This window comes from Netta rufina, assembly GCF_964035555.1.
Source record: "Netta rufina genome assembly, chromosome: 28".
In the NCBI taxonomy this organism is placed as follows: domain Eukaryota; kingdom Metazoa; phylum Chordata; class Aves; order Anseriformes; family Anatidae; genus Netta; species Netta rufina.
Window position 1 is genome coordinate 4,428,373 of NC_140152.1, and position 64,914 is coordinate 4,493,286.

The 64,914-nt window shown below is 49.8% G+C and overlaps 5 protein-coding genes across 6 annotated transcripts; 2 read left to right on the forward strand and 3 right to left on the reverse strand.

Annotated features, from left to right (window-relative positions):
• The first annotated feature begins 3,111 nt into the window (after positions 1 to 3,111).
• UPF1 (UPF1 RNA helicase and ATPase) lies at positions 3,112 to 25,152 on the forward strand. 2 transcript variants are annotated; one of them, XM_084302895.1, is made up of 24 exons: positions 3,112 to 3,704; positions 9,301 to 9,443; positions 9,862 to 9,951; positions 10,513 to 10,680; positions 11,557 to 11,737; positions 12,286 to 12,447; positions 13,037 to 13,121; positions 13,296 to 13,394; positions 13,588 to 13,705; positions 14,372 to 14,531; positions 14,652 to 14,770; positions 15,068 to 15,232; positions 15,554 to 15,668; positions 15,853 to 15,996; positions 16,455 to 16,668; positions 16,884 to 17,001; positions 18,398 to 18,554; positions 19,549 to 19,691; positions 20,337 to 20,511; positions 21,228 to 21,309; positions 21,462 to 21,623; positions 21,882 to 22,099; positions 22,527 to 22,649; positions 22,765 to 25,152. In XM_084302895.1, exons 1-23 carry the CDS (start codon positions 3,480 to 3,482, stop codon positions 22,644 to 22,646), a joined length of 3,363 nt encoding a protein of 1,120 aa, XP_084159021.1. In that variant the 5' UTR covers positions 3,112 to 3,479; the 3' UTR covers positions 22,647 to 22,649; positions 22,765 to 25,152. The 2 variants fall into 2 exon arrangements, with proteins under 2 accessions (XP_084159021.1, XP_084159022.1); XM_084302896.1 differs by having other exon boundaries at positions 13,597 to 13,705.
• Positions 23,911 to 29,514, reverse strand: GDF1 (growth differentiation factor 1). Its single transcript, XM_084302898.1, has 2 exons — positions 29,213 to 29,514; positions 23,911 to 28,217 (listed from the first exon to the last, which is right to left on the reverse strand). Exons 1-2 carry the CDS (start codon positions 29,493 to 29,495, stop codon positions 27,382 to 27,384), a joined length of 1,119 nt encoding a protein of 372 aa, XP_084159024.1. The 5' UTR covers positions 29,496 to 29,514; the 3' UTR covers positions 23,911 to 27,381.
• A 1,885-nt stretch (positions 29,515 to 31,399) lies between these two features.
• Positions 31,400 to 43,203, reverse strand: CERS1 (ceramide synthase 1). The gene is made up of 7 exons (XM_084302897.1): positions 42,928 to 43,203; positions 34,741 to 34,900; positions 34,037 to 34,217; positions 33,613 to 33,774; positions 32,641 to 32,788; positions 31,951 to 32,099; positions 31,400 to 31,531 (listed from the first exon to the last, which is right to left on the reverse strand). Exons 1-7 carry the CDS (start codon positions 43,171 to 43,173, stop codon positions 31,489 to 31,491), a joined length of 1,089 nt encoding a protein of 362 aa, XP_084159023.1. The 5' UTR covers positions 43,174 to 43,203; the 3' UTR covers positions 31,400 to 31,488.
• A 2,348-nt stretch (positions 43,204 to 45,551) lies between these two features.
• COPE (COPI coat complex subunit epsilon) lies at positions 45,552 to 50,700 on the reverse strand. Its single transcript, XM_084302912.1, has 10 exons — positions 50,556 to 50,700; positions 50,251 to 50,313; positions 49,734 to 49,834; positions 49,386 to 49,538; positions 48,966 to 49,019; positions 48,413 to 48,494; positions 46,992 to 47,147; positions 46,655 to 46,723; positions 46,457 to 46,531; positions 45,552 to 45,924 (listed from the first exon to the last, which is right to left on the reverse strand). Exons 1-10 carry the CDS (start codon positions 50,673 to 50,675, stop codon positions 45,877 to 45,879), a joined length of 921 nt encoding a protein of 306 aa, XP_084159038.1. The 5' UTR covers positions 50,676 to 50,700; the 3' UTR covers positions 45,552 to 45,876.
• A 186-nt stretch (positions 50,701 to 50,886) lies between these two features.
• On the forward strand, positions 50,887 to 57,702 carry DDX49 (DEAD-box helicase 49). The gene is made up of 13 exons (XM_084302881.1): positions 50,887 to 51,023; positions 51,789 to 51,912; positions 51,992 to 52,077; positions 52,283 to 52,404; positions 52,505 to 52,692; positions 52,838 to 52,978; positions 53,532 to 53,607; positions 53,727 to 53,803; positions 53,930 to 54,027; positions 54,385 to 54,459; positions 55,135 to 55,223; positions 55,633 to 55,704; positions 55,993 to 57,702. The coding sequence occupies exons 1-13, from the start codon at positions 50,909 to 50,911 to the stop codon at positions 56,167 to 56,169; spliced, it is 1,440 nt and encodes a 479-aa protein (XP_084159007.1). The 5' UTR covers positions 50,887 to 50,908; the 3' UTR covers positions 56,170 to 57,702.
• The last annotated feature ends 7,212 nt before the right edge of the window (positions 57,703 to 64,914 follow it).

Here is a 64,914-nt window from a genome sequence, read left to right on the forward strand (position 1 = left end):
GAGTGCCACCTCTCTGCATTAGCCCAGATTTAAAAGATAAAATTTTCATAAAGCATAGCTTACACACACACACACACACAAATAATAAAGGAAGCACTGTAGTATAGACTGCACACATACTTATCGTTAAGCATACCAAAGTAATACAAAGAGTTTCCAGCATGCAGTGATCTATGATTAAGCAATAATGTCGTGAAATTCAAATGCATCCTTTCCCCAGGCCATTCCTCTGTATTGCTGTAAAGACTAATTACAGTCTTCCTTTTTAAAACACAGTAACCAGGAGCCCAATGGCCACAACTAATTGCCAGTTTGATCCCTTGTCAAAACATATCAACGTGAACTGCAGTCTTCTCACACCTGATGCACTGTGGTTTTACTTTTGACTTGTGTAGCAGGGGAACTGGACATACCGTGGGGTGGGGGATCTACAGAACCTCCTCACAGCCCTCTGGCTTCAGCACCTCAGACAGCAGCACGATCCCGTCCACGAACACAGCCAATGGGCACTGGTGCTTCCCCATAAGAAGCTGAATTTACCTTCCGATGGCACAGTCAGTACAGGAGCTACAATTTTCAGTGACCTCTCCAAAGAACTTCTCTTTAAAAGCATTCTTATTTTCTGTATTATGTAGGGGACAGGGAAAAAAATACAGCAGCACATCAAAACTTTGATCAGTTTCCAAAACTTCCGAGGATTCTTGTAAACTGGCCAGATATTGCAAGTGTGTTCTGTTTATTCGTAAATAGGAGTTCATACCAAACAACCTACCCAGTTTTACAAATTTCTTCTTCAGATTAGCTCTAATTTTCAAGTCAGATTTTATATTATCTAACAGTTAGTTTCTGGTTTGTTGTAAGAGAACACTGATTCAGTTTATCTATGGATGCTTTCCAAGCAGATTATATGTGGGTTCTAATTTAATTGCTTTTCGACTTCAGCAATCAAGAGTCTCAACATTTGTACTGTCTTTTAACACTGATGAAATTACATGTGAGTACACGCTGACTTATCTTGATGTCACCATATTAAATTAGAGCTGACGTGACAGTCATAAGTCCACAATCAATTTTCCATTCTATCTTTTGATTTTAGTGGTATGTTTGATTAGCCTCTTTTAATCTGAATTCCGAATTAAGATACCTTTATGATAAGATGTTGGTAGAGTATATTCCTTCACAGAAGCTTAAAGCTTAAGATGAATTCAAACAAACTGTATGTAGAAGTGATGACTCCTGTATTCTCTCTACTTGTTTCTTTTCCCCTCCTCTACTTGGTGCACTATTTTCCTAGGACAAAGATCCTTTTCAATCTTCATCTAGATCTTTTCAGCTTCACAGCTGCAAATCTGGTACGTTGCTTCCATTCCAGGCTTTACCCTACACCAAAAGCAAGAACAAAATTGAAGTTACTTATATACTTGTATACTGATATATATTTGCATCTTAGCGGGGAAGGCTTTATTAGGGAAAAGGGACTGAATATCTTAACCTTTCAAATCAATGCTTTTCACAACACCCAGGAGATACCTTAGAAGAGCTTTGGTTTGTGCTAATAATGTTGAAATGAGGGCACCCAAATCCCAAACTTGCTGTTTATTTATGGACTGAAGCATGTACTACTACTCATCTCCGCGCAGCCCAGTCCTTCATCTTCCAGAGAGCATCCATGGCCCACCCCACTGCATTCATCTCGTACCAATTCAGCCTTCAGACTATCACACAGTTATATTAGGTATCACAGGCATAATAGGTATTACAGCTGGAGCAGGCATTACCATAATACCAAATCCTTCTTAATCAGCACGTCTGTCTCAAAACTCTTAACACCCCTGCAGAGCAGCCTTGCCCAGGCTGTGCCTCCGGTAGCAGACACCACACACCCCTTCAAATGGGGACATGAGGCAGGCTGCAGCAGCAGTTTCAAGCAGTATGGAGGGGATGAAGGCCCCAAGCTGTCCCCACACCTACCCCAGGCCCCTCACATTAACCTGGTGGCACCATGGGGGCACCACCTAGCTTCACACCCTGCAGCTGCTGCCTCTGCCAGGGCTGGCAGCCAGCACAGTCCTTCTTCTCCTCCCTGCAACCGTCCCGGGGCCCTTTGTGGAGAAGATGCCAACCACCTCAGGGAAACTAATTTGCCACCTCAGGGTGATACGTTGACACCGCAGGGCGATCTGCTACCTCAGGACGATCAATCCGCTCCCTCAGGGCGATCCAGTCCCTCAGGGAGATCTGCCGCCACCTCAAGGTGATCCACTCCCTCGGGGCGATCGATCTGCCCCCTCAGGGTGATCCACCGCCACCTCAGGGCAACCGATTCACCACCTCAGGGTGATCCACTCCCTCAGGGTGATTGATCTGCCACCTCAGGGCGATCTGCTCCCTCAGGACGATCAATCCGCTCCCTCAGGGCGATCCAGTCCCTCAGGGAGATCTGCCGCCACCTCAAGGTGATCCACTCCCTCGGGGCGATCGATCTGCCCCCTCAGGGTGATCCACCGCCACCTCAGGGCAACCGATTCACCACCTCAGGGTGATCCACTCCCTCAGGGTGATTGATCTGCCACCTCAGGGCGATCTGCTCCCTCAGGGCAATCGATCCACTCCCTCGGGGTGACCTGCTCCCTCAGGGCGATTGATCTGCTCCCTCAGAGCGATCGATCCACCCCCTCAGGGAGATCAGCTCCCTCAGGACAATCAATCCACCCCTTCACACCACCCAACCCCTCAGGGCGCCCTCCCCTCTCCCTCACGACTTCTCCCTCCCCCTCAGCGCTCTCCCCCCACACACCCCACCCCGCCCCCTTCACCCCGCCCCCCACCTCCACTCGAGGGCCCATTGGCCGCCACCTCCATCAATCACCACCCAGTCCCCACCCCCTTACCCCCCCACACACCTCCCCCATTCCCTTTGGCGCCAACCTCCCTTTCCCCCCCCCCTTCCCCCCAACTCCCCCCCCTCCCTCCAGGCGCCGCGCGCCCCCTCAGGCTGCAGCCCCGCCCCCCTCCCTCCCTCCCTCCCCGGGTGCGCGCGCTCCGCGTCCCCGTTGCCCCCCCCCCCCCCCCAAGGGGCGGGGCGGGGCGTGCTGGCGTCGGGGCCGCGCGCTGCGCGTCACCGCTTCAGGGCCAGGCCTTGGCGCGCGGCGGCGGCGGCAGCGGCCGCTCGGCTCCGTTTTGGGCTCCCGCTCGGCTCCTCCCCGCGTCCCCCCCGCCTCAGGGCTCCCCTCAGGGTTCCCCCTTCTCCGTCTCCGTCCCCTCGTCGGGTTCGGTTCGCCCCCGGGCCTTCCGTTGGGCGGCGGGAGCGAGCGCGGCCTGGTGCGCGCGGCGGAGCCCGCCGCTGGCGTAGCGCCGGGGCCCGGGGCTGCGTGAGGTGAGGCCGGGCTGAGGTGAGGTGAGAGAGGAGGGAGAAGGGGGGGAAGGGGGAAGAAGCGCCGCTTCTCCTCTTCCTCCTCTTCCTCCTCGCCGCCGCCGCCATGAGCGTGGAGGCGTACGGCCCCAGCTCGCAGACCCTCACCTTTCTGGACACCGAGGAGGCCGAGCTGCTCGGCGCCGACACGCAAGGCTCCGAGTTCGAGTTTACCGACTTCACCCTCCCCAGTCAGACCCAGACACCGCCAGGGCCCGGTCAGGCAGGGCCGGGACAAGGCCAAGGCCCCCCCGGAGCGGCCCAAGGCCCGCCAGGCCCCATCGAGGCGCAGGTGAGTACCGAGGGGGGGGGACACACAACGAGGGGGGGGGGCGGCTCCGGTACCGGGGAGGAGATGGTTTGGGGGGGGGGGGTCCGGAAGGGGCGGGCGGGGCCGCCGAGGGGAAGCCCTGGGCGGCCCCCGGGGCTCGGAGCTCGGCCCCCGGCCGGGGAAGAAGAAGGGGAAGCGGCCCCTGGAGGCCGGGCCTGGCACCGAGCGCCGCTCTCCGGGGCGGAGGAGGGAGCTCCGGGCCTCCTGACAGCCGGGCGGCGCCCGCCGGTGCGGTGCCGAAGGCTCCTGGTTGGGGGGGGGGGGGGGAGGTTGGCGATTTCGGTTTCTTTTCCTCTTTAAAATCCCATCCGAGGCAGCGTTCTGTTGCGGGAAAGTTGGATGCTGCGAGGACTCAGCGCTGCTCCGTTTAAAAATCGCCTTTCTTCTCGACTCCAGCCACCGTGCGCTTTTAATTAATTAATTAATTATTTTTTTTTTTTCCTCCCTACGTTGCCACCTTTGCTGCGGTATAGTTGCTAGGCTGGTTTGTTTTGGGTTTGTATGGGAGTGACAGCTGATACGGCCTCGCACTCGTGCTCAGAGGTCCGGTTCCTCGTCGCTTAAAAGTGTTTTTTTTCACGTAGTCTGATGGTGGCTGTGTTTATGGTTTAACAATTTAGAAACGAAAGAAAAAAGGCAGCTAGGGCCATACACGCACAAGCCAAGAAGTGTTGTAAATAAAAATACTGCTCCTTGCTGTCCTACAACTTGACTCTATGAAGAAAAAAAGAGTTCAAAAAATAAAGTCAAACTGATCTGCCTTTAAAGATTATAGAATACATTGTGAAGTTTACATCGTACACCTATCTAAATATAGTCCTGGTAAATTATCCATGTTCCAGGGCGTGAGTTTAGAAGAGTTGAAGTGCTGTAGGTAAAAGTTGTTAATCCTGAACCAAAAATACTCAGAGTGGATTTATTTTTTTTTCCCTTTTCCTTGCAAAAACTGATGTACTGGGGTCTGTAAATGACACAGAAATGAGCAAACGTGAAGCAGGTCAGCATGCCCAGGCAGTGAAAACCTACAGGTGTGCAGGGCAAGGCTGAAGGTGGAATTATCCTTGCCTAGCCTTATCCCAGGACACGCTGAATGACTTTGTTAACACTTGCAAATGCTCAGCGTTCAGCCTGGACGCAGCTACGGTGGTGTGAGCTGCTCCAGGTTAGTGTTTATAAAGTGGAGTTAGAGATGAGACCCCGGGGGCTGTTTGTTTTATTTTGTGTTTTACTTCTAGTACTAGAATCTGGGTTTGGCAAAGCAAGCCTTTTTCCCCCCTTTTGAGCGTTGAAATATCAAAATTATTAAATAGGAAAATGTGTTTGTATGTAGTCAGTGTTTGTGTATGGTTAATTGATTTAAAAATATGGCTTAAATAAATCTTTGTGTTTTTAAAGCCTTAATGGCTGTGATCATTCCAGAACTCTCAGTAGAGTATATCTGGCCAGAAGAGGAAGAAAAACTACTCCAAAATAAGCTTTGCAAGCTAAAAGACTAGACCAGTGGATTAATTTGTCTTTTTTTGTCTAAACATGTTTGAAAAGCCTTTGAAGTAAAAGAAGAAAAAAAAATCTGGAGAGCACATTCAGGTGCTAGTATGTCTGTAACTATCTGTCCTGGCAGGCAGGAAGAAAGTGTTTTTTTGTGCTTTTAGGTTTCTGTGTGAACTCTTGGGGTTGTCTTGTTGGTCCTTTTCCCCTCTGGACACCTGGGGGGACGCCTGTTTCAGCAGACCCCTCGGAAGCGTGCTGAGCGTGGTGTGCTCCCGCACCAAAGTTCAGCAAACCCCAGCTCCCTTGCTCTGTTCAGACTTGTGCCTTTCAATGGTCTCACCAGCGATAAGATCAGAAACGGAGCACGTTGGAAGATCTGGGGGGGGGCTGGCTTTGCTGCCTTGAACAATAATGTGAGCTTATTACGTTTTTTTGGCAGGGCACCTACAAAATATGTTACTTGTAAGGCCCTGAAATTTCAACTAAGCACACATTGTTGCTTCGTTTAAATTTGTCACTGCGATCACAAAAAAAATAATCTTGTATAAATATTTTTATCTCATGTTGATAAACACTAGAGGTGTAACATTTTACTCTTTCACTTTGGCACCTTTTTAGTGTCCTCATACTTAGAAAGATCAGTTGGGCAAGACAAAGCACAGAACTTCAGAAAATTTGGTCGTTTTAGCCGTGCTACAGGAGCTTTCTATCCCAGTGTCCATTTGGTAGCTTTAGAGGATGTTACTGCAGGCAGTGAGAGGTTAGCACAGTGACTGTTGTTTTCTCCTCAGAAAACTAAACTTCCCTTTTTAACGAATAATTAAAACAAACCACACGCTGCCTTGTCTACTCATTTCAAGATAAATTCTGATTTCTGCCTTATTTCTTTGCTCTCCCAGCAAGGACTCAGGTAAGGTGCTAGGAAGCTGCCACGTGCTCACGCGTTGTTGATGGGTGCAGCACCTGGCGTTCATGTGTGCGGAGCTGAGCCAGTGGCTGACGGAGGCGGGGGCAGGATTTAGTTGTCAGTTCCACCAAAGCCTTTTTATCTCAGTGGAACAACTTCCTCCTTGTTGCTCGGGTCCCCACCAGGACACGCAGCGTATCCTTCGCCATCCCGAGGGTGAATGGTGTCAGTAATGCTCACTTCCTTATTTTGAAAGAGATCAAATAAGTATAATAGGTGGTAATAAGGCGCAGTAAATATTCTCTAGCTTTAATGTAGCTACAAACAACCACCAGTTGGCTATCTATGCAAATCCCAAAGTGTGTTTTTTTTTTTTTTAAGGAAGAGAAAAAACTGCCTTGAACTGGGACAGCGTGCCTGGGTGTCCTGCGGTTACTGCGCAGCGCTGGAGTGCGTTGTCACGACCGATTGGGCTCTTGTAACAGGAGTCCAGAACGCCTGCATAACTCTCATTGTTCTCGCTACAGCCTGACTTACCCTGCTTTAAAGTAGGGTTGTGCTGCGTGGCTCCAGCTGTGTTCACCTGTTGGCCCTGGGCTGCTGTATGGTAGCCACAGGCACCGCGAGGAGCAGCAGCGATGCTCCTGAAACGCTGCTGCCACTGCTCCAGGGGCTCAGGGACGTGGGCAGTAGAAGTTGCTGCATAAATTGTGCCACCTGAGTTTCTGTTCTGCAGCTCGGTTCCCTGGACCTTCACTGTTGCCTCCTGACCGGTGTGTTAGAGGCCAAAAGGAGCCTTTCAGAGGCTGAAAGGGAGCCAAGGAGGGCCGAGCAACTTGGCGGTCGTTTGAGAGCGCTGAAGTTTGCAGCTCGCTGGATGTAGCTGTTAAACGTGCTGTGCCAGAAGTTTCAGTCAACGCGTTTAAAATAGAGAAGCCCCCCCCGCCCTTATAAAACAGCCGACGGTGCCAGATTTTTAATAATATGCACATAGGCTAACGTGGCAGCGGGTTTTAGAACAATAGTTGAGTCACTTCCTCGTCCTGTGCCTGCCAAGGCCTCATCCTGGGCTGCTGGATGCTCCAGAGGGTACGAGCAGTCACCTGTGTGGAAGGACAGGTGGCATGTAGGTGCTGTAGTTGCTCGTGTTTCTGCCTTTGGAAAGAAAGCTGTACAATTATGTTGTCTGCTCAGTGATCCAAGTTTTAAAAGAGCTTCTGAAAAACTGATTGTTTGTCAACTAATGTGTGTAACACTGTGTTAGGGCTCTTAAGAGACTGGCAGAAGGTGCACCTGGGAGTGCCTGGTGTTTGTGCTTCCAATTAATTCAGGTGAACTTGTGGCTTTGGATTTCCACCTGTGCCTTGACCAGTTAATAAGCTATGGTCATATTTTGTATAGTGGCACGATTTAAACTGGATATTTATCTTGAAACAGCTGTGAAGGTGTTCAGGCTCATCATACTAATGAGCTGTTGTATGCTACTGCAGTTTTTTTTATTCCTTACTCCCCCTGCTTCTTTTGCACGTGCTACTGAGTGTACATCCTGGCTGATTCGTTAGATTTCCCCAAGCCAATTCTTGGAGGTAATATCAATAAAACATTGTACTGTTTAGGCAGCGTAAACACACCTTGCTTCTTTTTATGATAACAACATAAAGATTGTGGTGCTGAGTCCAGTCCCTTACTGCTGAGGGTGAATGTGAAGCACTGCACACTTAATTTTAAAATTAACTCTAGCAATTGTTTGTTAAATTTTAATTCAGAGTACTGAAACTAGTTTGTGTGGAACCTGGATGAGACTTCCAGCGAAGCAGGCTTGTTCTGGCTTGCTAGCTTAAATGCTAAGGCAACTACTTAAAAAATATTTTAATAAAGATTAGAGCGCTTCTCATTTGGACAGCTTTCTTATCTCCTATCAGATATTCATAACAGTGCTCTGACAACTTGCACCAGAACTCGAAGTGCTAAAGATTTACTAAAATACTGTATTGATAAAGAAGTGCCATGAGTGACACCAGTTGACACTATACGAAATAAGTTTTTTAAATATTTGTCAAAAACAGCTGGATTTTTATGTATCCGACAGTTTTGGTCTGGTGGGGAAACTCCCTCAGCATTCATTCAAAATGTTTAGTTAATATTGTGCTGATTGTTGTAGTTGCTGGGGTCACTTCTCCATCTTTTTTCCACTCAAAGTTAACATGGATTAAAAGGTGCGTTCATCTCTGCTCAGGTTTTAATGAGATCTTGCTCTACAAGTCAAGAATCAAGTGACTGAGTCAACAAAGCTTTGGGGGGGTGAGGGCTTTGGCCATCTTGGGGGTTCCTGACAGCAGCATGTTAAGTTCCCTGTGGCTGTTGGTCTGCTGAGACAGCAGAGGAATTAAATGAGAACACCTGCAAGTCCCAAGGGGCCACGGCTACTTTAGTCATGCTAAAATCTGTTTTGTGATGTTCACACTTTTTGATTGCTCCTTCCTGGTGGTAACAGCACTGTACTCGGTATTGCCAGAAAGGAGTTATATTTAACATGGTGTGTAAAATGTGCTGACACAGCACCAAATGCTGCAGAACTTGGTGGTTCTGGCAGTTAGTCCATCAGCAGTGGAAAGAGCACACCTGTTCTGGTGTGCTTTATTAGCACACGATCTCTCAAGTGTGGTTTTAGGAAAACTTGGGCTGCGTTCATAGTTTTAATGGAATTTTGTGGGTTTCTTGGTTAACTTATGTAGAGAGACATTTTTTAAAGGACGTTTTTTGGTGGCTGAAATAAGTTCCAAGTAATACAATAGTGATTTTCATACCTGAAGTGTTGTTATGCAGGTATGTTTGATTCCGTATGTAATGTATGAAATTCTGCATTGTGTAGGACTGTAGGAAAAATGTAATCTGAAGAAAAACTCTTTCCTTGAATTACTAACTTTTCCTACCCATCAGTTGTCATTTAAATAAACCTGTAAAGTAGGAGCTAACGAAGGAAGTATTGATTATATAAACTCGTATGTATTTCTAGCTCGTACTAGCTTTTTTCTTTCCTTCGGAATTTCTCCTAAATTAGAAACAAGTCTTTTCTTAGAGGAGTAGGAATTGCCATTCTTGGCTTTGTTCTGGAGTATGTTTTGATTATGTAACTTAAACACTGACCTTGTCTTTCAGGTTAATGGACCCGATGGCATTCTGCAGAATGGAGCAGTAGATGATAACGTAGCTAAAACCAGCCAGCTTCTGGCAGAGCTGAACTTTGAAGAAGATGAAGAAGATACCTATTACACAAAGGATCTTCCTGTGCATGCTTGCAGGTAAGAGCTGATCTTTGCCCCAGACTTATTATTTCCAGAGGGCAGGAGCACGTGGAGTGAAAGGTGTGTGCTTAGAGGATTTGGGGACATTGAGAGCAATTCCCTTGGAGACAGATAGGTACTGGTAGGAAAATAGTGCCCTCTGGTGAGCTCGTGTGCTCTGACAGCTGCCACTTCCAGTAGGTCTTTGACCTCTCTCAGGGAATACAAAGCAAAGCAGTCTAGGAATGATAATGATGGGAAGAGTTAAAATACTTGTAGCTCAGAACAGAAATTTAACTCATGTTTGGTACTTATACCAACTCATGTGTTTCCTGACTTTCATTTCTCCTTACTTTGCATGCTACTAGATAGATTAAATCTTGTATTTTCTTATAAGCAATTTCCCAATCACTTCCTCTCCTCGTTTTAATTCCAGTTACTGTGGTATCCATGACCCTGCCTGTGTGGTTTACTGCAACACCAGCAAGAAGTGGTTCTGCAATGGGCGTGGAAATACATCTGGCAGGTAAGTGACTGAATGATGGAAGTGATATTGACGATCTTGCTTTAAAGTGTTTGTTTTGAAGTGGCATAATGGGTGTGACTTTTGTTTTCGTGATAATTGAAGTCTGTGACTTGAATGTGAATCTCCAACCTCCTCTAGCTTTTCTTCTGAGCATACAGCTAGATCTCAGCAAAACTTGAATTACTGCTGTGGCATGAGCTTGTTGCTTCTTCCCCCCCATCCTGTGTTCTTGCAAAGCAGTATAATTGATGTTTTTGACCTGTGGAGCTTCAGGAAGCTGCTTCCAATCATTAATAACATTAAAAAAAAAAAACCAAAACTTTGCACATTATCTATTCTTTCACGTTCACTTTAAAGTATTCATGCATTGAGAAACCAGTGAAGTTGTTAATGTTCATCTTTGCCAGGATCAAAAGAGCAAGGTCTTACTAATGTATGCCAAAACATGAATAGATTTTGTTTATCTTTTTATAATGATGGAGGTGCTACGTTATGTAGAGTTAGGGCTAAATCTGGCTTTCCTATTAACTGCATATAAATGTATGTCTTCTCTGGTTGCAGCCACATTGTTAATCATCTTGTGAGAGCGAAGTGCAAAGAGGTGACTCTCCATAAAGACGGACCTCTAGGAGAGACTGTCTTGGAATGTTATAACTGCGGGTGTCGTAATGTGTTTCTCCTTGGCTTTATTCCAGCTAAGGCAGACTCTGTGGTTGTTTTGCTGTGCAGGTGAGAGAATGCCTTTATTGGCGTGTTTACATCAAGTCTATTGCATAATGTTATTTCTAAATGGCAATGCTTGCCTTTCACTTTCTACCTAAATATGTTTTATACTCTATTTTGCCACCATTTTTTCTTTACTGCATTATTTATTTGTATACATTTCATTAATTCTAGACACTCATCTAAAGAAACTTCTTTTTTTTTTTTTTGTGCTGGGCAAATATATTCATTCTATAGAAAAGTTCTTCCGTTATGGGCTGTCTCACTTGCAAGAATTCAGGTGTTTTTCCCCTGTGTTAAGTTGCTGTTTTCAGCTCTGGAGAAGTAACAGATCAGGAAATGACTCTGGAGCCCTAGTGGAGTAATGATGGAATTGCAGAACAAATTTTTCTGTCAGTTCATAGAATAATTTGAAGATTGGAAGCTGTTCTTTGACAGGACGTATCAGAAAGCATGGTCTTCTCTGTATGGATTTTTATTAAATGCTGTCACTTGCCATGCATTTGACAGTAGGAGGTGTATTCTTACAGGTTCTCCCATTTGTTTAAATAACAGATGGAAGTAATCCCAGGTGTTTTCTGATAAGTATGTGCATAATATTAATTAATATGACACATTTGGAAAGTCCATTATTTTAGATGCTGAAATTTTTCAGTTCTAGAAATGCATAAGAAATTCTACTTACGTTACCTTGTGTCCCTAATGTTGAAATAGCAAATACAGGAACTAATGAAATAGATCAGCAGGCTAATGTTGGTTTTCTCGTAACTGAGACACCAGAGTTGCTGTAGGAACAAGACAAACATGTTCTTATCCTTCATGTGGTAGATTTTCTTACACTTGTCTAACTTAATAATTTTTTTCAATGTTTTGGTTGTGCAGGCAGCCATGTGCGAGTCAGAGCAGTTTAAAGGATATTAATTGGGACAGTTCACAGTGGCAGCCTCTTATCCAAGATCGCTGTTTCCTTTCGTGGCTGGTGAAGATTCCATCTGAGCAGGAACAGTTGAGAGCACGTCAGATTACAGCTCAGCAGATTAACAAACTGGAAGAACTTTGGAAGGTACGTGCTGTTTTTCAAATACCAATTTTGTTTCACCAAGTCCTAGTTTTGTGCCTTACAAAGTAGGGATAAGACTGTTCCAGCAACTGTGTGAGGCAGGGAATGTACACAAGGTTCAAACCTTTCAGTTTTCACAAGCAGCACAACTGGAAATTGATCAGAGGATTTAGGAGATTAATGGAGGAAAGTTTCATCCCAAGGTTCTCTTGTTATGTCAAGTTCAACTGTCAGGCAACGTGGAAAAGCGACTTTCATTTCACTATATCAAGTCTTTCACTTGTTTCAGCTTTAATGACTAGCTAAGACTAGTTAGTTGACAACTGGTAGACAGTTACTGGTTTTTTTTTTTCCAAAGCTTTTTCTGTACATCTGTTAATGCAGATCAAACTTGACTGGATGCAGGTGAGCATGGCATAATGTCTTGGTAGTTTTAACAGGTTGTTATGCCTTTATAACTTTCTGTAGCAGTAAAATGCAGGACTATAGCTCTTTGTGAGTGAGATTTGTTTCAAAGTTTTAAGCACAAACATTTGTATGTTCAATTCTAGGAAAATCCATCTGCAACTCTTGAGGACTTAGAAAAGCCTGGTGTTGATGAAGAGCCACAGCATGTCCTACTCAGATATGAAGATGCTTATCAATACCAGAATATATTTGGTCCTCTAGTCAAGCTTGAGGCTGACTATGACAAGAAGCTCAAAGAGTCGCAGGTAATGTGCTTGAAATACACCTGTTTGAGGGCAAATTCTGACTAGATCTCTGGTATCAAATATCTAGTCACTATTAATAGAAAAAAGACTTGAGTGAAATAAGTGTCTTTGTCAGGGAAGGGAAAGGAGAAAACTCAGAGGTTTTAAAGATGTTTGAAACACTTAAACTTCATCTCTTCTGCATTCAAAGTTTGTCTTCTGCAGAATCATATTTTTCTATCTTAGAACTGATATTTGGCACCTTCTGTTATGTTATCATAACATGCAGTTACCTTTCTGTCAGTCAGTTTCCAGTCAAACCTGTTTTATACTGGGGACATGTAAGCACTTCATGAGGGGCTTTTATTTTAAAAGAGAGTAACACAAGTGGTGATTGACTTATTATTAACTACATAAGTCTTTTATCAAACAATTAACTTCTCCAGAAGGTGTTATCTGAGTCTGTAAGAATAAATATGTATACTTCTGTGGCATTAGAACATCATATTTTGTATTTCTCTATTATTTTTAAGTATTGGGACAGTGAGGATTGCAGTAGCTGGTGAACAACTCTTTAAAACATAGTAACTCACCTTTTCTTTACTGTTAGACCCAAGATAACATCACAGTCAGATGGGACCTGGGCTTGAACAAGAAAAGAATTGCTTATTTCACTTTGCCAAAGACTGATTCAGGTAATGACATCTTGACTGTGTGTTTTGCGTGTTTTTATGCTGGGTAAATAACATCAGTGTTTAAAGAGCTGTGATATGTGGCCTGGCATTTAAGATACTCCTGTAGGGTTTCTGTGTTGGAGGTGGTTGTTCGTTGGTGAATATTCTGAGAATGTTTTTTTCTTTCCTTTGTAGATATGCGTCTAATGCAAGGAGATGAGATCTGCTTGAGGTATAAAGGAGACCTGGCCCCTTTGTGGAAAGGAATTGGTCATGTTATCAAAGTTCCTGATAGTATCCTTTACTTAACGTGCCTTTAGGGAGGCTTAATGGAAGGCTCAAGTCTCTCCAAGAAACCACTAAATTACATAAAGTAATTTTGAAACTATTGCAATTTCGGTAGTGGGCATCTGATTTAAAAAAAAATAAAAATCAAAATCGGGAAAAATAAAGTTCAAATTTTTGCTATAGATTACTACTTAACGAGGTTCTACAGATTATGGTGATGAGATAGCCATTGAGCTGAGGAGCAGCGTTGGAGCCCCTGTGGAAGTTACTCATAACTTCCAAGTGGATTTTGTATGGAAGTCTACTTCATTTGACAGGTATTGAGAAAGCACTTAAACTTGGCAGATAATGGAAACAGTAGGTGTATATTGTCAGTGTTTCTCATTTTGAACTTAAGGTTTGTTGCAAATACATCAAGAAAACTTTCAAACTAAGTGGGAAGAATTATCCTCACATTTAGTAACATTTGGAGTTTAAGAAGAAAAGCTGTTTTGCAGTTCAGCTTGTTAAACACTGTCGTGAAGTGCTCTCTGTTTTAATTGCTCTCCTAAACTTTGGATCATTCTAAGTAGCTGAAATCTCAAGGCAATTGAATCAGCTGTGGCATCAGGAGACTTGAGACATGTCTGTACTGCATTTTATAAGATAGGAGTTTATTTTCCTGAAAGAGATGTACTAAGTACATCTTCTCTTCAGATTTTGCACCGAAGATCTCTGCTGCAAACTCTGTCAAAGGCTGGTTTCCCTGCAGATCTTTCTGGTTATATTTTGTACTACACATGTTAGGAGAAAAAAAAATCTGTGTTCTTGAAATCTAATTTTTGCCTCTTAATTCTGTTAGTAAATTTTTTGCATTGTCTTCTTTTTCCAGGGTGTGTATTTTAATTTCAGCCTGATGGCAGATTAACCTTTGTGTTGGACACTTGTAGATCGTTATGTATGAGGTCATACTGACTTTTTTTTCTGTCCTTCCCTCATTTCAGAATGCAGAGTGCTTTGAAAACATTTGCTGTGGATGAGACTTCAGTGTCAGGGTACATCTATCACAAACTGTTAGGCCATGAGGTAGAAGATGTAATTATTAAATGTCAGTTGCCAAAGCGCTTTACAGCACAAGGACTTCCTGATCTCAACCATTCTCAGGTAACATCATTTCCATTTTTTACTACATGCAAAGAATATGACAAAGGATTTATGAATAAAAGTTGAATGATTTTATAGCTTCCTGTGCATGGAATGCTAAATAGTCTTAAAATTCTATAGGTTTATGCTGTGAAGACTGTCCTGCAGCGTCCTCTGAGCCTTATTCAGGGTCCCCCTGGAACCGGAAAAACAGTGACATCAGCTACAATCGTCTATCATCTGGCTAGACAGGGCAATGGGTAAGAACTTCTCTCTAAATCTTTATGTATGAGGTTACATCTTTAATGATCTGAAGAATCAGATTGCATTTAAACATTAAGATCATTTTAAGATCACTGAACTGAAATGATTTTGTAGAACGGTATTGTTCTACAATAGAACAATTGTTCTATTGCTTATTTCAGAAGGTAATTCTTCAGTAGCTTATTTTTAGGGGACATGTATAGTAACAGTTCTGATTTGTGTTGTAAGTCTACCAGGCAAAAGTTTATAGCTCACAAACTTCTTTTTTTTTTTTTTTTGCTTATTTTTTCAAGGCCTGTGTTAGTCTGTGCTCCGAGTAATATAGCTGTAGATCAGTTGACTGAGAAGATTCATCAAACTGGACTGAAGGTGGTTCGTCTGTGTGCTAAAAGTCGTGAGGCAATTGACTCTCCTGTGTCCTTCTTGGCATTGCATAACCAGATCAGAAACATGGATAGGTAAGGAATTGCTGGGGATAGAGGAGAAGAAACACAAAAAAAGGCAAAAACAAAAACAAAAAAATCACAAGTTTAAGTGTTGTGAGGGACACAGTTGTTTAACTGTAACAGTGACTGTGCTTTTCTGATGTGATAACCTTTGGTTCTGTACATGTGTCATTTTTAATTTGAAAATAATTGTTTGGTTTCTGTGGCAATATATAAAGGACTTCATTGTGAGCTGTTGTAGTACTGCAAGTGGTACGTCAAAACCTAAAATGTTGCACTGTAATCCTAAGTTGTTTTTAATTAGCCCATAAAGCAAAATTCCTGTTTTTGCAGCATGCCAGAGCTTCAGAAACTGCAGCAGCTTAAAGATGAAACTGGAGAACTGTCATCCGCTGATGAGAAGCGCTACCGTGCACTAAAACGAACAGCAGAACGTGAATTACTTATGGTAAAGTTCCATCAGATCCAGTAGTTCATACTTCTGCATTTTCCCACTGCAATTTTAGCTGCAATTTATTGGTGAAGACTAGAGTACAATGTAACTTGGGAGATTCCTGTTAAGTACTATTCCATGGGGAAGTATTATCTGTTGATATCCTACTTGATTAATTTAAGTTGTGTTTTTGTCTCAGAATGCAGATGTGATCTGTTGCACGTGTGTGGGAGCTGGTGATCCAAGGCTTGCAAAGATGCAGTTCCGCTCCATTCTGATTGATGAAAGCACCCAGGCTACTGAGCCAGAGTGCATGGTGCCAGTTGTCCTGGGAGCGAAACAGGTAGGAGCCCCTGGATTTCATTAAAGAAAATCGGTTTTATAAATAGGTGAAGACTACACTTACAGCTTAGGCGTGTAGGCTTACGAAATCCTTTCCTCTCAGGGAAGACTCTTGAATACTGTTGTCTGTAAGTGACTTTATGTTGTGCTAGTTATATTAGTTACATCTATTTCTGTGGCAAAATCTTTGTCTAGAACATATTGGTCTTGTTGAAACAATCTGGAGGCTGAACAAGATCTTATTCTAAAATGATTAGTAGTATGGCTGAATAGCTAGCTGACACTAAAGGTTTATAAGCCTTAAGTTAAATATTAATTTTATTACAAGTCAAACTGATTAATTCCAAATATATTTTAGAGACGGCTGTTTCTGTCACTTCTAGCTATTCGGCAGGTTTCAGAGAATATGAACTTAGATATCTACATTTTTGCCACTGATGACATTTTTCTTTTCCACAGCTTATCCTTGTAGGTGACCACTGCCAGCTTGGTCCTGTTGTGATGTGTAAAAAAGCTGCGAAGGCTGGCCTGTCTCAGTCTCTCTTTGAGAGGCTCGTGGTGCTGGGGATTCGCCCGATTCGCCTGCAAGTGCAGTACCGCATGCATCCTGCACTTAGTGCTTTTCCATCCAATATCTTCTACGAGGGTTCACTCCAGAATGGTGTTACTGCAGGTGAGTGAGAGTGGCACTTCTGCAGAGATTGTTTTCCATTCAAGTCATTAAGGATCAAAGGAAAGATTCTTTCATCTAGATGAGTTTTTAAACGCATTCCCTTAAAAAGGGAATTGCCACTGAACTTAAATTTTTGAGTCTTGAAGATGCTTTGATGTAAGAGTGTTTTTTCTAGTACAATAGTGCTAACTTTTTACTTCTTTGGTACTTTTCAGCTGACCGTGTGAAAAAAGGATTTGATTTTCAGTGGCCGCAGCCAGATAAGCCGATGTTTTTCTATGTTACGCAAGGACAGGAAGAAATTGCCAGCTCGGGCACCTCTTACTTAAACAGGTAAAAGTCAACACCGACTTACTTAAAAATACTTTGTCCTGGAGTATTTCAAGTGTAAGGGAGATTGTAAATGAGTTACAATTAAGGAAGTCAAAGGGAAGTAGAATATACAGTTCCAAACCAAACATATAAGCATTTCTCTATCTTACGGACTTTGTTGCAGAGACTTTGTAATATTTTACATTAACCAGAACTTCTGGTACCTTGCCACATAAATAAAGGCAAAACGCCTAAATAAAGGCTTATGTTTTAGGTGAATTTACTTGTTTCCATGGAAGTGGCACCTGTATTTTAAACTAGCCAGCCCATAGATCTCAAACACATCCCAGCACACAATACAGTACTCCAGTGCTATTGATTGTTGTATTCTGCACTCCTTCTCCTCCTAAATTAATAAAATGCTGCTTCCTGTTAACAGTTATGATTAAAATTGCTTGTGTGTTTTTTAATAACTGCTGTCATCAAAGATAGTGCAGGTTGGCTGAGTAGCCTGCCTTTTAGAGTTGATTTGCCCTAGGCTCCCTTTATAGTAAATGAATAGAGAAAGGCGGCTCCAGTGGGAGCAGTTCAGATCTTAAGTGGGTTTGGATTGTTCTCCAGAGGTATATGTTTTCCCTCACTGATAGTACGAGGAGCATGGGGCAATTGATGCCTAATGCAAGCGGGATGAATTTTGGCCAGGAAGTAAACTGACTGCATTTGCAACAGAAAATGTTGGTCCAGTCCCCTTTCAGTGCCTGAATTCCAGTAACTCCAGAAGCTGATGCCTAACTTGTAGATTTTGGAAGGGAATAAGGTAGCACAAGAGAAGGTTGGAGAGATGGGAATTTAATTTTTTTAACCTTTTTTCTGTATGTTCCAACTATTTTCAAACAGTGAGTTTAAAACACTTTGTTTCTTTGGGTTATATGCATTTGTTCGTGCGCCTGGAAGGAAAACCAGACCAACTTGCAAAAAATATCTGCTGTGATATTTTTAATCTCAGTCAGTTTCACGAACAGCATGTGCAAGACTACTGAACGCAGCAAGCCAGATTGTGCACAAACAAATGGCACAATAGTTGGCTGACAGGGACATTGGCATTAAAAACATTCTATATTTAAAACTTTAAGATAAAGGAACCGAAGGATCTGTTTGTACGGCAGGCTGGAACATTTTAATGATCTCAAAGTACACATGTACATTTAACTCTGCTGAAAAATTATGTTTCAGAGTGGTAGCCTATCTGAGTTGTGCTGTTCTAGGAAGCCTAGTTGTGTAGTTCTGAGATATAAGTAGCCTTTCTAACAAAAGGCTAGCATAGCATACATGTTCAAGATTTCTAAACCCATTAATTAAAAGTAGTTAGACCGAGTGCCTTAATTTTCCTTAGATAAATTCATCCTTTTTTTCGTAGGACTGAAGCTGCCAATGTAGAGAAGATAACTACAAAGCTATTGAAAGCTGGTGCCAAACCAGATCAGATTGGAATTATTACTCCTTATGAAGGTCAACGATCCTATCTGGTGCAGTACATGCAGTTCAGTGGTTCCTTACATACAAAACTCTACCAGGTATGGAGTCGTTGCACAAACAAGGGAACCTTTGGATGCAGAAAAGTCAGATATTATGAAATCCTCATTTTTAGCCTGATTTCTTAGGCATCAATCTATTCTTTAGTAATTTCTGAGCATTTTAGTTGATCTTAGTTAAATTAGACCAAGGGAAAGTAGTTTAGCAGGCAGCAAATGCTGGTAAGTATCAGAGGAGCAGTTTGCCAGATAAAGGAGGAAGCCCTGTTAAGTTCTGTTGAAAGGAAAGCTTCAACGAGTCCATCCCTTGAGGACTCGTTGAGGCACAGAAGGGAAAGGTCATTGCTGCTTGAGCTGTGGAAAAGCTTTAGTCAATTTGTGTCTTAGATAAAAGCATCTCAAACCAAGAGACATGCAGGAAACCAAGCTCCATAAATTCTGGTGGTCATACTATTTATTTGCTTAGGAATATGTCCTCCCATCAGTGCGCCTCATCTACCAAACACTAAAACTTGTTGCTACAAACAAGACAGTTGTATGTTTAATATAGTCTGTTTTGCAATATTGAGAATTTGGGCAGTGTTTTCACTGAAGGAAAACTCGGTGGAAATACTTCTGTTCCTGCCAGGAATGATCTGTCCCTCTTATTCAGGTTTCTTAATAGCTGGGAACAGCAGTGCTAATCTGGAGCTGTATTACTACGAGGTTTTGGAACAGGCAGATTCTGGCAACATACCTAGAAAAGGGATGCTTTCTGTAGTGCAAATGCCAGCTGGGGGGAAATATGAGAACTGTAAACCTATAAAACATACAAACATAAAAAGTAATTTGCCCTAAACTTAAGACTGTCTGTTCTCTTTTAGGGAAACTATTTAGTGACCAGTGGAATTACCAAATCATCAGCATGAGGAAAATAGCATTTTTCCCCAAACGATGGGAACTGTTAGTGTGCGGCCAACACATTTTGTAATACCTGTTGGTAGTACAACTGTTAGGCACTGTGCTTCTGTGATTTACGTGTTTTTCTCTGTTTCAGGAAGTAGAAATTGCGAGTGTGGATGCCTTCCAAGGAAGAGAGAAGGACTTTATTATCCTTTCTTGTGTGAGGGCCAACGAACACCAAGGAATAGGATTTCTGAATGACCCCAGGCGTCTTAATGTGGCTCTAACAAGAGCAAGGTAAAGTAACATTATAAAATCTGCAAAATTGGTCCAGACAGGCTAACAAAAGATCTGAGTTTTGTGGGTGGCAGGCCCGTTCCCCACCCCAACTGCTTTAAGGAAGCTGTGGATGATTCTCCCATTCTTTTAGAGCACTCTCAATTTAACAGGTTCCCATTTGGTATTGGTAGTCTGTAGAAACGAGCATGTTCTTCTCCTTTGTCTGCAGGACAGAAGTCTTCCCTTCAACTACTTCTTTATCCTTCTCAGCAACCACTTTTACTATTTTGCTTTACTTAAAATGAATTCGAGTGCTGAGAATAGTTTGGGTAAAGTCAATGCTGCCTTGGTTGGCTTCCTTGGTGTCTGCAGAGTTCCAGAGCAGTGTTACGTGGTTGGTTGAGCACTTTGACATGTTTGGCAAGCCTGCAAAAGGAAGCCTGTGATTATTGAGAAATTGGCTGCAGCAATCTCCTTTCAAGTGTTTTGTCATACTACAGAAGTCGTCTTCTGTAAACAAAATGATTACATCAGGGTCTCCTACGCTACCATCGTGGGCTTCTATAAGATGCCTTGATTTACTGCTGTTCTAACATGGTTATGGCATGGCTAATCTTAGGTTATGACTAATCTTAGTTTCTGTGCTTGTCTGCTGTTCTGTAGATATGGAGTAATTATTGTTGGGAACCCAAAAGCGCTCTCCAAACAACCACTTTGGAATCACCTGCTGAATTATTACAAGGAGCAGAAAGTTCTAGTGGAGGGACCACTGAATAACCTCCGGGAAAGCCTTATGCAGTTCAGCAAGCCCCGAAAACTCGTCAATACTATCAACCCAGTAAGTTTACCTCTCCTGTCCCTCAGATATCTGCAGCATGAAGCAATTGGGGATTGATTGATGAATTTTGGATGGAATGAACAGTCATCTGCATACCCTCACACTCCCAAATCTTTCCATTTTTGTTGTTAGTGGACTGTGGCCAAGTAAGGTGCAGTTGAAGTTGAACAGTTGTAGAAAAGGCCTTTTTGGTGTTTTTGTCTTTATTCTCTGCAAAATTCCATGTAGGGGTAACTTCTTAGGTGCATGAAACATCAAATAAGCCTTGTGTTTAGTAATAGCAAGCTCATCAGGCAGGCGTTCTTGAAAGTTTTTAGGTACAGTGCTGCGAAGCTGAGAATTATCTTAGTTATTTAATATGAGATAAGCAGTTGTTTTGGGGAAGGGGGAAAAGAAGCTTGTCAGCCATCACAAAGACAGTGGTAGAAATAGATCAAGGGAAAACTTTTATCAGAACCTCAAAATAGACTTGAAAATTCATTGAATATTTCAGTTTTAAATAGGCTGTCTGTAAAGTCATTTTTTTCTAGTTGTCACCATGTGGTTGAAATAAAAGTTGGATGTTTTCCATGTATTAGGAATAGCTTTCCTCAGATAACATATACTCGATAAACACTGTGGAGTTTCTACTGAATTCTTACTCAAAATAACTTGTACAAGTTGCAGTGTGAAGTTGTCTGTGCAAAAGCTTTGTCTAACTGCTGTCATGCTTTCAGGGTGCCCGTTTCATGACTACTGCCATGTATGATGCACGTGAAGCTATTATTCCAGGATCTGTCTATGACCGAAGCAGTCAAGGTAAAGAAGCTGTTAAAATTAACACCCTTGCAGATTTTATAAATTAGTTCTTGATGTAAAGTATCTTACTTCAAATGTGGAAGTGTTGGAAGAGCCACTACCAACCCATTCAGGATGCTTGAAATCATTGTGGCTTTTCCTCCCCTCCCCAGGGCGCCCATCCAACATGTACTTCCAAACCCACGACCAGATCGGGATGATTAGTGCCGGCCCCAGCCACGTCACTGCTATGAACATTCCTATCCCTTTCAACCTCGTGATGCCACCAATGCCACCACCGGGATACTTTGGCCAGGCTAACGGACCAGCTGCAGGTACGGGGGCAAGGATGAAATGGTGCAGAAGCCACGTTTTAGGTGTGAAGTGGGAGAATGTTTTCTGTCTCTCCTGTGAGAGTAGGTGATGTGATTTATTACTAAATCTCAGTTGTATTGATTTCTTCTCACTTGCTACATTGAGTACGTATGAAGTGTTGCCTCTTGTGAGTCATCAAGACTTTATAGAACAGTTAATTCTCACACACTTGTGTCTGTGAAACTTCTCACTCTTGGTTGGAATAAATGCTTTTCCAGGACGTGGGGCGCCAAAAGGAAAGACTGGTCGTGGTGGGCGCCAGAAAAATCGTTTTGGGATTCCTGGAACTAGTCAGTCAAACCTTCCAAATAGTCAAGCGAGCCAAGATGTGGTGTCCCAGCCTTTCTCCCAGGGTCCACTGACTCAGGGGTATATCTCCATGAGTCAGCCATCACAGATGAGTCAGCCTGGGCTCTCCCAACCAGAATTATCACAGGTAAGCAGAATTTGATGCACCGTCTGCCCTTTCTCCTGGGTTTTATGTCAGTGGTGTGTGCGTATGTCCTTGTTTCCTAGAATTGAGGTAAGTGGGAGCTAAAACATTTTCAGTGAGTCAGTCATTGAAACCATTTCATACCCCTCCACTCAGTGGACTTCCTAAATACATTTGGGCAGAGGAATGAAGTGCTGCATGTATCAACTTCAGCTTGAGCCTTAACTTTGAACTGCTAGCTTGTTCAACAGCTCGCTACTGCAAAGCTCTTTGTAGTAATTCTGCAGCAAAATGGGGTCAACTTTAAAAGCAAACCGAACACCAAAAATCTCAGACTTCCTTTAATGTTGGCTGCCAGATATCCTGCTGTGTAAGGGAGCACTTGGGCTTGATGATGAGTTAGAGGCTTAACAAACACTCTCATTTTCAGGACAGTTACCTTGGTGATGAGTTTAAATCTCAGATTGACGTGGCGCTGTCACAGGACTCTACTTACCAGGGTGAACGCGCATATCAACATGGCGGAGTGACGGGACTGTCACAGTATTAGAGTGTAAGGCACTCGAGGTTCACTCCTCTGCTTCTTACTCCCTGATTTATGCTGATGAAAGCAGTGTTTGTCTTACGGCATCTGTCATGCAACTGTCGTTTTGCTTTCTTGCTTTCAGGTTGAGGAAGAAGAGCTAAGCTTGTGTGGAGCTTAGTTCATCAGCATTTTATTCTGGGTAATAAAAAAAATAAAATAAAATGGATACCTGTTTTCCACTGCTAAAACTGAAGCACCACTGTGTGAGAGCAACAGGAGAAAGAAACCAACCAACGGAGAGGAGAGAGAGAGAAAGGAGCGCGCGCGAGAGAGCCCACTGCTAGCTCACTGAGACAAGGAGACTGACCGGAGAGGAGAGAGAGCACCGAAGGACTGGCTGGCGCCTCACTGGGAAGGCAACTCACCCTGAAATGAGTGGTCAGCTGAGTCCCTGCTCCCCCAGTCAACCAAGCTCGAGAGAAGGGCCTTAAGCAGGTTTCACTTCATTCCATACTTCTCTTTGCGAGCAGGGCATTACTTTTCAGAGCAGACGGGGAGAGGAAAACCCTCATCTCAGAGTTGTTCTCATTTTAAAGGGGTACTATATTTTAGCAGTAACTGTTTACATTTTAGAAGCAGAGTATCTGAGAGAGTTCCTGACTAAGTGACAGCAAGCCAAGCAGAAATCCAGCGGAACATAGCTGATGCTCAACTCTGAGATGGAGGTTTTGTTGTCCAACACTGGCTCTGAAATCCTAGTGTCATCGTGTCGCCCACATTCTGAACGGGTCTTTCGTGACAAGGTGGTTTTAAAGAGATGCTTTCAAAGGAGCACTGAATTTTTAGAAGTTTGTCTCTGAATATCTTAGTGGTGGACCTGGGAGATCCTTGTTCTGAGAAGCTTACAAAAAGTTTAAAACTAAATTAGAGCACCAACCTTGAGAACTTTCAGTGTGATTTAAAGTTGCAGCAATCAGCCTCTTCTTCCTACATTGGATAGCAGTTAGAGTGGAAGGAGCCTGCGCGCTCGAGCAGGAGGAGGGTTTCAAAGTGTTTTCTGTATGCTTTAATTGGCTACTGTCTGGACTCTACTCTGTGAAAAACAAGCCTTTCTGTAAGATGAACTTTGCGCTTGAAAGGGGATGGGTTCCTGTGCCCTTCGGCCCTGGAGGAAAAGATGCTAACAGGCCTGCTTTACTCGCTCCCTCAGATGTGGGGAAGAAGTAGTGGAAACTGGGGATTATATTGGTTCTGAAGTAAAGACTACAAAGTTACCGAAGCAGGTTGGAAAAATGGACAAAGCAGGCAGTTGTTGGAAGGTGGCCTCTGATGGATGGGTATAATTAGAGATAATGGGTTAGGCTTTTGTGTGGCTTCTTCGGTGATTAATGCAGATATAGCTGAAAGATTCAGGTGTTGAAAAACAAACCCGGAGCCTATTTTTCAGGTAGCGCACGCGGCTGTGCCATCAGTGCTGGCTTGAGAAATAGCTGGAAGTCAAAACTGAAAACAGCACATAAGAGAAGCCATCCAATTTCTAAGTTGTACCCATGTCTTAAATAAGTCATATGGGAACACTGGGAGCATTTTATTTGTGTCTAAACCTTTTTAGAAACAGCGCAGAGAATTGAAATTCCTACAGACCCATTTTTATTGGATCCCTAAATTAGACTAACCTCTACCTCCTAATTGGCAAAGATCAGTAGAGTGTGATTCACTAACCTAGATGTTTTTAAAGTTTGAATTAAGTTAGCTTTATACTCAAAGGGCTCCAAGTGTTTCTAGTCTTTTTTTGGGGGAACTCAAAATACCTCTCATATGAATGTACTTAAATGATGTAAAACCCACTTTTTGTAACTGGGGGGGAAAGCCCTTTCATTACTGTCCTTTCTGTAGAGTGTTGACCCGCTTTCATAACCTGTATTTGCTGTAGTTTTTCAAGAGTGTCTCTCCCCCAGTACAGACCTGGTGTAGCATACCCACAAACCGTGAGTAGTGTGCACATAAAATGGAACAGGTGTTCAAAATTTTTGTTCGGTCCTGCAGCGAACGTAGTTCGGGAACTGCAAAATAAACTAAACTTTCCAGAAACGAAAACCATTCTTTTCTCATAAAAAGCCTCCAGCGTTTAGACTTCTAAAATGTGAAAGAATGGAGACACAGGCCACCTTCCTTCCTTGTAAGATGGACTGTTTTATTTATTAACATTGCCGAAGGGCTTTTTAATTTTTTTTCCTTCTGTAGGCTGCGTAGTTGCATAGACTTTTCAGATAGGTTTAAGCTGTAACCCTCTGTGCAATGCAATCCATTGAGTAATGTAACCCCCTCCTCTCCCCTCACCCCATTTATTTCACTGATGAGAATGCCTGCCTCTGCTTTGTGCTGTTTTTTTCCTTTGTAGCAGTTATTCTGAGTTTTATAAATCCAGACATCAGTGCTAGCACGGTGTTACTCTTTTTTGATTTTGTCTCAGTTTGTTTTAAACCTGTTTGTCATCAATAAAATATTAATAAACAGCTCTTGCATTCAAGGTGGCCCCTAACTTTCAATGATGAAACCATGCAACACTCATTAAAACTTAGTCTGATTGTATAAACTTCAAGTTTATTACTTTTTTTTAAACACAGACTAGTACAAAAGTGTGGTGTGGGCACAGCGTACATGGGTAAGCAAATGAACTGTGACAACTCTAAGTTTCCTACCTCCCTTCCCTCCTCTGGCTCAAATGCAAACATTACAACCCTGTACAGGAGGGGAACTGCAGCAGTGACAAAGCGCTGGTTCAGGAGGTGACAAGTCCAGCCTGAAAGTCTCCTACCTTGTGCTTCCCCTTCTCGTGGCACTTACAAGTGACTTACATCAATGCTCAGCCTGGCTCTGGCTGCTGAGCTCTTCTGTTCCTTAGCACAAATACAAAAAACTTTGTTTTTCGTGAATCCTGCCCATCTCACAGTGGGAAGAAATGGTTCCTGCTTGCTTTAGTAGAGCAAGTGAAGTCCCACTTTAACCCCTTAAACCATTTAAGTGCCTGACCCTGCCATCCATGAAGCTCTGGTTCAGGGGCTGGGCTGACCCTGGTGCTTGCTGCTCGGCTGTGGGGAAGTTGAGAAATGTGCTTGGACAAGAAAGTGTTAGCATGCTACAGTACTAATATATCAACCTACTCCAGTCTTGGTCTTCGGCTACGTGTTTCAGGTGTGTTCAAAAACACTGTCACAGGGTGGGAGGATGTTTCCTCTGCTAACTAAACAGTGGTTAAACCTTCAGTGCTTCCCAGGAGGGAGAAGGCCCAGCTTAGCCTGGTAATACTTCATCGGACCTTGAAGACAATACAACGGAGGTACCAGAAAGAATAAGTAAAAAAAAAAAAAAAATCCATGCTACACTGTCAGGCTCATATTAAAAAAAATTAAAATTAAAAAAAAACTTCAAGTCTAACTCAGATTCCTTGTGTGTCCCCACTCCACCCCCCCAAAAAAAAAATAAAATGCAAAGCGAAGCTGCAGGTGTGCCAGGCAAGCCCCTGGGGAAGCGTTGGTGCTGCCTCAGCACACGCTGCCTGTGTAACCCCGCAGGGCACAGCCCCAAAGCTCTGCCCCGGGCGTTACAATGCAGCTGCTCTGACTTTACAGCCCACGTAGGGAAAGGGGGAAGCAAAGCAGCAACTCCTCAGTGGTCACCGTTGCTCGGAGGGGACGGTGCAAAGCTGGGTCTCACCCGATACGGGGCTGCTGGCTTTGTTAACGGCATTACACAGCCTCAGGAGCACACCCACACTACTGCAACGGACTGGGGACCACAGCCAGCAGCTGCAGGCTGGGCCTGACGTCCTTAAAAAGCCAAACAAAAGAATCACCAAAATGAAAACTAAACAAAAGGAACCCCAAAACTGCATAAGCACATCAACGTGGTGCCTGAATTATGAGGGCTGTAACACTGCTGCGGTGTGCAAAGCTGCTGCCGGGTGCCACCAGGCTCTGGCTGCTTTTCAGGCTGGTTCTGCAGCCACCAGCGGGGATCCTGCTCTCAGCGCCTTGCCCAGGAGCTGAAGGAACCGCTGCGACACCCCGCAAGGGACCGGGATGCCACCACCTCCCCCTGCTCCCCTTCACCTCGCAGTGCGGCTGCCCCTGCTTCACACAGCCCTCAGCCAAAACACTTCACAGCACCCTGCAGGCGCTCAGCACCACTGCCCCCCTCACCCCCAAACCTGACAATCCTGCAGCCTAACCCAGCCGCGGGGCAGCAGGGACGCGCCAGCATCACGTCATCAACTAGCTCATTTCTATTTTACACCGCAAAAAGCTGCAGCATTTAGCCCAAAAGCTGAAAAAGCACAAGCCCGGCTGCTGCTGAGCCGTGCGGGTGCCTCCCTGGCTGCTCTGCCAGGCACAAGAAGGGGCCGGGATTCACAACCTGGTGCCACCATCGCCCGCAAAGAATGGACAACCGGACACCCAGGGCCTTGGTCATCATCCCATAACCATCTGCTGGCTCTGGCTGCGTGGCGTGCAGGGCCAAGCACAAGCTGTCACTAAAGCACAACCCCAAAACGATCCCTCTGTGCCCGACCTCCCCCCCTGGCTGCACCTGAAGGAGGCAGGGCAGAGGGGAGGGAGCTCTGACACTCCCCATCCCAAGGGAAACTCCCTAAACACCAGCACAGCGGGGATTTAACGCACGTGGGTTTATTCCATCAACCATTCAACGTTTCACCCGGGACCCCCACCCACGGCGCGCACCCACGCAGCCGCTCCCGCTACCGGCAGCCGCACTCATCCACCACCATGTCCTCGTAGTGCCTCAGCACCACGTTGTCGTCGTTGTCGTAATAGAGGATGGAGATCGGGGACAGCCTGACGGGGACGCAGCAGGGCTGGGGAGTCCCCTCGGGGTCCAGCGAGTGCACCATGGTCTGCAGGATGGCGTGGTTGGTGCTGTTGAGCTCGGCCGTCAGGGGGAAGGGGCACTCACCCAGGCAGTAGTTGGCCATGTAGCCCTGCGGGGCGATGATCCAGTTCTCCCAGCCGACGTCGCTGAAGCTGATGTAAAGCCGCCTGGGCTTGCAGAGGTTGCTCGGCGTGACGGGGATGTTGTAAGCGCTTCTCCTCCTCCTGGAGGCCCGGCACTGCTGCTGGCTGAGGCTCACCACCAGGAGGGAGGTATCCAGGAAGGAGTCGATGCTGGCGCAGAGGCTCTGCGGCCCCCCGCTCGCCCCGGCTGCTTCCCCGCCTCCGCCGCTCGCCGAGATCTCCAGGATCAGGCCCAGATTCCTGCTGTGAGTTCTCCAGTCCCTCGCCACCCCGCTCAGGTTGAAGAGCAGAGACTTGTGCAGCCGGGCGAAGGACTGCTCCACCAGCAGCGTGCGGCCGGGCTCGGGGGACGGCGTCCCCCGCAGAGGCAGCCGGGGGGCTTGGTAGAGCCTCAGCTCAAAAACCTGCCCCTGGCTGGACGCGTGGTAGGAGTTGTGGCTGAATTTGATCTCCAGCTGAGCCATTGTCAAGCGCTCGCCCTCCTCCAGCACGGAGAGATTAAAGTACAGACGCTTCTGCAGGCACAGCAACGGCTGGGGCTGCCCGCTGTGAATGAAGTGGCCTGACAAAGAAGGAGAAATAAGAGGTGGCGGTGGCTGAGCTCCGTTACGCTGGGCAGGATCAGCCTCCCGCAGCTCCGATCTCAGCTCCTGGCGGCATGGAAGGAGGAAGATGGGTCTGAGCAGAGGCAGGCAGCCAAACGCCCGCAGCTGCTGGATCAGGATGGCAGAACAGCAGCACTGGGGGCTCTCGGCCCCACGGCACAGCCTGGCCCTGAGCCTGTAGCACCAAGGTGGTACAGCCACACCAGCACGGCTCTGTCCCTCCCTGCTGCCTCCACACCCTCACAGGCAGGGCACCAACACTCCTCTAGAAGCTACTTGACACCTCGGGGCATCATTTTTCCTCAGCTGAACATATCTCGCCCCCAGGACAGGGGGGTTCTTGTGGGTGCTGGGTGTTTGGGATGCAGGGGGAAGGAGGGCAGATAGCAGCAAAGTGATGGGAGTGGGAAAGCTGCCTGCTGCAGCCAACCCTAGATCTCCACTGGAAACCTGGACTCGCAAGAGCTCGGTGGCGTCTCGAGGCCTGGAGGACCCCGATCGCTTCCCATGTAACTGGGAATGGCTCAGAGAAGCCACGGGCTGAAGCGGCCAGACGTGCCGCATGGGCAGCCGGAGGCATGAGGACAAGGAGGAAAAGGGGAGAAAGGACACAGCCAAATGGCTGAGCATCCATCCCGCCTCCACCCGGGGTGCAGGTGTGACCCCAGTTCTCATCGCTGCACCCAGGGCCCCACCACGGGCCAAGCCGACCACCTAGGATCAAACCCACACCTCCGACTGCGTTGGGTGACTCACAGGACAGAACCTTACACAGCCTCACCCCCTCAGTTCCAGACTATAACCGGTTACCTACACCATCCTCAGGGACCAGAGCTCCCACAGCAGGGATTTCCCTCAGGGAAACCCACTGCCCGTCCTCCCCCAGCCGTTCCCAGCCCAGAGCACAGAGAGGTTTCCGAAAGGCAGGTCCCAAACAAGAGCATTTCTGTACCTTGGTCAGCGAGGACACGGATGATGTTCCCCGGGACATTAAATTCCTCCACCCTACAGCCATCCGCCAGCTCTGTGTTTGCAGGAGGCATCTTTCTCTTCTGGAAGATCCGCCAGAGCACAGACGGCACAGGAACGGGGATTTTGGGGCTGGGCTTGGTGCTCAGACCCAAGGATTTTAACAGCAAGCTTTCCTGCAAACTGAAATCCATCCCCAGGCTGACGCTAAGGAGAGCCCAGGCCAGGCCAGCTCTGAAGCTGGCAGGCGAGGGGAGAGGCCCCATCACGGTTCTCCTCCCGCAGACAAAGAGCTGTGCTGGGGACCCGCTTGCAGGGCACTGAAGGCAGGGGCCAGGGGGGGTGTTGATTGCCTGATTGGAGCCTTTGATCTCGTTAGTGCTCAATTAGCACAGAGGGATTCCCAGGATTGGGCAGAGGGTGGGAGCGAGCCCTCCAGGCTCCCCGGGGCCTGTTAACCCTTTGAGGCTGCGGGGTGGGAGGGCGGCTGCCCTCCTCCCTCTGCTCCCAGCCCCTTCCACGTCTCCCCCACCACCGAGGCCCAACGACAAAGCCCCTGGTGATGGGAAAGGGCTCCACAAAGCTGCCAGCACGTTGAGCACCGCTCCAGGGCCCTGGAGAAGGGCAGAACTGGTGGCCAACCCACCCGGGTCCAGGGGGAGACACAGGTCCAGGGGGAGACACGGGGTCTCCTCTCACTGCCTCCTCCAAATCAGCGTTTCAATCGCAGCGTCTGACGCTTCCCTCTAAAGCCTGACAACTTCCAGCACCCCACGTCTTCAAGCTCTCCCCTCCTGCCTCACACACCTACACGCCCACGAGAACACAGCGCTCAGCGCCCGCTCCCCACGCAGGGGACCCTCCGGACCAAACTCACACACAAAACGCTGCCCGATGAGTTACCCGGTTAAACCCTGAAGCCTGGGCAAGCCGACGCTAAGAAATTCGATTTCCTTCATTCCCTCCTTCCTGCCAACCAGCCACAGAACCAGAGCACCGAGACGCAGCCCTCCGAAACGCTGCTGGGTAATTACAAGCGAGGTGATGGATCCTGCCTGGCACGGTTTCCATCCAGCCAAAGTCACATTTTGCTTTCTGTTTACTGAGGAACTTTCCCTGAGGCGCACACAATGGGCCTGGAGTTGAATCATCATTGCGAGACCAAATAGAAAAAAACAAACAAACAAAAAATACAAATAAAACAACAATTAGCCACCCTGGAATCGATGCCCTGAATCCCCCTTCCCTGCCTATTGTCCCCGGTTGGGGGGAGCTCTGCTTCCCAGGGCGCTGCGGGGACGGGAACTGCGAGAGGGGAGCAGTGGGACGGGCTCAGACCGAGGGCAGTAAAATCCTGACGGCTTCCCAGCAAAGAGGCACGCGGCCCAGCCTGGCCTCGGGGACCCTGCAAGGCTCGGGGCTGGTGCTGCCTGGAAAACCACCACAGGGAGCTGAGAATTTTTGTTCTGCACTCGAGCAGGCAGACGTCGCTGGGCCAGAGTCTGGAGATTGGGGACCCTGCACGAGCTGTGCTCAGGGCTGGCTTTTTAAGGAACTGTAAGAGTTACAGGGGCGTTTTGAGCAATTTAGATGTCCTGGTCCTCATCCTGGAGGGCAGGAGGCTGGAATAACGCTCTAGGGCTGGGTTTCCAGGCAGACCTGCACGTGGGAACTGCTGCGTGCTACTGCCTCGAGGTGCACAGGGACAGCTCCGTGTTAGGGACCCCTCCTGGTCAGCGAGGCTCAGAGGTGCCCTGCAAACCCTTCCTTAGTGCCTGCTGGCAGCTGGAGCAGAGCTGGCTTTGGGCTCCCCTGGCCTGGGACAGTGGTGGCAGTGAGCAGAGGATGCTTCCCTCTCGTTTGATGCTAGGTCCGAAGCCCCTGCAGTGCTGCTGAGGCAGGGTCGTTGGAAGGGACCAAAAATAAAGATGGGAAATCACAACGGGGCTGAGAAGAGCTGGGGGATGGAGCGACAGAAGAAACACCAGGGGACCTAAAGCCAGCTCCAAATCCTACCTGGACCAGCAAAGCCACAGCCTCTCAACTGAACCAGCACGTACTGGCTACAGAAAGCACATCAGCACCGGGTCAAGCCCTGTTCCCATCAGTGGCATCTCTTCCCCAGCTCCAGGCAGGGGACGCAGGGGTATCGGGGATGAAGTTCTTCTTGTGCCTTTCATTTGCTGGGTTTGAGTGTCGGGCCCTGGCTCAGTCCCCAGATCCTGCCAGGCTGCCCAGGCTGCAGCAGCCACGCTTCTCTTACAACCGCTTGTCTTTTACAAGTCCGTTCTTCAGGTGCATCCTGCGAAAGAGAGCAGAGCAGACAATCAGCCTCAGCACCCACTCTCCCTCTCTCACCTTCACGAATCGCTGCCGAGCTCAGACCTGCCTTAACAGGCTCACGAAGACAATTTCGGCCTGGTTCCCAGTCAGCCAGACCTGCTCTGCAGGCTCCAGCATCCCGCCAGACTTCGTGCTCACCGCACGAGGTGCAGATGCTGCTCAGTGAAGAGCCAGCCCTGTCTGGTGAGGACTCACGGGACAAAACTGGACTGACACACCTCAACGTCACAGGGAGACAAAGTTCCTCCTGCTCCCCGCACCAATTTTTAAACTCTGCATCAAGGCACCCTGTTGTTTTCCAGCACACTCTGAAAGACACCCCAGGGCAACTTCCCCTCCACCCACGGGTGCTGTTTGCATCTCCCCCTGCCCACGCACCCTTCTTTCAGAGCACTGGGCAGCTGGAGCCCACCCTCCTTCTTCTTAGCCACGGCGGTTTTCTTGCTGTCCTCCACGTCGTACTCGCGCACGTCGTTCACCTCCTGCATCTGCCCCATCAGCACCTTGGCCACGAAGAGGACGATGTACTGTGGAGGGAGAGACACCATCAGCCAGGACACGCGGGGTGCAGCCGTCCCACCGAAGCCCTCACTAACTGGGCGTTTCTCTGCTGTCCTCAGCCCCAAAAAGGGGCCAAAACCCTGGAGTGGGAGGCAGCGCTCCTGCAGGTACCGTTACCAGATTTCAGCCATCCCTGCCCAGGGTTGAGCTCGTTGCTGTGAGCCCTCCAAGCCCACGCTCTTCACCCCTCAGGAAACGCTGGGGGATTCACACCTGCATCAAGCTCCAGCCTGCTGCAGTGCCAAGGAGCCCCCCGGGCTATGGCAGTCCCAATTGCTGTCCCTGCTCCTTCCCTTCGATCCGCAGGGTGCGAGATCTGATTCAGATCTGAATTCTAGCACACAGGGCACTGACACAAGCCTCCCTCCTCTCCTCCCCACCAAATCCCTGTGCTTCCCCACCCCTGCAGCCCCCCAAATACCCCGGGCCGGGCAGGCAGCCGGCGTTATGCAGCCGCAGCTGAGGTGGGAGAAGCCAGCGGAGGGTCACTGAGCTCCCCCGACTCACCAGGAACCAGTAGATGTTCATCAGGGTGAGCACAAGGAGCAGAGCGTTGAAGAAGAAGTAGAAGGGAATGTTGGGCACCGTCTGGAGGCTGGAGTGGCAAGTGGCGTAGAGGACCTTGAGGGGGAACCAGTAGAGACGGAACCAGAACCTGGTGGGGCAGAGGGAGCAGCAGAGGGGGGGGTTAATGGCCCACGGGGACCCCAGGCAGCTTCTTCCAGCCACAGCCTCCCTTCCATCTGGATCTGATTGGGGTTTAAAGGCCTGGTTCTGGACAGGAATTCACACAGCCCCCCAAAAAGGCAGGTACAGAAGGGAGAGCACTGTTACCACGGGCAGAAAAGGCTGGGCACCAGAGGAGATCTGCCTCTCAGGGTAGAGGCAGATTTTCTCAGCTGGATGGGGGACAGGAGGGGAATAAAAGTGGAAGGGTTTCTTAGACCTGTGCATCCCGGCTTTATCACTAAAATCTTCCTCGCTCTCCTCCCCCTCACATCGACAGCTCCTGCTGCCGCCCCTGCTTTCCCGAGCAGCTGTGGGGAGGAGGAGGGAGACAAAGGGACACATCAGCAGTGACAACCTGCCTTACTCATCCCCGTTCTTCATCCTCCTCTCCTGCTTTTCCCCAGGAGGAGCAGCGAGCCTGGAATCTGGGACATTTGCTCCTTGCTGCTAAAACCAAAGGAGTGGGAAAATGGAAACAGCTCCTCCTCCCCTGGGGTCATTTGTCATGCTGCAAGCGAGATTTCACAGGCACTTGGGTGGTGACAGACGGCAAAGTGACTACAGAAGGATTCCAAGCCCAGCATGGGGTCAGGCTCTGCGGGAACCTCTTCCCAAACAGTTTATAGGATCGGCTGGTTTCCAGGCACTCACACCCAGCAGGGCTGTGCCCTGCGGCACCAGGGGGGCTGCAAAAGCTGGTGGGGACACGGCTGGAAGCGGGATCGGGGCTGGGCAGGCAGGCAAACTCACCAGCTGACGCTGAAGGTGAGGCAGCCGACGTTGGAGATGACATCGTTGAGGCGATGGTAGACACCCCCCCGGTGCTTGAAGTAGACGTTGAGCTTGGTGAACTCCAGCTGGACGTCATTGACGTCGTGCAGGAAGAGCACCAGGATGCCCACGTTGTGGTACCTGCGGGAGAGCGGGGCAGGGAGGGAGATGTGGGGGCAGTGAGTTGGTGTGGGCACCCACCGCACACCACCCCTCGCACCAGAATAACCCAGGCTGAATTCTATGGCACCGTGCGGTGGCTCACGAGGAGGAGCACGGAGCCAGGGATAGCAGTAGGGAGGGAAAAATCCTTCCTGACCCAGAAAGAGTCCTCCTGGGACATAGCCACGAGACACACGGAAAAACCACGGCCTTGGCTGCGTGGCACAGCCACATCCCTCACCTGAAGGCGTAGGAGAAGGCGATGAGGGTCAGCGTGACGACGTGGTGGAGGAGCATGACGACCGAGTCCTTGCGCCACGTGTCCATGTAGACGGTGGCGTAGATGGAGTGCCCGTAGAAGCTGCACTGCAACAGGTAGGCGATGGCGATGTCCGTGGGCACGTCCATGCCCTTCTTCCAGCCTGAAGAGGGACAAAGACGGCCGGGTGAGCCCAGAGCTGAGAGCACGGAGCCTTCGTCAGCCACAGAGAGACAGGAGAGCAGAGAGCAAAAAGCAAGCAGCAGCCAGAGCTGCCCCAGGTGGCCTCAGCTCCCACTCGGGACCTCCCTGGTGGAAAAGGGGCAAAGGCTGGAGGAGGACGCGGGTATCCTGGTGCCAGGATGACCCGCTCCCCTCCGAGACTGAGGGCAGAAGCCTTGATTTACTTCTCTCTTAATTTAACTGCTCAAATCCTTTCCCCTCCGTAGCCGAAGGCATCCCAGTCCCTGCTGTCTGCAGTAGCCACTAGGTGACACTCTCTCTGTAACGAACGGAGGCAGCCTCTTGTGCCCTTTCTGCACTCGCAGCATCATGGAAAAGGCCATCTGGGGGGGGTTCAGTCGGAGAATTTTGCTCCCACCAATCCCAATTCCCTCACTCGGCTCAGCTATCCTACAGCCTGGACATCCTCATCCAAACCCGCTTCTCCCTGCTTCTTACTGTACCATAAAAGACAGACGGAGGGTCATAGAAGAAGGGGTAGTCAGTGAAGAAGAGCAGGTAGGTGCCATACGACCAGGATAACGTGTAGAAAAGCAGCTTCCAGGCACTCTCGGGCATCTTGGCAGCATCTTTGGGCTGCAAGTTGCACCACTCACCGAAGGGCTGCAAGGAGAGGGGAGAAGTGTCGTCATGCAGGGCAGAGGGACCCCGGCGAGCCCAAGGCAGAACTCAGGGAACCCCCAAGGCTCCACCACCAGGCAGGGCAAAACCAGGGACACGAGCCCCATTTTTTCTGGCTTTTTTTTTTGCAGAGTGAGTCAGGAGGGTGAAGAGGCTCTAGAAAAAGTCTATCACAGGGAGAATTGCAAGGCCAGAGAGCCGCTCGCTCAGCCTTGGCCGCGCGGGGAAGCTGCGAAAGCAGAGCCTGGAGGAGGAGGAAGCCCACAGCACGCATCCCAGCCTGGGCACCGCTCCACCACCCTCGCTCCAGGAGCACAGCTGGCTTTTGGAGAACCGAATCAATACCAAACCCAATCAGGCCGAGCCCCATCTGCATCAGGAAGCCCAGAGGAGGAGGCCGTAACGATGCCGCCCCGTGCGCACCAACTTTATGGCACCACCAACTCCCAGAAAAGAAGCTTTCAAGCGAGGAAGCACTTTGGGTGAGCTCTCCTTGCAGAGAACCAAACGCACGGCTCCTGCTGCTGCTTCCCAGCACGGCACAGGACCCCTCTCCATGGGCAACCAGCACCAGAGGAGGCTGATTTTAAAGGCAGTGAGGGTTGGGGCACCTCTTGCTCACTCACACCTCCCCACGCTCATCCCTGGCAGCTCTCCTGGCTGACCAGCACTGCAAACCTGCTGTTTTTTTTCTCCCCAGGGTTTGCAGCACCCCTCCTACCAGCCAGGGCCCAGGAAGAGGAGGCGAAGCCTCCCCAAATATGGCCAAAGAGACAAACGGGAGGACAAGCAGCCTGCTGGCGCGATTAAGAATGAAACTTTCTCACTCTGACCACGAGCACCACGCGGCTCCCTGCAACAGCGAGAGCTGGGCCACGAGGTCAGCGACAGCAAAAGCAAAACCCCAGCGTGTTTTGCATCACCACAGCATCAGCTCTCTCGGAGCTAAAGGGAGCAGCAAACGCTGCCCTGCGTCCTGGACAGGGTGCCTGCTGCAGGAGGCGCGAGCGATGCCGCCCGCTGAGCGCACCCCAAGCTCAGCCCCAGCTCCAGGGACTGACGTCCCCTCTCTGTGGCAAGTGAGCAACACCAGGCACCGTTTCTGCTTCTCGTCACCAGACTGACAGAGCCCTGTCAGCCCCGGCAGAGCGGCCAGCAGCGGGGAGCCTCGCTCAAGGTCCCGCGGGGATCGCCGCTGCTGATAACACCCCAAGGCCCCCGGGGTGAGAGAGCTCCAGCGGGAGGGACCAGATAAGTTGGAGCTGAAAACAAACTGCTTGCAAAGTAACCATAGCCTGCCCCAGGTCAGCACTTTCTGCAGCCAGTGCTCGGCTCCTCGATGCTCAAAGGCTATATTAAGGCTCCAGCTGTCCCCAGGCAGAGGCCGGCCTGGCTTTTAGCCCCTCTCTGTGTCAGGTTTTTCAAAGCTCCCAGCTCCCAGCCCAAAAGGGCTTTGTTCTAGGCTCTAACCAGCGCTGGGAAATTCAGACCTGGAAGCTCCGGCCCCGCAGCGCTCTGCCAAGCTGCCCACATCCCCTCCAGCTACAGAGGGGCAGCTCCGGCCTCCCCCTGGCAGCTGGCACGCAGAGCACGGCTCTCACGGTGAGACCGGGAGCGCGCCGCTGCCAGGGCTTCTTCCACCAGGAGCCACGGCAGGAAAAAGAGAAGGAAGCTCGAAGGGTGAATGAGTAATGCAGAGACAGAAAGTCCCGAGCCCTGAAAGCATGAATTATTTGTGTCTCCATAAAGGGGAGCACGGAAGCGGCTCGGCTGTGGGGACAGCTCAAGGCGCTGAGACGGCAGCGAGCTGGGGAGCCCCCTGCCCCTCCTGGCCTCTTCAGCTGGGGCTGGATTTAGGATGCTGGGCTCGGTTTAGGATGCATCAAACTAAGTCCCAGCCTCAAAACCAGAGCCAAGTCATTCAGCTGCTTCTCTGCATCTCAGTTCCCCCCTGCTAAGAGGCAAGGACACTGCATTTCTACCTCAAGGTGGGGAGAGCTTAGAAAAGGACTGTCACCTGTGGGGCTGGCACACGCCACCAAGCCAAGCTGCATTTTATGGATGCTGGGGCTGTTGGCAGAGATCGCAGCAGTGCAGCAAACCCGGAGCTGGCTCTGTGGAGCTCCTCACCCTGGGGAAAGTCGGAGAGAAACATCCCCCAGACCTGCAGCAGGGGGACAAGGGGCTGCCCGCGGGGAGGTGCCACCAAAACCTGGGGAAAAAAAAAAAGCCCCGTCCCTGGGGTGGGAGATGCTTGGGGTGGGAGATGCCTCCGGCTGCCGTTCCCATGGCAATGCTGCAGGGAGGGATGCTTGTTGCCACGGGTGACGGCGCTGCGGTGGGAAGAGCGGAGCTGGAAGAGCCCGGAGCTCTTGGCAAGTGATGGGGCTTCACGTAAAAGCTCTCCTTCTCCCCTCCTCGCCCTGACCCCCACGCAAACCTCCACCAGCAGCTTGTGATTCACCTGCAGGTGAACTGGGAGCGGGGTTGGGGGCCGTGGCCGCCCCCTCTGCACCACCTCTCACCACCTGCGGGAGCTGGAAAGAGAAACCGAATCGAAACCGGCGCTGCCTGCAGCACTGCTGAAGTGTCAAATAATGAAAAAAAAATAAATCCTGCAAAAAGCAAACACGTGCTGGCTTCCTTTTCGCAGCCCGAGGCACTAGGGAAAAGCTGAGCATCCCCTTAAATCCACGAGCAGCTCTCGCGGCGGGGCAGGAGCCCTGCCAGCAAGCTGGCAGGCTCGCAGCGATGGGCTATGAATCGAAGCTTGTTGCGGAGGGATCGGATCCCCAGGCTGCTCCCATCGCCTCTGCCCCCTCCCCAGCCTCGAGACGAGGACCTGGCCAGATCCCAGCCGCGCTGCGTCTGCTTTCTGGGCACTGCCAGTTTCCCAGGGGGACACAAAGGAACGGCTGGCACGCAGCATCCTCAGCCCAGGGAGCTGGCAGCTCTACATCAGCCTCTCCTCAATGCAGATGATAATGATGAGCGAGCAGAGCTTGGATTCAAAACCTGCCCACGGCCACCAGCTACGGCCCCTTCCGTGGTGGCAGCAGCCCCACTCGTGGTTCTCAGAGCTGTGGTGGACCCCAAGGATCGTATCCCCTCCGTACCAACCTGGTTGCTGCTCCCAGACCTGCTGCCACCCCCAGCCACACCGGGGATGGGGCACGGAGCCTGCAGAAGGCCCAGGAAAACATCACCACTCACTAGATCTAAAGAAATGAACCTCCTGAAGGCTGTGGGCCCAAGGGCTGTCACCCCCTGGCTCTTGTTGCTCTGTTACACCGGGCACTGAAGCTCTCAGTGCCTCAGTTTCTCCACCCTCGGGACAACGCCTCCCGGATAAACACGTAATAAAATGCACCAGGAGAACTGCAACAAGCCAACGGACAGCACTTCTCCCTCGGTTCCTCTGCAAGCAGTAAAATTCACCCCTCGGAGAGCAAAGCAAGAGCAGAGCTCGGCGAGACCTGCCACAGCTGCCAAGAGGGTGCTGCGGGGGCTGACAAACCTCCCCATGGCTGCACGCTGACACAGCAGCACGGGGGAAGCAGCCCCCGCTCCGAGACGCCGCAGCAGCGCGGCTTCAGTCCCTGGGCGAAGAAAAGAGCCATTGTTGTGGCTTCCTCCCCTTGAGCTTGCAGGGCTCGTGCTTCAAACGCCGGGCAGAGCGCAGCGGGGCGAGCCGGGGAGCTGTCGGGCAGGCTGCCCTTCCCCGGGGGCGCAGGAGGTGTCCTCTGCTCGCAGCAGAGCTTGCTGTGGGTGGTGGGTTTTGGGGGAGGAGAATTCTCCTCTACTCACGTGCCCACTTCTGGGGTTTGGAAAAAAGAGTTGACAATAGCATAGGATAGAGAAAAGTTACATAAATCACTGGGTGGGATAACAGAGCGCTGCTTTTCAGCTGTCGCATCCTTCCCGGGACTAGGCTGTATCACTTACCTAGAAACCCTGTTTCCCAGGGCCATTCTCCAATTCACACAACGCTTTTCCTTCCAGAGGACGCCGCAACGTCCTCCAAATTTCACCACCGCTAAGCCAGCAAGCTGGCTGGCGTCTGGGCCAAAAATGGAAAATATTCACCCACTGCAGAAAAAAGGCAGGCAGCCGTTGGGGACAGAGGGGCTATGTGGCAGTCACCAGATTCAGAGAATGGGAACTGATTCAGAACAGATTTTGCTCGCGGGGGCTTCAAATCCCAGCAGCAGGGAGCACTGCTCGGCTCAGCTGCCCTGCAGGAGGGGACGCAGAGATGCTCAGGTTGTGTCTTTTAACCCAACTCCTCAGGTCTGGCTGTAGCCACTCTGCGCAGGGAACATGCCAAGGACAGTGGCTTTCAGCAGTTGACGGAGCTGAGCCACCAACCACGGCAGGACAGGGCACAAACCGAGGAAGCTTCAGAAGGAGGGAACATCTACTTGGGCCTGGCTTGGTCTTCATACGTGGAAGTGATCAGCAGCTCCTGTGAGCTGGTACAACCAGATCTGCTCTGAGTATTATCCAGGTTTGTGCTCTCAGAAGCCCACGGGACTCCCAGGGCAGAGCTCAGAGGGGAAGGAAACGTCTCTCAGCCCTTTGTGCCCCCATCACAACTGATTGCAGGGCCCCTCCCTATCTGGTGATTCGCATTTGCTCAGCTCCTTAGGATCTTTCCTACACCAAAACAACTCCTTTCCATATTTGCAGCCAGCGAAGATTCTGTGAAAAAGAGGCAACAGGCCAAAAGCTGTCTTTGCTCAAAGGATGACGGGAAAACCACGTCTAAGGCAAGACACAGACCAAGCAGTTTTAACAGGTGAAAAGGACACACTCTCAAATCCTAACCAACACCCCCAGTGACACGAACAACCTCTACCACTCCTTCAACCCAACGGTGATGCGATTTTGTGGCGGAGGTTAAACGGAGCTGCGGTCCGATATGAGAGCGAGGAGCCCAGCCGCTGTCCTTTCGCTCCCACCGATAAAAATAAAATAGGGCAGACAGCACAGGAAGAGGTACAGGGCTCCGAGGCACGCGTTGCGCAGAGGAGTGCTCGCAGCCAGAGCTGAGCACGGTGCACTTTACGCTTCAAGGTCTTGTGGTGAGAGTCACTTCCTCTTCGGAGGCCGAGAATCACGATCCAAGCAGCGAGATCTGTCCTTTATAAATAACGCACAGGAAGGCTGCGTTCTCCGGACGCTGAGCGGGCTCGGTTTTATAACCATGCTTCAGTTCTTGCAGGGAACGTGAGGAGACTCAAAAGGAGAAAGGATGCTCGTTGAGCCTCCATCGAGAAGCAAAGGGCCCTGATCATAAAAGTTCCCTCCCAGGGAACCTGAACAAGAAGGTTTTACTTTCTCTTCCCAGCTTTTCCCTTCCCTCAGAGATGAAGCCGTTTGCTCTGCTGCCGAATGACCCGCTCCACTGCTGCTCGTACAGGGACCACACAATACAAACCAATTCCTTAAAAACTGCCAGAGGTTTTAAGAGAAAAGCCACAACAACCTCCAGCTTTTCCCATCGCAAATCCAGCAGGATAAACTGAGAAAAGCTGCAAGTCAATAACTAAATACATACACACACAGAGCCGTCTCTCCCTGCTGCTGCCCCTCCACCTAGGCTGCTGGGAGGAAACTGATGGTATCGCATGCTCGCTCGGCATCTCATCCCTGCAGCACGCAGGTGTAGCCACAAGAACCAGCTCTGCTCAGCCCTGCTGGCCCTTCTGCAATTACAGCCGCGACCCATTTCTCCGAGGGACGACACCTCAGCATGGCGCCTGCTGCCAAGTGTCCGCCAAGGGCACCGAGCGGGCTCTTGTGGGGTTTTTTCACACTCAGCTTACTTCTCGCTCTGTAAAGGTGAGCCTGACACAAGGAGGGACTGGAGCATGAAGGAAATGCCTCCAAGTTTATTACGACAGACCCAGGGGTACCTCCAGCCTCCTTCACCCCAGTGGTCCCAGGCACAGCACGCAGCCAAGCAGCAGCCCCAGGCAGACAGGGGTGCAGGCAACGAGGTGAAACTCAGCCCCACGTCAAAGGCCAGCACATTTTACCTCACACCTCGCCTACAAACCACTTCAACAGCTTCAAACGGCTCCAGACTGGGACTGGAGCTTTGCAGGAGGTGAAACTTCACCTCACGTTACCGGCAAGCAAAGGCAACTCAGAGCGGTGGAAGCAGAGCTGCTTGAGAGGCAGGCCTCAGCAGCAGGCCTCAGCGGCATGCAGGGCAGAGAGGAAAGCTCTAACTCTTGATATTCTAATTGAAGAAAGCCTCCTCGCACCCTGTCATCTGTGAAACGGCCTCTGAAGGAAGGGATTTCCCCAGGGAACCAGGCTCGACCCATGTAGACACAAAGATGCGTGCCTGAGCAGCTCCCTCAGGGCCATGTGCCACCATGCTCATGGGGTGGTGAGGGGACGGTTGGGGCTGTGTCTCTTGAGGGCTGGGGACTTGCACCAAAATCCCCAAATCACAGAATGGATGATGTTGGAAGGGACCTCCAGACATCATCTGGTGAAGCAGAGTCACCCAGAGCACATTGTACAGGATTTTATATGTGCAGGTTTGAAGCTCTCCAGCGAAGGAGACTCCACAACCCCTCTGGGCAGCCTGTGCTCCGTCACCTCGCAGTAACGAGCTGCAGAGCATGGCACCTGCATTACTTCGGCTTTTAATTCCTCCCCAGGCCGGAGGAATGGCTAGCAGCATGCACAGCACATTTCTCAGAAGGCAGCGTGGATTAGAAATCGCCTCTGCTGGGATCGAGCCATCGGAGGGAAAGGGGAGGTCTCGGTTCATTACGGATGCTTTTCACAGCTAAAAATTACAGAGGGCTACTCCTCGCCCTCGGGGACGTCCTGCTCGCTCCATCCCTTACGCAGTGCTGTATTAACAGGGGGGACAACAGCCAGCAGACCCCGTTTGGAGGCTGCGAGGGCTGGCTGCAGGCATCCCTGCATCCCCCACGCTTGAAGGTCAGCCCGGCACTGCAGCACAGCCATCCCCACGCCATCCTCGCCGCCGTCGCGCCAGGAGGGAAAGCGGGGAAGGACTTTTTTCATGCAAACCGCAGATGACACGCAGGAACGTGGCCCCCTCCTTCCCCCGTGCACAGCCGGTGCGGCCTGGCTGCATGCGAGAAATAACCCCCAAATCCTCCCCAACCCCGCTATTTGGGGAACGGGGAGAGCTCTCCCATGCAGAGGGCGCTTGGTCCAGAGTATAGGGGAAAATGGGGGTGAGACCTCTCGTGAATCAGCCCCCATACAACGTACAGCCCCAGGGGACAGAGGATGAGGTTTCCCATACAGAGAGCCTCCCAGGAGGCAGCCCTAAATGAAGGGGGTCGAGCTCCCTGTGCAAAGGGTCCCCTAGGATTTAACCCTAGGGTGGGAGGACAAACTCCCCGAGCAAGGGGACCTGGGATTTAATCCCAGGATGGGAGAATAAACTCCCCATGCAATGGACCCCCAGGATTTCATCCTGGGGCAGGAGGACGACCTTCCCATGCAATGGACCCCCCCCTGTTTTAACCACAGGGTGTGAGGACGAGCTCCCCATGCAATGAACCCCTGGGATTTAACCCTAGGGTGGGAGTATGAAATCTCCACGAAACAGACACCCAGGATTTAACCCCAGGGTGAGATGAGCTCCATATGCAAGGGGGCCCCAGGATTTAACCCGGGCTGGGAGGACAAGCACCCCATGCAATGGACCCCCAAGATTTAACCCTAGGGTGGGAGGACAAGCTCCCCAAGCGAGAGAACCTGGGATTGAACCCCAGGCTGAGAATCAACTCCCCATGCAACAGACCCCCAGCATTTAACCCAGGCTGGGAGCTCCCTAAACACCCCCCCTCCCCCCAAGGATGCAACCCCAAATGAAACCAACCGATCCCCCCACCACCCTCCTTCATCCCCCCGGCTCTACCCAGTGCCCTCCCCATCCCCTCTCCTCCTCCTCCTCCCTTTTTCCCCGGTGGCCCCCCCACCCCAAACCCCTCGCTCCGGGGACCGACCCGAAAGAGGCGGCGGGCGGCAGCGCGGCGCAGCGCGGTCCAGCCGAGGGCAGCGAGCCCGCAGAGCAGCACCTCGCCCCAACCCAGGTGCGCGTTCTCGGCCCACGTCGTCCTCGCCAGCTCCCAGCCGCAATCGTTGCAGCTCCTCACGGCTGCGGCCAGGCTGCCATAACCGAGCCGTAGCAGCTGCCCGTACCCGGGCATAGGCTCGGCCACCGGCTCGGCCACCGGCTCCGTTTGCTGCATGGCGCTCAACGCTGCTTGCCCATGGCCCCGCCGTGCCCAGCGGTGCCCAGAGGCACCGCGCAAGCTCCGGGAGTCGGGGACGGCCCCCCCCTGTCCGCCACCGCCGGTACCGGGCTGTAGGAGCCGCCCCCAATGCAAGGCTCGGCCCCCTCCTCCGGGATCCGCTCGTTTCTTCCAGCCCCCCGGGGGGGAGTTGCGGTGCCCGGCTGCTGCGGGAGGAGCCGCTGGTGGGGCCGGAGAGGAGCCCTGGGTTATTAGTGGGGGTGGTAATTAGCACGGAGAGGAGCCCCAGGAGTTGGGGGCGGTGGTAATTAGCATGGAGGAGAGGAGCTCTGGTTCATTAAGGGCCTGGGAAGCAGCCCCGAGACGTGCTGAAGGAGGTGATGGGGGAATTTCTTGCACAAAAAAAGCAAGACGCTTGAAGGATGAGCCGTGACAATGGGCTGGAGTCACTCCAATTGTGAGATCTGGGGACAAATGGTGGTATTTCAGTGTCCGAAGATGACAATTAATGACATGACAGTGGAAAACAGCTGTGTGTGCCATGGTACACCCGCTGGGGGAGCTGGAAGTTACCCACAGTGCCTCAGAAATGTCCAGCAACAGGCTTGTGCAGTCCTCCATGTTCAAAATCCTGAATGTTCGCTCCTTAAGGGCTTTTTTTCCCCACTTCTCCAGCCCTCTCTCTTTTCTATAGGTCTCCCCAAAACCAGCAGGAAGACTTATCCTTTCCTTACAGAGGTCAACAAAGTACTGCAGTACAAAGCCAGCAGGTGTTTCCACCATACCACCATTAAACTTTTGCACCTGCTGTAGTTAAGAGAGAGAGAAGGCTCTGGGATAACAAGATGCACCTGAAAAAATGCAAACTCTTCCAAAAAAGGCCACTCCCTATGACAGACCTTCTTGAACACCTCCCCCAAAGGGCAGGCAGCTTGCACACACAAGTTGCTGGTTCACAGAAGAGGATTTTCCTTATCAGTATGTTTAAAAGCAGTGCAGTGACAGTTACGGACAGTCATCCCTTTGGATTGCTCAGAAATGCAAGTTTAAGGTGAAAATCCTCCTGAAATGCTGATACCTATGTTCTCTCCTGCTGAGGCACCACAGGAACTGCAGAGCAAATGCACTAGGGCAGCACAGCCGTGTTCAGTGTGAGCCAGGAAGGGTAAGTGGTGCCCTAATGCACCTAAACAACCAGCTAGACTGCAGACGGGGGATCCTTGCTACTAGAGAGAGAAAAAATAATCACTTATAAATAGAAAACTCAGCTGAGGAATTCTAACTTGAAGAAAAATATGAGCTTTATGCCATTTGAAGTCATTGCTCTGCCCACAGCCATTCTGGGAGAGTCATTTCGCTTTCAAGCTTTCTTGAACTTCTCTAATTGGTCTGGGACAGCTATGAGAAAACACAAATTCATCCCTCTCAGAAGGCTGAACAACATGTTCCCCTATTCTCACACTGACAGCGCTGGCTCCTACTATGCCACTTGCTTTTATTGTTTACATTTTTAAGTCAATTTATCATGGCCCATCAAGTGGGTAATGGCTGCCCTGAGCACACAAGCCCCTTTCACATCTCCCTCAGACAGCTCCACAAAGGAAACATTCATTCAAGACTGGACCATGAATAACCCCTCATTGAAAAGAGCTGCTCGCTAAACAAGCCAAGGGAAGAGACAATGAGCCCTTTCAGAGCAACCAAGGCCGAGGTGGGCACAAAGGAAACGCCAGTTAGACACATTTACAGTGTAGTATAAACCTCTTCTCCCCCTCCCCAAGCACTTTCCAAAAGATAATTCAAATATTAGAGCTCGTGAGGTCCCAGCTGAGGGTTCCACTTGGACATCTGCTCTTCACATCCAACAGAACACAATCAGTCGGCACGCAGGGCACTGAAAGGCTACGCAGGAGTCCAAGGCTACAGAAGCACAATCGCATGGTGTTGAATCTGGAATGTTCCATGACACGTCAGGTGGAGCAGCCATCACATTTTTAAGAATGACTGGGGACACTTTCACATGTACTGCAGGATGTGCTATGTTAAAGGAAGATCTAACGCTTTCCTGGCTCCAGGACACGAGCTACTGCATTTTACCAACTTAAGGTCAGGGCTGAGCTTATTACAATTGGATTATTTCTATTTTGGGGTAGCTTTCCCTCTCACCAGCAGTAAACCCTACAGCTGGGCGTCCTTCTTCCGGAGGATGCTGACCTAAATGGAGGAATCATCAGTCAGAGTGGACGAACAGCCGTAACTCGGGGTTTGCCCATGTGCTGAAGGTGGATGCTTAAAACAAACCTTGACAGTCTTCCCATAAGTAAATCCTCAGTACCTACAACAGGGCTCAGTTCCTGGAATTACTTGGATTCCAGAATGTGAAGTATGGGGTGCACAGATCCAGAAAAGGCTTTATTAGGAATGTTTAAGGTACAGTGTTGCAACTCTGGATTTGCACTGTATTTTAAACAGCTCAGGAACTGAGTAAGCCAGAACATGGGCTTCTCAGCTACCAAATTTGAGCAGCTACGTGTTATAAACAACTTCAGCAATGGCTTGCTGGATTACAAGACCCTGCCACACTGAGTTAAGCCAGACCAAGATGCAGAGGGCATTTTTCCATGTTACCAGAAAGGCTTTGTGTATCAACCCCACTTCCCAGGTACCACAGAGCAGGTTCGCAGGCTCCTTCCCCTCTCCTCATGCACTGGGTGCATACTGCATGGCTAGTCGGTCAAAGTCGTTCTCCTTCAAAACAGAAGCAGAATAAAATGAACACTGCTTGAACTTTGCCGAAAATTTATTATCAGTTGTGTTGCCTCTGAGCTGAAGAAAACACTACGATTGCAGTTTACTAAGGCAAAAAGAATTTTAAAAAGCAGGTCACCTAGACTAGAGTTATCAATTTTTTCCAGTTTATTTCATTTTCCCTTCCCGATTATCCTTCTTGCCTCACCCCCATAATTCCGTCTCTTCCAGAAGGATCGTCCCTCTGTATAAATGTCTGATGGTAACAAACTTCTAACCCAGATTAAGAACCTGTACCTCAAAGCTGATCTTCCCAGATGTTACCAAGTTTCAGGTACGTCCCTTTGTTTACCACTTGGCTGTTTCCCAACACCTCTCACTAGGGCTGGCAAGTGATGTGACAGCCCAGGAATAATATGGACCTGCCCCCCCAGAATGGTGGTCATGTTAACCAGTAAACAACCAACTCAGCCCATAAAACACTACTAGGAGTCATCATAAATCCTGTTTTGTATTAGGAAGTTATCAGTACCTTTGCTTGATACTCCTTTATGAAGGGATGATTTTTATGTGCATCTTTCAGCTGTGACAAGTAGCGGTTTGTGACCTGATGGAAGTGAGAACACACAAAATTGCAGAACCCAAAAGTTACCACACACACCAGGAACATAAAACCCACCCCAGCAGCACAGGCGGATTTGCTCGCCAAGTACAAAAAAATCAGCCTCACCTCGGGTGGTTTGCCCAAGTGCTGTGACAGGACAACAAAGTTGATCAAGGTTTCAGGATGGCTGCTGTCCTGAAAATAAAAACAATCACCTGATCTTCGTGACTTACCTCTACCGTGAGAGACTATAACAACCAGCACAGCTCTGCAAGAACAAATTCTGCCAAACCCGTAGCTAACTTTATTGGAAGAGGTAAAGTAGAAGGAAAGGTAGGTATTAACAGCAGCCACTTAGTGGCATTTTCATGAAGCATAATGGCAATGTTCCTTGCTTTTTTACTCCGTGTGAGCGAGAGGTATTTGGATTCAAGCTGATCTGCCTGGCCAAAGCATGCTGTACCTTGTCCAAGGCCTCCTGAAGCACTCCCTCTGCATCATCCCACTTGCCCTGAGCCATGTAGCAGGCTGCCTGTCCGTTAAGCAGGAGGAGGGTTGGGGAGCATTTATCTGCCATCTCTTGGAAGATGTAGTAGGCATCTTGTAACTTCTCACCACCCTGCAGAGGGAGGAGACAAACAAGCAGAGTTTTACGACGTATTGCTAAGAAGGCTGCATGAACTTGCTGTGGTTGAAGGCCACAAAGTTTGAAGGGTTATAAAATTAAATGCTTAAGAACCAACGCCAGCAGCTGTTGGCATTCCCATCATCTCCTCTAAAACAACAGATCGCCGTAAGAGTGCAGATGAAAGAAATGCAAAAATATTAAATGTTAAGAACCACTTAAATGATCAAACGATCCAGGTTTCCATTCAAAGAAAAAGAAATAACACTTCTGAAGAACCACTTCAGATGCCTGATGTAATAAAGGATTATGAAATGAGATTTTATAATTAAACCCAGGTACAGACACCTGGCTTTTCAAAAACTTCCAGCTTCAGAAGGGTTCTATATAGATGCAGCAGCTTCCATTGATTAGAGGTAAGAGTTTCCCTAGAGGAAAATAAGATCTTAGGGATAATTTAGCCACACACAAGGTGTAAGGCAACAGCTATGTGCAAAAGATTTCATAACAAGACTAAGTGAACAATAAAAAAGTCTTACCAGTATTATTAAACACCCTGGGGCTTTACTGAATTTTAGGAGACTGCTTAGTTTCAGGCACCTGACATCTGGACTGCCAGAGAATACACATTTTTGGCTGATTACTTGAAATATTTAATAATAATAAAGTTTCTTGCCAGCCGGGGCAGGCACCATAAGATTTAATGTGGAACAATAACAAGGTGAAAGGCCAGTTTCTAGCTCTGCAGAGACAGGTTTGCTTACATGGGAGGGCAGATGAAGAACTACGGGTGGGAAGTGCCAAACATCTGTGCTCAGAAAATGAAACCACAACTGAAGACAAACGGGGAGCTACAGCAGCTCATTCTACCACGCTCACTGCACTGGAATCGAGTTCAGCTTGTACTGTCCTGTTATTTGTGGGACCACAGACATGCTTAAAGACAGTTATAGGGGGAAAAAGGTAATTCTCTGCCTGTTTGCAAGGTCTGGATGCAAGTCACGCTGCAGTATTCCATTTTATAATGGGATGCTTTGAGTTATCCGAGCATGGTTTAGCTCTTCCCTGTGTGCGCTGAAAGCCAAGCAGCACAGATGAAAAACCCATCAAAATAGCTACTTGAAGGAAGAAAAAAAAAATCAAACTGAACGTTTTTCTGATGGCATAAGAGAGCAGGAATCGGGAACAAAGCAGGGAGTCTTGTGCCAGTGCTGTTTCTCACATACTGGAGGCTACGGATCCTTGTGGAAGATACTCACAATAGCCAGGTTGACCCAGGCAGTAGCCAGCTGAGTAAGGGTCGCGTCCTCATCTTGCTCCTGCATCTTCTTCAGTTCCTTGCTGCAGGTACAAAACTAGGAGTGTCATAACAGAAAGACGAGGCATCTTCCGTGGTTCTTTAAGATTCAAACAAAAAGCTGTAGGCTCCTCTCTTTAGGTCTTCCACCCCAACGGCACAACAGCCACAGTAAGTTGGTAGCGAGGCACAAACATTTCACTGCAGCAATCTGTGAAAGGCCTCTTTTATTTCCTTAATGAAAGGACAAACCCAGGCCTAGAGATTCAAACCACGTTCTGCTGTAGGTGAGGTTAAACCCTGAGTTTCACCTCTTTAACTGTACCCAGCTATGTTATCTCCAAAGGTGTTGCACCTTAAAGAACAAGAACCATCTGCAGCACACCTACACACAAGTTTTACTGCCCATTGCAGGTGTTCTGCTGCACCGTGGCGGAGGTTGGGAGAAGCACATTCTCTTATCAAAGCCCGCCCTGCAAGAAGACAATTCAGAAACAAAAAGAACACAAACTCACCGAGCCAGGTCGAGCCTGTCGAGCTTCAGAAGAATTTGGATCATCATCGCCATGCTGCAACCAAGAAGAGCAAAGTGCTTGTCTCAGTGGCATGCTTCACCCCTCCCTGCTCTTTGTGCAGGAACCTTTCTGCCTCTCAGAAACACGCTGCCCGTGCCACGGGACTCGCTTCAGCAGTTCCGAATGCTCACCAATCGATAAACCAGATTCTTAAGTTCCACAAGGGAGCAATAAGACTTCATATCGTGCACCAAATCACTTACTACTTGGAAAGCAAAGCTCCCATCGGTTTCTCAATGGCTTCAAAGCTTTTTAGAGGCAAGCCAGCCCTTCTAGATAGAGACTTCTATTACAACTCTCCCTAGAAAGGAGAGCTTTGCTAGCACACGCCTCAGTGATGAGCGATGGAGTTACACTCACCATTCCAAGCTTTCCCCTTGATGGAGGGTACGCAGAGCTGCATCAGGATTTTTGTCATGGAAATAGATGGAAGCAGCCATCAGCAAGAAAGTCGTGTTTGCTACATCAACACTTTTTGCCATTTTCTTGTCCAAATCAGCAACAATTGCATCCCTGCAGGAGCACAGACAAAAACATAGAAATATTTCTTTAAAAGATCCTGGTCCTCCAGAATTCTGCCTTTCTGAGATTCACTGCAAAACCACAGAGACCCCACCCCAAATAAATACCAAGCTACACAAAGCTTTCCACATAGAAACATATTTTATGCCAGACAAGGTTTCACTTCCGACTTGTTATCAGACTTACCTTTGACTCTCATTCGAGAGATATTCTGCAAACATGCGCACTGCTTGGAGCTCGGGACTGGCATTGGCTTTAATTTCATCCAGAACAACGCCGTATTTTCTCTATTAGAGAGAAAAAACAAGAACCAAGAATTTGTCCATTTTTAAGAACACAGAAAGTAGCCGTTCATTTCCTAAAACCTTTGTTAGAATGATAGCAAGAAATAAAACAAAAGCACAGAAAATTTCTACTTTACATCTCCCATTGTAGTCCACAAACACCACCAAATTCCATAACCACACCGAGGAGTGTTTCCCACACATCATTTTAAAATAAACTGCCTCTTTTAAAAGTCTCATTTAGTCACCAGGACCCTACATACAACCTGTTGTAGCTGTAATTGTGTTCCTACTGGAGAAGACACAACATTTCAGCGCAGAAGGACTCACGAGGTGCGTGAGGCCGAGCTCACAGGGCTCACAACCACCCCAACCTCTGGTCAGATCCCGCTGCTGCCAGCACAGCACAGGAGGCTCACCTGGGCGATGTAGGCTCGGAAGAGGAACACGTCCCGCTCCACCTCCTTCTCGGGGTTGGAAGGCTGAAAGGACAACAGAAAAACACCCTTAGCACCCTGGGGACACCCAAAACAGGGCCCTCAGCACCCCAAGGACACCAGGACCGGGCCCTCAGCACCCCGGGGACCCCCACAACCACATCCCAGCCCCATGCGAGCCCCCACAGGGCGCTGGGTGAAAACCAGGCCCTGCCTGAGGCCCCCGAGGCCCCCCCCCCCCAACCCCTCCCGGTGCCCCCCGAAGCCCCCCGGTGCCCACCCCCAACCTTGACGCGCTGCGCCTCGTTAATGGCGGCCTGGTAGGCGCCGATGTAGAAGCTGTTCCTGACGTCGAACAGCTCGTCCGCCTCCCCGCCCTGCCCGCCGGGGCCCGACCCCGCCGCCATCTCGCCTCCCTCAGCCACGTCCCTACCCCGGAAGCGGCGCGAAGGCTGCCGGAAGCCGCCGTTTCCATGGAGATAGAGCATCCCAGCCAATAGGGGCGCGAGGAGAGGTGACGTCATGGAGTAGCCGGAAGCTGAGGGTGGAGGCGGCCAATGAGAGCGCGGAGAGAACCGGAAGCGGGCGCGGGAAGCCGGAAGCGGGTGTGGAAAGCCGGAAGCGGGCTCAGGGCAGCGCCATGGCGACGTTCCGGGAGCTGGGGCTGGCGCCGTGGCTGGCGGAGCAGGCCCGGCAGGTGGGGCTGAGCCGGCCCACGGCCGTGCAGGCAGCCTGCATCCCGCCCGTGCTGCAGGGTGAGCGCGGGGCCGCGCCGGGACCCTCTGATCCCTCTCCATAATCCTCCATAATCTTTCCCAATCCCCCCATAGTCCCACTTAATCCCCTCCCGGGCCCCCCAATCCCTCATGGTTCTTCCCGGCCCCCCCCAGCCTCCCCCATCCCCTGTCCCCTCTAAGCCCTCCTCGGTCCCCCCAGCCTCCCCTAACCTTCCCAAGTCCCTCCAGTCTTCCCTTAATCTCCCCTAATCCCGCCCCCCCCCCAGTCTTCCCCAATTCTCCCCAAATCTTCCCTCAATCCCGCCCAGAACCTCTCAGTCCACCCCTATCCTGCAATCCCCTCAGGTCCCCTCAATCTCCCCCAATCCTCCCCAGTCCCCTCAATCCCTCCTAATCCCCCTCGGTCACCCCAATCTTCACTAATCTTCTTCTGTCTTCCTCTGTCCCGTTCAATCTCCCCCAAACTCCCCTGGTCCCCTCAAGCTCCCTTAGTCGTTCATGATCCCCAGTGGTTACCCTGATTTCTCTTAATCTACCCCAATTCCCCTCAATTTCCCCCAATCTTCCCTCAATCCACCCCAATACCTCTTAATCCACCTTTATCTCTCATAATCCCACCCAGGTCCCCTCAATCTCCCCCAGTCCTCCCCAGTCCCCTCAATCCCTTCCAATTCCCCTTGGTCACCTCAATTCCCCTCAGTCCCCTCAATTTCCCCCAGTCATCTTCCCCCAGCCCCCCCTCCCGTCCCCCCCTCCCCACTTTTCTCAGTCTCTCTCCTCCAGGCCGCGACTGCCTGGGCTGCGCCAAGACGGGCAGCGGCAAGACTGCAGCCTTCGTGCTGCCCGTGCTGCAGCAGCTCTCTGAGGACCCCTACGGCATCTTCTGCCTCGTCCTGACACCCACCAGGTACGGAGGGACCCCGGGAGACCCCCGCCCGGCCCCGGTGTCCTTGTGTCTCCCTCCTCAGCTCTCTCCTCCCCCGCAGGGAGCTGGCATACCAGATCGCCGAGCAATTCCGCGTGCTGGGGAAGCCGCTCGGCCTCAAGGACTGCGTGGTGGTGGGCGGCCTCGGTGAGTGACCCTCCTCTGCCCTCCAGCCCTGATGGGGTTGGGGAGAGAAAGAGCCAAACATCCTTCATGGTTCCTTCACGCTGGGGTGGCGTTAGCAGCACCTGAGGGGGTGGAAGTGAGAGAGATGTTTTCTAGGCTTGTAAACCAGAAATTTTTAGGGTCAGTGCTCGGTTAACGTGTCGTGACTGTGTGCTTCTTGCTGCAGACATGGTGGCCCAGGCCCTGGAGCTCTCCCGCAAACCCCATGTGGTCATCGCCACGCCCGGCAGGCTGGCCGATCACCTCCGCAGCTCCAACACGTTCAGCCTGAAAAAGCTGAAATTCTTGGTAGGGCCCCTTTGCTCGCCTCTTTTCTCCTCTTTTAAAACCTTCTGGCTGCGTAGGGATGAGTGCAGGGGTGACCTCGTTTGTTTTTGGCTGAGCCTAGGTTCTGGATGAAGCCGACCGGTTGTTCGAGCAGGGCTGCGCTGACTTCACAGCCGACCTGGAGGTGATCCTGGAGGCTGTTCCAGCACGCAGGCAGACGCTGCTGTTCAGCGCCACGCTGACCGCCACGCTGTCCGAGCTGAAGAGCCTGGCCATGAACAAACCCTTCTTCTGGGAGGCTGAGTCTGAGTACGTCTACACTTGTTCTGCTGAGCATTTGACACCAAATCCTGTTTATTTTCTGTTATTGCATCTCCTTGCTGTCTCTTTTGTCCCTCCTGTTCCCTTTTCTCTTGTCTAATCTATCTTTTTTGGTGCTTTGCCCTCCCAACAGGGTGCGGACGGTGGAGGAGCTGGACCAGCGTTACCTGCTCGTACCCGAAGCAGTCAAGGACGCCTACCTCGTCCATTTAATCCAGACCTTCCAGGACGAGCATGAGGACTGGTCTGTTATCATCTTCACCAAAACCTGCAAGTGAGTGGAGTCTTTTTCCTGGCGCTTCCTTTTACAAATAAGACACATTTTCCTGGTTTTAGTTCAGATCCCAAATTCCCGCTGCGTTGCTGTCAGCCTATGGTGGTTTTTGCTTCCTTGGCTTGTACAGAAATTTGGTAGAACTTTCTTTTGAGCAGCCTGGGCTGAAGGGCCGCCCAGAAATGCAGCACTTTAGAGGGTTGAGCTGCTCCCCTGCCCTGCATCTGCTTTTCCTCTTGCTGATGGTACTGGAAAAGGGGTGGGGAAGGTCGTGCTGCCAGTCCTCCTGCCACCTCCAGGTGGCTCAGGCTTCTGGGGCTTGAGGAGCGCTTCTGGTGGCGTTCCCCTGAGTGTAAGGGGGAATCCAGGCGTCCTCTGGGGGTGAGCTGGTGTGGAGTGGGTGTCCTGTGCCCCTCCTCTGTCAGGGTGCTTCAGTAACTGACTGCATCGTGGTAATTGTGCTGCAAGGGTTTCTAGAGGATCCCTGGTTTTGTCCTCATCTGACAGCTTTGTGTTTGCCTGATATATTTTTATTTTTTATTTTTCTCCCAAGGGAATGCCAAATCTTGAACATGATGCTTAGGAAGTTCAAGTTTCCTTCCGTAGCTCTGCATTCCATGATGAAACAGGTGGGTGACTGGACAGAGCTGGGAGGAGGATGCTTCTGGGAGCGTCCCCGAGCCAAACGCCTGTCCAGGTCAGCTCCCGTGGGTCGCAGCCTCCCTAACCCAGACTTCTCCCTTTACAGCGGCAGCGGTTTGCAGCTTTAGCAAAGTTCAAGTCCAGCATCTTTAAGATTCTTATCGCTACAGATCTTGCTGCCAGGTAAGAGAAAACTGCAGTCCGTGGTGCCAAAGGCCTTGACTTTGCTCTCTAAGCATCAGAATGATGTATTTTTCTATATGTTAACGGGGTGTTTCTCAACTTCTGTTCTGTCTCCCTGTGTTCTAGAGGCTTGGACATTCCCACAGTGCAAGTTGTCATTAACCACAACACTCCAGGCCTGCCCAAAATCTACATTCACCGTGTCGGCCGGACAGCTCGTGCAGGTGAGCAGGGAAAACCGTGTGCTGCTCGCAGCATGGTGGTGCTGCAGGTGGCTAAATCTGGGATCCCAGTGCTCAGGAGCCTTCAGAACTGCTGCAGTGTGATCTTTTCAGCCAGTGCCAGATTTATTCAGATCTCTGGCTCGGCATCCTGCCTTCAGATTGCAAGGATGGCTCCCCTTGACTTGTGTCTGCTCTGCACCAATACCTGACTGCTTTCTCAGAGCAAACAAGGACTCTTTGAGCATCCTGTCACCATAATGTGCTGGGTTGGCTCGTGGATGGATGGAATTTGGCACGGGTTAGGCTTCCCTTCCCTCTGCTTGTCAGGCCTCATATATCACTGCTTTTATCGTGCAGGTCGGAACGGAATGGCCATTACAATGGTGACACAGTATGACATCCATCTCGTACACGCTATCGAGGAGGAAATCAGTAAGTGGGGAGCATGAATGCTGCTATAATTTAGGGTTATATATGGTCTTTCGTGCCTGTGGTACTTGCAGCCCTGATTTTATCAGCGCAGGATGCATGGTTCAGAACAGCAGTATAAAAATGGTTTCCCTTTCCTGTGGCCATGGCTTGGAAAAGAGTTGGAGCACTTGAACCTCCATCAGCTTTGATTCTGCTGTTGAGCTGCCAGGCACGAGCGTGCTTGTCCAGGCCTGGACGAGTTTGTCTTCCTGTTATTTCTAGTGGAGTAGAAAAGGTGGAAATTTACTCTCTAGCCTTTTTGTTAAAGCAGCCAGCTTCTTCCTTACATCCCCACTACTGTGTATGCTGAGCGGGGTGAAAAGAGTAAGGTGCTTTGCGTAGGTTCAGACTTCATCTTTTTGTAGGAAACAGACCCAATAAATGCAACATCTACTGTGGGGAATTCCAGGCAGAGGGGAGGGTGCAATCTTTTGTTGTAGGCCTGCAGAAGTGAGGGTGTTGATAACACATGACAACAATTCCACTCTTGGTCAGTGGAACTCTGTAATTGTGGTTTTGTGTGTTTGTGTTTTTGTGGTTTTTTTTTTTTTTTTTTTTTTTTTTTTTAACATGTTGAGAATCTGCCTCTGGATTTTGTAACCAACCACGATATGTAAACATCTCGCCCTGCTTTAGAAATGAAGCTGCAGGAGTTCTCTGTGGAGGAGCGGTTTGTGCTCGACATCCTCACCCACGTGAACGTCACCAGGAGGGAGTGTGAAATAGTGAGTGTGCAAATGTGACTCCCTTTGTTCAGAGGACAGAAAATCTGGGGCATAGCCAGATTTGTTGTGCTCTAACGTTAGCCTCTGGATATGCAGCTTTTCTCTTGAGCACATAATTAAGAATTTCTGTTCCTTGTTCCTAGTGGAAGCACTTCAATACATGTCATGGTGGTGGAGGGCTGGTTTTAGATATTTTCCCCAAGTTTGCTCTGTTATTGCACATTTCTGCAGCATTTTTGTGCTGCTGAGCATTGGGGCTGGAGGCTGGCACTGTGTGGAGGAAAGACTACGAGCTGCCAAACGTGTGAATGCTGAGGCTCTGCTGATTTTTTTGGAGCAGGGCTGCTTTCCTCTGTGTCAGACTTGGTGCTCAGTGACTGATTGCCCTGCTGTATTTCTGCTTTGACAGGAACTGGAGTGCATGGATTTTGATGAGAAGAAAGAAATAAATAAGCGGAAACAAATGATCCTTGAAGGGAAGGTGAGAGTTGCTGCTGTACGAACTACTTTAATCAGCAGCTGGTATAATGCCACTGACGTGGAAGAGAAATGACAGTTCCTCCCGCGCTGCTGTGCTGTGTCAGCCTCGCCCCTGCCTCAGAGTGGAGTTTATCTTAAAGGGTGCTCTTAAAAAAGTGCTCTGGGGTGGTGTCTGATTCCTGCAGCCTGCTCCATCAGGGGTTAGAAAGCAGAGTGGGCATCTGGGAAAGGCAAGGGGCTGGCGCTGTCCCTCAGCACATCGTTAGTGTGCTCGTATTTGCCGTTGCAGGATCCAGATCTGGAGGCAAAAAGGAAAGCGGAGCTGGACAAGATCAAGAAGAAAAACAAGAAATTCCGTGACAAGGTCCAGCAGACACTGCAGGAGCAAAAGCAGCTGCAGATGAAGAGGAAACTGCAGAAGAGAATGGAGCGGAAGAACAGACTGCAAGCTAAGGAGGAGAAATAACATCCTTTGGACTGACACGTTCCCGTTCATGGGGAGCACGGGAGCCAGGCTGGCTGGCTCAGACTGCCCTAATGTTGCTGCTCCTTTCAGAATACTGGGATCTAAGGGTATTTAATACGGACAATTCTGACCCAAAATCAGTGTTGGAGAGTATAGGAAAGGGGGGTGGGGGGGAGAAGGGACGCTTTGATAAACCATCCCCGTTACCAGGGCCTTTCCTGACAGGCTGGATCTGTCTCCTGAAGAATGTCTTTCAAGAGCATGTTTCCTTCCTCCTGCAGAGGAGAGGCCAGGCCTGAATTCTTGGTGACGTGAAGGGAAATAAAAATCCTCCCTCTCTCCCCTTCATTCAGTCGTTGCTCTTTCCCTTTCAAGGGCTGGTGCTTGCCACTCACACTTGTTTATATCAACAGATCCTCCCCTGAGCCAGGGTCTAAAAATAATGTGACGAGATGACTTCAGCCTCTGCCTGTGCCATAGTCCAGGGTTTTCTGAGAGGAAAATTCCTGGAACACATGGGGAGGTTGTACTGCGGTCCTGGGACTGCCTTGTGATAATTCTGCTTTGTTTAGTGGCACTCTTGCCTCTGATTTTCTGCCTCAGCTCAAACTACAGCCCAGCTCAACCATGGGGACAGCAAAGTCCTGGGGTTCTCTGAGTGACCTGGCCTGCTGGGGGCTTCTGTTTTTGCAGACGATCAGTTAAAAGCTCTGTTTGGGTTTCATCGTCTGTGCCTTCTTTATTATTCAGAGCTTCCTCTGCCTTGGGACTGCAGAACTGTTATTTCTGCCCTCTGGCTTACAAAAATAGTTCCTATGGTCAGCACCCAAATAAATACTTTTGCAACAAGTGCCTGGATGTTTGACCTTCTCCAAGGTGTGGGGGTGTTGTGGGGGAGCAGCACCTTCTGTGGGTAGACAGCTAAGAGATAAAAATCAGTTTTATATCAAGAAATAGAGCAGGACTGAGTTTCTTGTGGGTGTTACAGTCCTCAGCCCTTTCTTGCAACCTGAGCCCAGCTCCTTTCCTGGGAGTGTGCGGTCCCTAGGGTGCCTTTGCCTGACTCAGGTGTGGTCTATGCACAAAAAAATGATGTTTTCCTTAGGAAAACCCCTGCAGCCACGCACAGCACGGCCTCAGGGTGCATTTAGGCCACGCAGGAGCGCAGCACTGAAGGGCTGGAGAGATGCACATCCCTCTGACTGCCTGGTGGCAGGTGTGGGATGAGAGGGGTGCGGTACACTGGGGTTTGGGAGATGCCAGATCCGTATTCCTCACTTTGTCCCCTTGGGTGCCCTCCAGGAAGGAAAAAGGACTCAGAGCCTGCCTGGTAGCACAGCTCGCTGTCACCGCTGGCAGCTGCTGCAGCAGCAGCAAATAAGTTTGTACCAGACCAATGCTTTCTGAATACTAAATGCTTCTACAGCCCCTTGCATGCTAATTTGTGGAGCAAGCCTGTGAGCTGCTGATTAAAGAGACATCCTCTCTGGGACAGGCTGCTCTCGCCTTCCTGGGGAAGGTGCTGATACCGCCTTGGAGTGTCAGATGTTTCCCCCCTTCTCTCACAGACACTTCTTAACCTGCTGTCTGAAGTCTCTTTGCTTCAGCCTGGTGGGGGTTTCTCTGTTCGTCTCCTTCCAGCACAATGTGACGCGTGGGGTTTGATCAAGGCTCTTGTCTTAAAGCTTTATTCAAAATTCCTTTTAATACGTCTCGTGTCTTCCTTGAGCAGCCTCTCTGAAGGTAGGGCACGTGCTGGCAAGAGGAGCTCTGTAGTGCTGCCTGGATGTGCTTGTTCCACATAGTGCTGGGAGTGGCTGAGCAGAAAAAGGCTGCTGTGTTGGTTGGGATGTAAGAAGATGCCTTAAACTCCCCAGATCAGGAATTTGCATCTTGCCTAGAGCCAAGGATATTGGGGGACACTTCTGTACCTGCTGCCCTCCACGTAGGATATTCCATTGTGGGATTTCTAAGCACTGCCACAAGCCTTTGGAATCCCCCGGGAATACAAGAACTTGCTCCTCATCACACACTGGATCGTGTCTTGAATTGCTGTCCTCCTTTGTGAGCAGATCCACGGGCCAGACCCTGAGCAGGCACTCACACGCATCCCTGTAGGTGCTGTGCAGGAACCAGCCCGAGCATGGCTGCCTTTCTGTGCCCTGCTGTCTGAGCACAGCTGCAGCCTACTCGCCGCGTGCCTTCCACATGCTCTGCACATTCTGCTCCCTCCCCTCCTTCAGACCGAGCTCCCCAGCTCTGGGAGGGTTTCCCTGGCTGGGTTGCTATGGAAACTCCTCAATTCAGCATCTCGGAGCTGCCTTCTCCCTCACCCGGAGTACGTGCGGGTGCTGAACGCGGCGCTGGGGTGGGGGCCGTGTCGGTGTGCGTGTGAAGGTCAGTCCTGCACCCCTGCCAGCCCTCCTCATCCTCCTGGCCTGCCCAGGTGTGAAAACACCTCCTTACTCTGCTCAGCAAGAGCTTGCACCTCCAGCTCCCACCTTGGGGGGCGATTCTGCCCGGCCCTTATGCTGTAGGCACACCTCAAGGCTGTTGTACGTGTGCTTTAGGAAGCGTTTGCCTGTTCCTGGAGCATTTCTCTCACCTCTGTCCCTCTGGGGGAGGACAGGGCTGAGGAGCGCTTCCCAGAAGTTTTGCAGGGAGAAGGGCGATGCTGTCACCTCTAAAGAGCAAAGCTAGGAGACCCCTAGGTGAGATATAGATTATTTGGTAAATCCTCCGTGCTGGCAGTTCTGTCCAACGGGGAAAAGTGGAAGTGGGGACAGCTTTAGGGACGTGGTGGTCACCTTCAGGAGCTGGCACTCCCCTCACATATAAATAGATACTGAATGAGGCTGGAAAGCTCTGGATTTCTGTGGCAAAGAAAAAGCAGCTGCAATGAGAGAGTCTTTGGTCCAGGCTCTTGATTTATCTCTGCTGAGACAGCAGAGCTGCATTGGAGCTTGTGTTCCAGCTCTGCTGCTGCTGGCTGCAGGTGCAGCTGCTTCCAACTCCCCACCCAGCAAAACTCCTCTCTGGCCAGAGACCTGCCAGCTTCCTGATGTAAGCTTTGTCCTGTCTGCTACCCAGGGGCGGCGTTGTCCTGGTGCTGCAAGGCTCAGCTCGGGTGCTCCTGGTTCTCTGAGCTCTCCTGATATCTCACCGCTTCAACCTGCGCTGTGTCAGCTGCTGCTTTACCTCTGGACGCGCTTTGTGAACACAAGCTCGGCTGTTTTGAAAGCCTTAAAAAGCTGCTTAACATGCTTTCCTACCAGGACCAACCTTTTTTTCCTCCAAGCCCTTAACCTGGGGTGGTTTGTGAGGAGCCCTGGGGTGGCCCTGCTGCCGGGTCAGCCAGTAGATGGCAGCTGCTGTGCTCTGGACGCGCTCGCTGCTGGCTCTGGTCCTTGTTCAGAGGGAAACACAGCACAAGGCCTCTTGGCTGGGGATCCTAAAGATTTAGCTGGAGAAAAGAGGGATGCAGAGTGCGGGGACAGGACTGCCCTGTGGCTGAGCCTTGCCCTTGTGGCATGCAGGCCCAGGCGCCTGATGCTGTGACCACCAAGCTGCAGTGGTTTCCCTTTACAGAGAGCAGAGCAGGACTGATCCTGTGTGCCTGCAATGCTCCGTTGGAGCTTTGGCTTCCTCTCCGTTCCAGGGCTCTCCTCCCAGCTCCTTGCAGTCGCTTTGTTGAACTCCCACCTTCCCTGCTGCACCTCTTGCCTCTTCCCTGCTAGCTCCTGCTGATTAAACAAACTCCTCGTTTGTGGCACACCCTCATCCAGGGCTTGACTGCAGCTGCCTGGACACGTGTCTTCACTGGGTGAAGTACGGGTATGACCTGCCTGACACTGTCACAGCTCCCCCATTTCCTCTCTGCCGGCATCGGGACTCCAAAAATGCGATGGAGGGAGGGAATACCAGGGATTTATTTTATTTTTTTTTCCTTCTGTGCTGTGAAAACCTCCCTGCTGGCTCTGTTTAATTCATACTTTCCTCTCACTCCCTGCAGCAGCTGTCTCCTGGGAGCGCATACCTGCGTGACTTGCTTTGGATTCCTGTCACCTCTGGGAAGGGATAGCAGTCGTCAAGGAGCAGGAGCCTCTGCTCCGGCTTTGAAGAGAAGCTGCGAGCACAGCACTAGCCTGCTGGAGTGCTCATTCCCACCCCTTCAGCTCTGCTCACTGCCTCAAGTGATGTGTGCGAGCACCGCATGAGTAGAGATGAGAGCTAATACTGCCGTATGCTTGCAAAGCAAACCATAGGTCAGCCTTGCGATCCTTCCCTTTCTACATACCGAGGCCTGAGCGTAATTACACTCCTGTTACAGCATATGGAACGTCCCTGGGTCATTCCTGCATTCCCAAACCCAAACATCATAAGCTGTGCTGCTCCCGTTCTGAGACCACAGGAAAGGTGGCATTGATGACACCAATCTGTAGGCTCAGTCACTGTTTTCATCTGCCCATAACAAGGTCAGGACTTTAATATCGCCAACCAGTAAGGCTCGAGTGAAATGATTTTTCTCCCACACGCCTTTTGCTGTCTGTCGCCTGCCGGGATTTGAAACCCCGTTAGCCCAGCATTGGTGGAAACAGAAGGCAGAGCCTGGATACAACATCCTCTCTCACTGTTCTACCAGCCTGTGGGAAAAATAAGCTAGCAACGGGGTGAGGAGCTAGTGCTGAGGCAGAGAGGCTGCCCTGTTCTCCTAGTGCATCACAGGCAAGTGATGCACAGGACAGGGTGCTTAAGGGGTGATAATTCACATTTGTGGCAGTGTCTGCAAATCCCAGAGACCTACAGTGGAGACAACCCCTGGCACAGTTGGACAGCAGCATCTGAAGAACTTGAATTTGGTCCCTTTGATTCTCGCTTCCCAGGGCTGTGCTCAGCAGTGCCCTGGAGCTCGGTGACCGACAGCGGCGCTTTGGCTGTGAGCTGGCTGGAGCATGAACATTACTCCTTTAGGTTACCTGGTGCTGGAGCTGCCACATCTCACATCTGGAGTATTGCTCTTATCTCAAGTGTCTCCTTTCCAGCATTATTCCAGCTGCTGCTTTTTTTTTTTTTTTTTTTTGGTAGGGTGGAGGGAAGCTCACGGAGGAGGTAGGACCTTGTGCAGAGATGACTAGTGCTGTAGCTCATGTTCTTTTCCCTTGGAGCAGAAACTGCCTTTACACACCACAATCTAATAACAATAATAATTATAAATTACTCTGGGAAAGGGGGCTGTGAACCTCACTGGTGTTCGGGGCTTTATTACGTGTTCATGGCCATTTTCCAAAACTCACATTTAATTGCCTTCTCTGGTGCACGCGGAAATTACCTTCCAGCGTGTGCATGTGTGTGTGTGTGGGGGGGTTACACTTACAGAGTTCACTTGCCTGTGCTGTCAAGTGTAAACAGACCATTTCTGAACTAAAAATAACCCATCCTCTGAGTAACAGACCAGATGATCTCTGCAGCCCAGATGCAGGGAGCCCAAAACAGTTAGGTCACCTATTCTTCATTATTGGTGCTATTTAATTACCAATTCCCCTGAGTTTGATCCTCTGGCAGTTTCAGATAAAGTGCCTAGCTGCTTTCCCTTCATCAGGAGCTTTCTTTGGTGTGTTCTTACAAACATGTGGACATCAAAGTCAATCTGCTCGGTAGCTTTGCTGCGAGGCCGCCTAACAACACAACACACATTGCTAGGGGAGTGCTACGGTGGCAGTCTGGGAGGAAAAAATATTTTACCTCTGGTTTAAAATCCCTCAGACAGGGTATTACCAGTCCCGTCTGTGCTAGCCTTTTCTGCTCTTGGCTCTCCAGGCTATGTAGATGCTAGTAATTGGGGTCTAACAGCCCTGCAGGGAGGGTGATTATTGACTTAGGAGGAGGAATCAAAGCCCAGAGAGCAGAGGGAGTTTGCAGGATGAGCTGGTGGCAGAGCTGGTGGTGGCTGGCACCCTGACTGCCAGGCCTGTTGTAGATCTGGACTGGATTTGCATTCCTGTTCAGCCCGGGAGGCTTGTATTGGCATCTGTCAGATGGAGTTTGCATTAGACACATCCTTTTTCTGAGGCTCTATTATTGGCATGTCCTGTAATAGCAAAGCTTCATTTCCTCTTGCTGAGCTGGTCAGAAGGGGCTCGCCTCAAGTCCAGATTCAGAGCTCAGCCCTCGTCGCTGCTCCTCTGAGCCTTGTGCCAGCAGGGAAAGGTTGCAAGATTTCTTGTTTGTTCATCCTCATCTTACACGTGAACCATTTCCCCTCTGTTCTCTTTATTAATGTTCTGTCTAGGTTTTCTATAAATAATTAAGAACCTCATTTGCCAAAAGAATTAGGTCTCTCAAGGTACCTGCAATCAGTAGATTTTTTCCTCCAGCAAGGAAGCCGCTGCTATTTAGCTGCTGACAGTAATTGTTATTGCGAGGCAGAAGCAAACATAAAACTGCAGCCTTGCCCTTCAACACTCAACGCTGGCTTTTGTACTGTGGTATTTTCTTCTTTTGAAGCAGAAGAAGCAGAAACAGGGAAGGGGTGAGAGGTGGGAAGGGCATGGTGGGGGTGTGTTAAGGGTGATGCTGCTCTGAAACACAAATTGAGACCTTTTTAAATGGTCACTAGAAGGGGACAGGTGGAATTAGTGCTTTTCGGCTGTATCATCGACAGTAGGGTTGTCTCTTTGCTAACCACGGATTTAGGGCATTCGTGGAAATAGCTGGTGATGAATGGGTTTTCATTAGTTTAGAAGAGGGAAGGCTGCAAAGGAAAGTGCCTCGCAGAGCCATCCATCACGCTGCTCTGCAATGCCTCGATAGAAGACTTTTAACAAATGCTGAGCACAGGACGGATCTCATCAAACAGCCACTATTCAGATTGTTCTGGCGAAGAGGAGAATTGCAGCTAGTACCCGTGGGGGAGAATGTAAAGGAAAATGGCCTCTGCTCCTGGCTCCTGACAATGGAAGAGCAAGGGAGCACAGTATGGGCTGTGCCTAGATGAGAGCAAGGTGCAGCAAATGCATGCAAAGTGCTGCTGGCCTCGAGGTGTGCTGTGTGTGAGGAAACCACGTCCAGCATCCTGCCGAGCTGAGGGCAGCAGGGCAGGTCCCAGGGCAAAGTTTCCAGAGGCACTTTGTTCACGGTGAACAGGCTGTCCAGAAAGTTTAGTGAAAGGGGTGCGTTTGTTCCTGCTGTAGAAGTGCTGATTTCACAAGAGGACAGTGGCTGAATTTGCACTTAGAATGACCGAGGGCAATGCTTCCTCCACTACACACAAAGAATACTTTCAGGGTGTTTGTTGTACCTCCTCAGGACACCAAATATTGGGCTGCTGAGTCTTGAAGGGAGGCACTGTTTAGGATGCCTGTATGATCAGCGCATAAAACCCTGTTCTTAGTAGTACGTATATGCCCCATCCACAATTTGAGCTCAGCAGCACTCTCAATGCTGATTTTACACAGTATTAATGACAAGAGGAAAGAGCTGGGGGCTGCTTCCACAGGCACCCTGTGTCTCATACAGGACATAGGGATATGCAGCAGCCTAGAACTTGGGCTTTTTCACAGCATTGTGTCTTTTCCATGGCGTTTTTAAACAGTCTAGCTCCTGGCTGACAGCCTGACAAGAAGACACTGAACACTGTGGAACAAGGAGAGCTTCCTGCATGAAGGCAGTGGAAGATTAACTCTGATTCCTTACGTTTGTGACTTGTCGTGTGACTTTTAGACCTTCTTGCACTCAGCTTAGGTTGTCAGTGTGTAGACTCTGAGCCTTCCCCTAGCTTTTTGGGAACAGCCCGAGCGTGGCCTCCCTCAGAGAGCTGCCTCAGCCAGGCACGGCACCTGCTGGCCTGGTCAGTCCCGATCAATGAGCAGCACAACACAGGCAAGGACCTGAGCACAAGCAGAGCTATGAAATGGTAACTACCCAAATGTAAGGATTTTCACCCAGCTCCTCTGTGTGGGGCACAGCCACAGAAGAGAAGCGTGAGAGAGCAGTGGTAAAGAGAACATAAGAAGCTTTTTCTTCTCCCATAAACCCAGGTCCCACCTCCATCCTCCCGTATTCCACTGACAGAGATACAAATCAAACACACCTTTCGTGGAGCTGATCTCTATTTCAAAGAAGGCTGCTCCTGTAGGAATAAAACATCAACACTGGCGTGGGGTGGTAAACAAGGCCCTAGAAATCTTTGCCACCCAGCTTCCTTCCTTCCCTCCTTAAATACCCTGAAACAAGTATTACTACAGTAGCTCCAGTCCCATACAGTTGAGAACACTTCATGCAAAATAAAATAAAAATCAATAACAAAAATAAAAAGCAGAACACTAAAAACAATCACACACACGCAAAAAAAAAAAAAAAAAAAAGGAAGAAAAAAAAAAAAAGAAAATCAACCCAAAACCAAAACAACCAAACACCCAAACACAAAAGCCCCTCCCTGGCTACACAGGTCTGGAAATTTCGCTGTTTCTTCATCACCCCTGGGAGAGGGAAGGGCTTTGCCTAGACACAATCCAGCACACAGTCACCAGCAGTTCTCGGCTCCAGCAGATTCCCGAGGTGCCAGACCTAATCCTGCCCCAACTTGCAGGCGGTGCGTGGAAGCTGTGGGTTCCTCTCTTGGTCACCAGGTGAGCGAAAGAAGAGGCAGGCCCTGAGGAGCTGCCCAGGATTGCCTGGGTGCGGAGAAGGCAGTGCGTGGCAGCCAGCGCTCGCCACGTAACTAAAGTTTCTGCAGACCTGTGAAAC

Coding starts and splice junctions, on each gene's coding strand:
- UPF1 (XM_084302895.1), top strand. CDS start 3,480: ATGAGCGTGGAGGCGTACGGCCCCAGCTCGCAGACCCTCACCTTTCTG. Junction 11,738..12,285: donor AACTGGAAGAACTTTGGAAG/GTACGTGCTGTT, acceptor GTTCAATTCTAG/GAAAATCCATCTGCAACTCT. Junction 13,706..14,371: donor AAGTCTACTTCATTTGACAG/GTATTGAGAAAG, acceptor CCCTCATTTCAG/AATGCAGAGTGCTTTGAAAA.
- GDF1 (XM_084302898.1), bottom strand. CDS start 29,495: ATGGGGCCTCTCCCCTCGCCTGCCAGCTTCAGAGCTGGCCTGGCCTGG. Junction 28,218..29,212: donor CCGTGTCCTCGCTGACCAAG/GTACAGAAATGC, acceptor CTTCTTTGTCAG/GCCACTTCATTCACAGCGGG.
- CERS1 (XM_084302897.1), bottom strand. CDS start 43,173: ATGCAGCAAACGGAGCCGGTGGCCGAGCCGGTGGCCGAGCCTATGCCC. Junction 32,100..32,640: donor TGAACATCTACTGGTTCCTG/GTGAGTCGGGGG, acceptor CTCCCTCCACAG/TACATCGTCCTCTTCGTGGC. Junction 31,532..31,950: donor CCCAGTGCTCTGAAAGAAGG/GTGCGTGGGCAG, acceptor TCTCTTTCGCAG/GATGCACCTGAAGAACGGAC.
- COPE (XM_084302912.1), bottom strand. CDS start 50,675: ATGGCGGCGGGGTCGGGCCCCGGCGGGCAGGGCGGGGAGGCGGACGAG. Junction 50,314..50,555: donor ACGAGGCGCAGCGCGTCAAG/GTTGGGGGTGGG, acceptor TTGTCCTTTCAG/CCTTCCAACCCCGAGAAGGA. Junction 49,020..49,385: donor CAAGGGGAAAGCTTGGAATG/GTGAGTGTAACT, acceptor TCTTGGTTGCAG/CATGGCGATGATGATCCAAA.
- DDX49 (XM_084302881.1), top strand. CDS start 50,909: ATGGCGACGTTCCGGGAGCTGGGGCTGGCGCCGTGGCTGGCGGAGCAG. Junction 51,024..51,788: donor CATCCCGCCCGTGCTGCAGG/GTGAGCGCGGGG, acceptor TCTCTCCTCCAG/GCCGCGACTGCCTGGGCTGC. Junction 52,405..52,504: donor TGAAAAAGCTGAAATTCTTG/GTAGGGCCCCTT, acceptor GGCTGAGCCTAG/GTTCTGGATGAAGCCGACCG.